The 72,089-nt window shown below is 41.9% G+C and overlaps 1 protein-coding gene across 1 annotated transcript; it reads right to left on the minus strand.

Moving 5' to 3' along the window:
• Positions 1-23,651: 23,651 nt before the first annotated feature.
• LOC125344836 (elongin-A3-like) lies at positions 23,652-53,228 on the minus strand. Its single transcript, XM_048337160.1, has 9 exons — positions 52,812-53,228; positions 52,620-52,718; positions 52,212-52,562; positions 51,264-51,437; positions 50,233-50,651; positions 26,562-26,701; positions 26,284-26,391; positions 26,072-26,170; positions 23,652-23,704 (listed from the first exon to the last, which is right to left on the minus strand). The coding sequence occupies exons 1-9, from the start codon at positions 53,226-53,228 to the stop codon at positions 23,652-23,654; spliced, it is 1,860 nt and encodes a 619-aa protein (XP_048193117.1).
• Positions 53,229-72,089: the final 18,861 nt, after the last annotated feature.

The following is a 72,089-nucleotide window of genomic DNA, read 5'->3' on the forward strand; positions in this document are numbered from 1 at the left end:
AAGCCCAGGAAACCCTGCTGAAAAGCACTGGGGAGGTGGCTTAGTGGTAGAGTGCTCGCGCTGCATGCATGCAGCCTGGGTTCAATTCCCGGGTCAGGAAAATCACAGTTTTTCATTTTCTGTGTGGTGGAGAATACAGAACACATGCTTGGGCATGTCGCCCTATAGTCTCAAACCACCAGAAGCATAGGACGCGGGAAATATTGGCATTTCATTTCTTTTCTTTCCTGTTTGCCAGTCCTAAGGTTTGAACTCAGGGCCTGAGTCCTGTCCCACGCTTCTTTTGGTTCAAGGCTAGCACTCTAGAACTTGAGCCACAGCGCAACTTCGTTCATCTTCTGTGTCTGCCGGGCTGGGGACACGAACCCAGGGCTTCATGCATGAGAGGCCAGCACTGAACCACTAGGCCACATTCCCAGCCTCTACCAGTGGGGATTTCTGTGCTTCAATTCTTTGCTGGAGCTTGGAATTCTGGGAACAGAGATCTCTACTGCCACCCTGTGGTCAAGGGAGGAATTGTGCTGCTTTGCATAGACCTCTAGCCCCACCCAGTTGATATTTAATGCCTAACATCCTGCATCATATTTGAAATTCTAGGAAATGAGGTCTCTACTGCCACCCTGAAGGCAAGAGGGAAATGTGCTGCTTTCAGTAGATCTCTGCTGCCACCCAGTGGAGAATAAGGACAGAGCGTCCAAAGAAAAGCAAGGCATTCAGGAAAATGCGCTGTCTGCTGCCACCTTTTGCACAGGAGAGAAAGTACTCCCCACATCATGGAGGGGGGCCAAGCCACCCGTCTTCATCATGAACGCTTTCTGAGCAACTCTAAGTCTTGCAAAAATCGAGATACATACCTGCCACAGTTCCCAGAATTATAATCCCAGTGGCTGGGTGTCATGGAAACAGAATTCCCCTCGGTGGCGCCAGAGAGTCAGCAAAATCAGTGCAATTTCTCCCTTGTCCACTGGGTGGCAGTAGAGATCTCTATTCCCATTATCCCAACCTGCTGGCAGGATGTCATGTGCACCAAAATCCAGTGGGTGGCAGCAGAGAGCTACAGAAAGCAGTCAATTCCTCTCTAGGCCACAGGGTGGCAGTAGAGATCTCTGCTCTCAGAATCCCAACTTCCATGCAGGAAATTAAGCCCAGGAAACTCTGATGTACTGCGGACGTAGCCTAGCGGTAGAGCGTTCACCTCGCATCACGCAGCCCCAGGTTTGATTCTCAGGTCAGGGGAATCATGGTTCTTCATTCTCTGTGTCGTGGAGAACCAAGATGACATCCTTGGCATGCTGCCCTAGAGGCTCAAACCACCAGGAGCACAGGAAGGAGACAAAGCTGGCATTTCCTTCCTTTTTGCCACCCTGGGGTTTGCATTCGGGGCCTGAGCGCTGTCCCTGGCTTCTTTTGGCTCAAGGCTAGCACCCTACCACTTGAGCCACAGCACCACTTCAATCATTTTCTGTGTATGTCGGGCTGGGGAATCAAACCCAGGGCTTCATGCATGCGAGAGCAGCCCTGTACCACTAGGCCACATTCCCAGCCTCTCCCAGTGGGATTTTCTGTGCTTAACTTCCTCGCTGCAGCATGGAATTTTGGGAACAGTGATCTCTACTGCCATCCTGTGGGCGAGGGAGGAATCACGTACCTTTGAAAGTAACTTTCTGGCACCACCCAGTGGAATTTTGTGCTCATGATATCCTGCCTGGGGATAGCAATGCTGGGAACATTGATCTCTACTGCCACCCTGTGGACAGGGAAGGTACTGTGCTCCTTTGTATAGATCTCTAGCCACACCCACCAGATATTTGAGGCATAACATCCTGCAACACATTTTGAATTCTGGGAAATGAGATCTCTGCTGCCACCTTGTGTGCAAGAGGGTAATTTGCTGCTTTCAGTAGATCTCTGCTGCCACTCAGTGGAGAATAAGGACATATCATACTAGGACAAGCTAGGCATTCTGGGAAATGTACTCTCTTCTGCCACCTTGTGGACAGGAGCCAAAGTACACCCAACATCTTCAGGCGTAGGGGCGGGTCACCCACCTTCATCATGAACACTTTCTGAGCAACACTTAGACTTGCCAACATGGAGGAGATCGAAAGCTGTCACAGTTCCCACAATTATCATTACACTGGAAGGATGTCATACACACAGAATTCCACTGGGTGGTGCCAGAGAGCCATTGAAAACAGTTCACTTCCTCCCCTATCCACTGGGTGGCAGCAGAGATCTCTGTTATCAAATTCCAATGTCTGGCAGGATGTCAGGCACACAAATCTCCACTGGGTGGCAGCAGAGAGCTACAGAGAGCAGTCAATTCCTCTCATTTCCACAGGGTGGCGCGAAAGATCTTGTTTCCCAGACTCTGAGTTCAAGGCCCAGACCTGAGTTCCAGGCACAGACCTGAGTTCAAGGCACAGACCGGAATTCCATGCTTAGCTCCTGAGTTCAAGCTACACAGCTGAGTTCAAGGCCTAGATCTGGGGTTCAAGGCCAGGCCCTGAGTTCCAGACCCAAACCCGAGTTCAAGTCCCAGGCCTTGAGTTCAAGGCCCAAACCTGATTTCAAGACTCAGGGCCCGAGTTCAAGGCCTAGGTCCAGAGTTCAAGGCCCATACCTGAGTTCAAGGCCCAAGCCCTGAGTTTAAGTACCAGGCCTGGAATTCCAGGCCAAGGCCGTGACTTCAAGGCCTGATTTCAAGTCCCAGGCCCCAAGTTCTAGACCAAGGCTTCAAGTTCAAGACACAAGATCCAAGTTCAAGGCCCAGACCTGAGTTCAAGGCCCAGGGAACAAGTTCAAGGCCCAGACGTTAAGTTCAAGGCCCGGAACTGAGTTCAAGGCCCAGGACCCGAGATAAAGCCCTAGGACCAAAGTTCAAGGGTCAGAACTGACTTCAAGGCCCAGCCCTGAGTTCAAGGCCCAGACCTGAGATCAAGGCCTAGGCCATGAGTTCAAGGCCTGAGATAAAGGCCGAGACCTGAGTCCAAGGCCCAGGCATGAGTTCAAGGTCCAAACCTGAGTTCAAGGACCAGGCCCGAGTTCCATGCCCACTCCCGTAGTTCAAAGCCATGGCCCCGAGTTCAAGGCCCAGGACCCAATTTAAAGGGACAAACCTGACTTCAAGGCCCAGTCCTGATTTCGAGGCCCAGACCTGTGTTCAAGGCAATGGCTGTGAATTCAAGGCCTGAGTTCAAGGCCCAGGACCCAAGTTCAAAGCCCAAGCCCTGAGTTCAAGTACCAGACCCAGAATTCCAGGCCCTGGCCCGGAGTTCAAGGCCAACGCCCCGAATTCAAGGCCCAGGATCCTAGTTCAAGTCTCAGACCTGAGTTCATGGCCAAGGCCTTGAGTTCAATGCCTGATTACAAGGCCCAGGCCATGAGTTCTAGGCTCAGGCTTCAATTTCAAGGCCAAGACAATGAGTTCAAGGCCGACACCAGAGTTCCAGGCCCAGGGTTGGAGTTGAAGGCTCAGCTCCAATTTCAAGGCCCAGACCTGAGCTCAAGGCCCAGCCCTGTGTTCAAGGCCAGACCTGAGTTCAAGGACAAGGCTCCCAGTGTAAGGCCCAATCTGAGTTCAAGGCCCTGATCTTGAGTTCAAGACCCAGGCCCCGAGTTCAAGGCCCAGACTTGAGTTCAAGGCCCACATCTGAGTTCAAGACCCAGGCCCCGAGTTCAAGGCCCAGACTTGAGTTCAAGGCCCACATCTGAGTTCAAGACCCAGGCCCCGAGTTCAAGCCCCAGACCTGACTGCAAGGCCAAGGCTGGGGGTTCGAGGCCTGAGTTCAAGGCCTTGGCCACCAGTTCAATGCAAAGACCTTAGTTGAAGGCCCAGCCCATGAGTTCAAGGACCAAGGGAACTGAGTTCAAGGACCAAACCCTGAGTTCAAGCTCCAGATCTGGGGTTCAAGGCCCAGGATCTTAGTTTAAGGCCCAGGAATAGAGTTCAAGTCCCAGGCCCCAAGTTGAAGGTCCAGGCCCTAAGTTTAAGGCCCAGACCACAGATCAAGTCCCAGATCTGGAGTTCAAGGCCCAGACCCAAGTTCAAGACCCAAACCCTGAGTACAAGTACCAGGCCCAGATTTCCAGGCCCAGGCTCTGAATTCAAGGCCAAGGCCTCGAGTTCCAGGCCCAGGACCCTTGTTCAAGGGTCAGACCTGACTTCAGGGCCCTACCCTGAGTTCAAGGCCTAGACCTGGGTTCAAGGCCAAGTCCCCAAGTTCAAGGCCTGTGTTCAAGGCCTAGGTCCTGAGTTCTAGGCCCAGGCTTCAAGTTCAAGGCCAAGACAATGAGTTCAAGGCCCACACCTGAGTTCAAGTCCCAGGCCTGGAGTAGGAGGCTCAGGCCCAATTTCAAGGCCCAGGCCATGTGTTCAAGGCCCAGCCCTGTTTCCAAGGCCTGGCCTGACTTCAAGGTCAAGGCTGTTGTTTAGAGGTCTGGGTTCCATGCCTCGGCCAACATTTCAAGGCTAAGATCTTAGTTCAATGCCCAGGACATGAGTACAAGGCTCAACGACACTGAGCTCAAGGCCCCAGCCCTGAGTTCCAGGCCCAGAAACGACTTCAAGGACCAGGCCGGTAGTTCGAGTCCCAGGACACTAATTCAAGGGTCATACCTGACATCAAGGCCCAGCACTGAGTTCTAGGACCAGACCTGAGATCAAGGTAAAGGCCGCGAGTTCAAGGCCTCAGTTCAAGATCCAAGCCCTGAGTTTAAGGCCCAGGCTCCAAGTTCAAAGCCCAGGACCCTAGTTCAAGGCCCAGACCATAGTTCAAGGCCCAAGCCCCGAGTTCAAGTACCAGGTCTGCAATTCCAGGCCCAGTCCCCAAGTTCAAGATGAAGGCCCTGAGTTCAAGGCCCAGGACCCAAGTTCAAAGGTCAGACCTGACTTCAAGGCCCAGCCCTGTGTTCAAGGCACAGATCTGGTGTTCAAGGCCCAGACCCTGAGTTCAAGGTACAGACCCAAGTTCAAGGACCATGCCCCGAGTTCAAGTACCAGGTCTGGAGTCCCATGCCGAGTTCCTACGTTCAAGCTGAAGGCCCCGATTTCAAGACCCAGGACCCAAGTTCAAGGGTCAGACCTGAGTTCAAGGCCCAGACCTGAGTTCAAGGCCACGGCTACAGGTTCAAAGCCTGAGTTCAAGGCCCAGTCGCTGAGTTCTAGTCCCAGACTTCATTCAAGGGTGAGACAATCACTTGAAGGCCCAAACCTGAGTTCAAGGCCCAGGTTTTAAGTAGAAGACTCAAGCCAAATTTCAAGGCCAGACCTGAGTTCAAGGCCAAGGCAGTAGGTTCAAGGCCTGAGTTCAAGGCCTAGGCCACCAATTCAAGGCCAAGACCTTACTTCAAGTCCCAGGCCATGAGGTCAATGCCCAAACCCGAGTTCAAGGTCCAGATCTGGGAGTTCAAGGCCCAGACCCAAGTTCAAGACCCAAAACCGGAGTACAAGTACCAGGCCCAGATTTCCAGGCCCAGGCTCTGAATTCAAGGCCAAGGCCTTGAGTTCAAGGCCCAGGACCCTTGTTCAAGGGTCGACCTGACTTCAAGGCCCGACCCTGTGTTCAAGGCCCAGACCAAGGTTCAAGGCCAAGGCCCCAAGTTCAAGGCCTGTGTTCAAGGCCCAGGCCCTGTGTTCAACGCTGAGCCTTGTTTCCAAGGCCTGACCTGACTTCAAGGCCAAGGCTGTTGTTTAGAGGCCTGGGTTCCATGCCTCGGCCACCATATCAAGGCTAAGAACTTAGTTTAATGCCCAGGCCATGAGACAAGGCTCAAGGACACTGAGCTCAAGGCCCCAGCCCTGAGTTCCAGGCCCAGAAACGACTTCAAGGACCAGGCCGGTAGTTCGAGTCCCAGGAGACTAATTCAAGGGTCATACCTGACATCAAGGCCCAGCCCTGAGTTCTAGGACCAGACCTGAGATCAAGGTAAAGGCCGCGAGTTCAAGGCCTGAGTTCAAGATCCAAGCCCTGAGTTTAAGGCCCAGGCTACAAGTTCAAAGACCAGGACCCTAGTTCAAGGCCCAGACCATAGTTCAAGGCCTAAGCCCCGAGTTCAAGTACTAGGTCTGGAATTCCAGGCCCAGTCCGCAAGTTCAAGCCGAAGGCCCTGAGTTCATGGCCCAGGACCCAAGTTCAAAGGTCAGACCTTACTTCAAGGCCCACACCTGAGTTCAAGGCCCAGGCCTCAAGTAGAAGACTCAAGCCACATTTCAAGGCCAGACCTGAGTTCAAGGCCAAGCAGTAAGTTCAAGTCCTGATTTCAAGGCCTAGGCCACTAGTTCAAGGCCAAGACCTTAGTTCAAGTCCCAGGCCATGAGGTCAAGATCCACGGACACTGTGTTCAAGGCCCAGGCCCTGAGTTCAAGGCCCACATTTGAGTTCAAGGCCCAGGCCCTGAGTTCAAGGCCCAGGCCCCGAGTTCAAAGCCATGACCTGTTCAAGGCCCAGACCCTGAGTTCAAGGCCCGGATGTGAAGTTCAAAGCTCTGGGCCAAGTTCAAGGCCCCGACCTGAGATCAAGTCCCAGGCCCTGAGTTCAATGACCAGGCCTGGATTTCCAAGCCCAAGCCCTGAGTTCAAGGCCAAGGTCTCAAGATCAAGGCCCAGGTGCCAATTTCAAGAGTCAGACCTGACTTCAAGGCTCTAACCTGAGTTCAAGGCCCACACCAGAGTTCAAGGCCAAGGTTAGGAGTTCAAGGCTGATTTCAAGGCCCAGGCCCTGAGTTCTAGGCCCAGGCTTCAAGTTCAAGACTGAGACCCTGAGTTCAAGGACCACATCTGAGTTCAAGGCCCAGGCCTGGAGTAGAAGGCTCAGTCCCAATTTCAAGGCCCAGGCCCTGAGTTCAGGGCCCAGCTCTGTGTTCAATGCCCAGACCTGAGTTGAAGGCCAAGGCCATAGGTTCAAGGCCTGAGTTTAAGACCTAGGCCCCCAGTTCAAGGCCAAGACCTTAGTTCAAGGCCCGGGCCATGGGTTCAAGGCCCAAAGACACTGAGTTCAAGGCCCAGGCCGCTTATTCAAGGCCCAGGATCCAGGTTCCAGGCCCAGACCCCCAGTTCAAGGCCCAGGCCCTGCGTTTATGGCCCAGACCTGAGTTCAAGGCCCAGGCCACAAAGTCATGGCACAGACTTGAGTTCAAGCCCAGACCTCAGTTCAAGGCCCAGGCCCAGAGTTGAAGGCCTGAGTTCAAGGCCCAGGCCCTGAGTTCAAGACCCAGGCTCCAAGATCAAGGCCCAGGATCCAAGTTCAAGGCCCAGACCTGAGTTCAATGCCTAAGCCCCACGTTCAAGGCCCAAACCCGAATTAAAGGCCCAGATCTGGAGTTCAAGTCACAGGACCTTAATTTAAGGCCCAGGCCTGGAGTTCAATGCTCAGGCCCCAGGTTCAAGGTCCCTGACCCCAATTTAAGGCCCAGACATGAGTTCAAGGCCCAGATCTGGAATCCAATGTCCTGGCCTGGAGTTCCAGGCCCAGGCCACAACTTCAAGGCCAAGGCCCAGAGTTAAAGGCCAAAGATCCAAGTTCAAGGATCAGACCTGAATTCAAGTCCTAGCCCTGAATTTGAGGACCAGACCTGAGTTCAAGGCCAAGGCCCAGAATTCAAGACCCTGGCTTATGTAACTAATAATCTATCTATTTCTCTATCTACCTATCTATGTAACTATGTTTGTATGTAATGATATATCTATATAACTATCCACCTATCTACCTACCTATCTATCTAAATTCCTGTCTAAATAACTCTCAATGCTTCTCTGTGTTTATGTATCTATAGCTGTCTATCTATCTGTCTATCTATCTTTCTATCTATCTATCTATCTATCTATCTATGTAACTATCAATCTAACTAATTGTCTATCTATCTACAATCTGTCTATATAACTATTTATCTATCCTCCCACCTATATGAATAACTATCTATCTAGCTTTCTAAGTATCTACCTATCCTTCTATGAAACTATTTACCTAATTAAGTATCTATCTATGTAAATATGTATCTTGCTATCTATCTAGATATATTGCTAATTAACTGTCTAACTCTCTATCCAATTATCTCTCTATCAATGTAAATATCTTTCTATTTATGTAAATATCTACCTATCTATTTAACTATCCTGGTATGTAATTGTTTATCTATGTAACTATCTACCTATCTATCTTTCGACCTATCTATCTAAGTTTCTATCTAATTATGTATCTAACTCTCAATGTATTTATGTATGTATGTATGTACGTATGTATGTATATATGTATGTATCTATCTATTGATGTAACTACCTATCTATCTATCTCTCTAATAATCTATCTTTGTATCTATCATCTATCTATCTATCTATCTATCTATCTATCTATCTATATTCCTATCTGAATAACCATTTATCTACCTAGGTATCTCTCTCTCTCTCTCTCTCTCTCTCTCTCTCTCTATATATATATATATATATATATATATATATATAAATATCTACGTCTCTATCTATCTAACTAATTATCTATCTCGATCCATCCACTCAACCATCACTCCACCAATACATACATACATCCATGATTCCATCCATCCATCCCTCTGTCCATCCATCTGACCATCCATCTACCCACCCATCCATCCAACCATTCACCCATGGAACCATCCAACCATCCTTTTATCTGTCCCACCATTCATCCACCCTTCCAATCATCCATCCAGCTACCCACACCCACACACACCCACCTACTGAACCGCAGGCCATCCAACAAACCCACCTCCCTATCTATCTACCTACATTCCATTCTACCACCAAAACTATCTACTTACCTACTTCGGATGTATTTATCCATTCATCCTCCCATCCACCCATCCTCAAATCCATTCATCCATTCATCCATCTGTCCATCCACCAATCCATCCATCCATCCATCCTCCCTTTCATTCATATATCCATCCACCAATCCATCGATACATCTAACCGTCCATTTATCTAGCCATCCATCTGTTCACCTACCAAACCATCCATCCAATGACCCTTCCATGCATGCATGCATCCATCCATCCACAAATCCATCCATCCATCCTATCAATGAACCATCCATCTCATCCACTTATCCACCCACTCATCCATACATCCTTATACTAATCATACCATCTGTCCATTCATCCATGCAGGCACCCATCCACCCATCGACTCATTCACCCACCCACCCACCCATCCATCCACCCATCCACCCCATCCAACAATCGACACATCCACCCATCCACCCAAAACCATCTATCCACCCATTCACCCATCCATCCATCCACCCACCCACTCAACCACCCATTGACCCACCCACCCAAACATCCACTTATCCATCAACCCACCCTTGCACCCACTCACCGATCCACCCATTCACCCTTCCACCCATCCATTCATCCACCCATCCACTGATCCATTCACCAATAAAACCATCCACCCACTCACCCATCCATCCATCCAACCATCCATTCATACACCCATCCATACACCCACACATTCACCCATTCATCCACCCACCCATCCATACACCCACCCATCCATCCACTCATCCACCCACCCACCCATCCTTCCATCCATCCACTAATCTCCCTACCTCCCCACCCACCAATCTACCTAGCAACCTCCATTCCTTCCTACCTCCCTACTTAACTGCTTCCCCTGGAGGTCACAGATAAAGCCAATGCCATGTTTATACATTTTATTTATGTTTAAAATAATAAAAAAAACCAAACATCTATGAGGATTCCCCAGAAAAATGGACCAAAAATAAAAAATAAGAAACACTTCATTTTCCTGATTGGCCAGGATGGGCCTGAGGTGGACGTCAGGATTCCACGCCAGATGATCTGCCTAGCGCCTGATGCCATTTATTTTATTCCATTTATTTAATTTTATTTTATTATTCCACTTGATCTATTTCATTTATTTTTCCACTCGGGTGCCCAATGGGGTAACGTAGCATAAAGGGCACAGCAGGAAGGCATTCCAGAATTTTCCAGATGAAATGACAGGCCGGGAGCCTCCGTACCTCAGGTTGGAGAATTCACTCCTTCATTTCCCTATGTCATGGCATTATTTGTTTCTCTTTAAAAAATCTCCTTTTTGTGGGGCGGTAGGGCAGAGAACCTCGTTCCATAGATGGGTGATGCAGTGTAGTGATGGAAAATCATGATGGTCACTTCCTGGGGGGCGGGCGGGGTGTTTATAGGAGGCTTGCATTCCAGTATGTTCTTCTGTGACGTAGGATAACAATGGATTTAATATATCTCAAAATAGAGGGAAATATATCATATCGGTGTATTTCCCTGCATGTCAACCTTTCTAGCTATTGTCTATTTATCTTTCCATCTCTCCATCCATCAGTCCATCTGTCCTTCCACCCATCTATCATTTATCCATCTATCTACATCTATATGGATCTACCTATCCATCAATCCATCCATCCACCCACCCATCCATTCACCTATACTCCCACTCACGCATCCATCCATCCACCAAACCATGTATCCATCCACCCATCCATCCATCTCTCTGTCAGTCTGTCCATCTGTACGTCTGTCCATCTGTACGTCTGTCCAACCAACCTCCTAACAATCCAGACCTCCAACTATCGATCCACCTAACCACCCACCTACCCATTTGTCCAACTATCCATCCAGCAATCCATCCACACATCCATCCATCGGTCTGTCCATCAGTATTTCAGTCCATCCATCCTTCCATCCGTTCACATCCAACCATCTATCCATCCTCCTATCCATCCACCATCTACCTAACAACCACGTATCCATCCATCCTCCCATAATTACTCCCTTCCTTCCTCCCTTCCTTCCTTCCTTCCTCCCTCTCTTCCTTCCTTCCTCCCTCCCTCCCTCCCTCTCTCCCTCCCTCCCTTCCTTCCTTCTTTCCTTCCTTCCTTCCTTCCTTCCTTCCTTCCTTCCTTCCTTCCTTCCTTCCTTCCGTCCTTCCTTCCTTCCTTCCTTCCTTCCTTCCTTTCTTCCTTCCTCCCTTCCCTTCTTCCTTCCTCCCTTCCCTCCATCCATGCATCCTTTCTTCCATCCATTCACCCACCCACCCATCTTTCCATACAAACGCCCACCCATCCACCCACCCATCCATTCAATTATACTCCCACTCACGCATCCATCCATCCACCCATCCATCCATCTCTCTGTCAGTCTGTCCATCTGGACATATGTCCATCCAACCTCCTAACAATCCAGACCTCCAAGTATCTATCAACCTAACCACCCACCTTCCCATTTGTCCACCTGTCCATCCAGCCATCCATCCACACATCCGTCCATCTTTCTGTCCATCAGTATTTCACACCATCCATGCTTCCATGCGTTCTCCATTCAACCATCTATCTATCTTCCTATCCATCCACTATCTACACAACAACCATCTATCTATCCATGCATCCATCCATTCTCCCAACCTTCCTTCTTTTCCTTCCTTCCTTCCTTCGTTCCTTCCTTCCGTCCTGCAAGCCTTCCCTTCTTCCTTTCTTCCTTCCCTCCATACATGCATATTTCCTTCCTTCCATTCACCCACCCAACCATTCACCCAAACACCCACCCACTCATCCTTCTATCCATCCACTCACCCAACTATGCTTCCATGTACCCACGCATCCTCACACCCGTTTGTGAGTCCATCCATCTGTCCATCTGTAAATCCATCCAACCGCCTATCCATCCAACCCCCCAATCATCCATCTGTGAACCCATCCTTCCACCCATCCACCCATCCATCCATCTGTCTGTCTGTCCATCAGTACGTACATCCATCCATCCATCCATCCATCCATCCATCCATCCATCCATGTATCCATTCATTCACCCATCCAACCATCCATCCATCCTCCTATTAACCCACACAACCATCCAACCACTCACTCATCCAGCTGTACACGCCTCCATCCATCTAGCCATTCATCCACCCACTGACTAGGGACTAGGGATGGTGGGATTCGTCGGCTTTACCCCATCTCAGTTTAGCCCCAACTGGGACACGCTGTGGCCTCCCTTGGGTGGGAGAAGTGTGCAGGGCTGTCCCCACAACCAGTGAGTGTAGCGCGACACCACTAGATGTATTTCCTTTATTTTTTCCATTCAGTTGCCCAGTGGGGTAACGTAGTGTAAAGGGCACAGCAGCAAGTTCTTCCTGAATTTTCCAGTTGAAGTGACGGGCCGGTAGCCACAGGAACTCAGGCTGGAGAAGTGACTCCTTCGTTCCCTACACTATCTCATTATGTTTTTCTCTTAAAAAATCAGCTTTTTGTGGAACAGGCAGGCAGAGAACCTCGTTCTGTAGGCAGGTTGTGAGTGCAGTGATGGAAAATCATGACAGTCACTTCCTGGGGGTGTTTAGAGGTAGCTTGCATTGTAGTATGTTCTCCTGTGATGAAGGATATGAATGGATTTAATATATCTCAACATACAGGGAAATATATCAATATCGGTGTATCTGCCTGCCTGTCCACCTATCTAGCTATCGTCTATTTATCTCTCCATCTCCCCATCAATCCGTCCATCTATCATTTCACCCATTTATCATTTATCCATCTATCTATACATATATGGAGCTACCCATCCATCCATCCATCAATCCAACTATCCATCCACCCATGTATTCATCTGACCATCCCTCCGTGCATCTATCCATGAATCCACCGATCCAAGCATCCATCCATCTGTCTATCGGTCTGTCCATGAGTAAGTTTGTCCTTCCATCCATCCATCCATGCATCACCCATCCAAACATCCATCCATCCTCCTTTCCACCTACACAACCACTCAACCACCCATCGAACCATCTGTCCATGCATACATCCATCGACACATCCACCCATTCACCCAACCACCCATCCATCCACCGATCCACCCACCCACGCATCCATACACCCACCCATCCATACACCCACCCATCTACACATCCACCCATCCACCCATCACCCATCCATTCACGCCCCACCTAACCAACAACCCTTTAATCCACCCATCCATCCACTCACCCACCCATTCACCCAACCATCCAACCTCCCATCCATGAATCCACCCATCCACCCATCCCTGCATTCACCCATCCACCACTTCATCCATCTGCCCACCCATGCTTCCGTGCATGCAACCATCTATCCATTCATCCTTCTATCCATCTACCCACACATCCATCCGCTCATCCATCCACACATCCATCCATCCACCTACCAGCCCACCCATCCACCTACCAATTCATTCACCACCCACCCATGAATCCATCCATGTACCCACCCACCCAACTTCCCATCCAATCACCCCTCCACCCATCCATCCATCCACCTACCAATTCGTCCACCCCCCACCCATCCACCCACACATCCAGCCATCCACCAACACACCGATCCACCCATTGACCCAGCCATCCACCCATCCATCTCTCCAACAATCCATTGGTCAGTCCTCCATCCCTCTGATTATTTGACTGTATTTCTGTCTATATATCCATCTATCCCATTATCTCCTATACATCAATTTGTCCACCCATCCACTCTTCCTCCCACCCATCAATTTGCCAATCTATCCATCCATCTGTCTGTCTTTATATTTATCTCTGTCTATCTATCCATCTATCAATCTATATGTCCATCAAACTATCCACCCATTCACTCATTCATCTATCTATGTATCTATGTATCTATCTTTTTATCTATGTATCTATGTATCTATGTATCTATGTATCTATGTATCTATGTATCTATCTATGTATCTATCTATCTATCTATCTATCTATCTATCTGTCTATCTATCTGTCTATCTATCTGTCTATCTACCTATCTATCTGTAGTTCTGTCTGTCTGTCTATCAATTTATCTCCATATCTGTGCTTGTGTAGGTCTGTGTGTCTGTTTCTCTCTCTCTTTCTTTCTCTATCCATGTAGCCCTCTATCTATCCATCAATCCATCCATACATCCAAACAGCCAACCGTCCATCTACCCACCCAGCCATCCATCAATCCATCCTTCCATCAAGCCTTCCATCTGTCCATGCATCCATCCATCCATCCACCCACCCATTCATCCATTCATCCGTTCATCCCTCCCTCCATCCATCTACCCACTCAACCATCTACACATCCACCCACTAACCCACCCATCCACCCATTCACCCACCCATCCATCAACTCATCCCCCCATCTACCCACCGATCTATCCGCCCACCCATTCAACCATTCATCTCTTGTTCCCTCCCACATCCATCCACCCATCCACCCATCCATCCACCCACCCATCCATCCATCCATCCACCAATCTCCATACTTCCCTACCCACCGACCTACCTAGCTACCTACCTCCCTAATTACCTACCTGCTCCCTGAGCTCACAACAGAAGCCAATGCCACATTTATACCATTTTATTTAGTTAAAAAATAATAAAAAAAATATAAACACCTGTGGGGTTTCCCCAGAAAAATAGTAGAAAAATATAAGAAACCCCTCATTTTCCTGGATGGCCAGGATGGGCCAGAAGACGATGGCATCTTAATGAGACAGAAGAGAGGATTCCAGGTCAGATGATCTGCCTTAAACCCGATACCATTTATTTTATTCCGTTTATTTAATTTTCTTGTATTATTCCACTTGATCTATTTCATTTACTTTTCCACGCGGTTGCCCAATTGGGTAACAGCGTAAAGGGCACAGCAGCAAGTTCTTCCAGAATTTCCAGCTGAAGTGACAGGCCAGGAGCCTCCGGCGCCTCAGCCTGAAGAACTCACTCCTTCATTTCCCTATGTCATGGCATTATTTTTCTCTTAAAAAATCCCCTTTTTGTGAGTCAGGCGGGCAGAGAACCTCGTTCGGTAGCCGAGTTGTGCAGTGCAGAGATGGAAAATCATGATGGTCACTTCCTGGGAGTGTTTAGAGGTGGCTTGCATTCCAGTAAGTTCTTCTGTGATGTAGGATATAAATGGATTTAATATATCTCAACATAGAGGGAAATATATCAATATGGGTGCATCTCCCTGCCTATCCACCTATCTAACTATCGCCTATTGATCTCTCCCTCTCTCCATCAGTCCGTCCATTTGTCCTTCCACCCATCTATTTTTATCCATCTATCTATTCCTATATGTATCTACTTATCCACCCACCCTCCATCCATCCATCCATCCATCCATCCAACTATACCCTGCAGAAGTATCCGTCTAACCATCCATCCGTGCATCTATCCATGAATCCATTTATCTATCTATCTATGTATTTATCCACCCGCCCACGTAACCAACCACCCTTCTATCCATCCATCTATGCACCCACCCACTCTTCCACCCACTCATCTATTCATTCACCCACCCATCCACCCATCCACCCATCCATCCTCCCATCCATCCAACCACCTATCCATTCACCTACACTTCCTGCTCATTCACCCATTCACCTAGTCAAGTATCCATCAACCCATCCATCCGTCTGTCAGTCTATCCTACTGTATGTGCATCCATCCATCCTGCTGTCCATGCAGACCTCCCACCATTCATCCACCCAACTAACCACCTATCCATTGGGCCATCTAACCATCACCCATCCATCCATTTGTCCACCCATCAGTACTTCCGTCCAACCATCCATGTATCCTTTCACCAATCCCACCATCCATCCACACATCCACCCAACATCCCACCTATCCATCCATCCATCACCCAAACACCCAATCACCCATGCATCTATCCATCCTCCTAACCATCCACACATCCACCCAACAACCCACATATCCATCCATCCACTCTCCCGACCGTGTATCCACGCATCCATCCACCCATTCATCCATCCTCCCTTCTTTCCTCCCTTCCATCCATCCATTCTTTCTTCCTTCCATACATCCATCCACCCATCCACCCATCTGTCTGTCCGTCAGTACTTTCCACCATCAATCCATCCATCCCTACACCCAGCGAACCATCTGTCCATTCCCCTATCCATCCACACATCCACCCAACAACCCACCTTCCCTCCAACGATCCATAAAACCATCAATCCATCCATCTATCCATCAACTTTCCTTCCATGTGCCCACCCATCCACGCATCTCCCTGTCAGTCCATCTGTCTGTCCATCTGTCCATCCATCCAGCCACCCAACCATCCTCTAAACCACCTCAACATCCAACTGTCCACTCACTCATCCTCCCACCCATCTATCCACCCATCCATTCATATACACTCCCACCCACCCCTCCCTCCCTCCATCCAGCCATGTATCTATCCACCCATCCATCCATCTGTCTGTCAGTCCATCCATCTGTACGTACATCCATCCATCTTCGTATCCATCCAGACCTCCAACCATCCATCCACCCAACCACTCACCTATCCATTTGTCCACCTTTCCATCCAGCCATCAATAAATCCACCCATCCTTCCATCTGTTTGTCAGTCAGAAATTTAGTCCATCCACTCATACATCTGTCCACACATTGAACCATCCTCCCATTCTCCCATCCGTCATCCATCCTTCCTTCCTTCTTGCCTTCCTCCCATCCATCCTACCATCCATTCACTGATCCATCCATCCTTCCTTACTTCGTGCCTTCCTTACATCCATCCATCCATCCATCCTCCCAACCAACTATCCATCCATGTACCCACCCATCAACGCATCCTTCTGTCATTCAATCCAACTGTCCATCCGTCCATCTATCAATCCACCAACACATCCATCTGTCTGCCGGTCTATCCATAGCATGTTCGTGCATCCATCCATCCATCCATCCATCCATTCACCCATCCATCCACCTATCCATCCACTCTTCCTTCTTTCCATCCATCCACCCATCCATCCATCTACCCAGCCAAGTATCCATCCACCCATCCATACATCTGTCCATCCATCAGTACTTCTGTCCTTCCATCCATCCATCAATCCATCAGTCTGTCCATCTGTACATCCATCTATCAATCCTCTTATCCAGTAGACCTCCAACCATCCATCAACACAAGCACCCACCTATCCATTTGTCAACCTATCCACCCAGGTATACATCCACCCACCCACCCATCCATCTGTTTGTCCATCAGTACTTCCATCCTTCCATCCGTAAACCCATCCAACCATCCATCCATCCTCCCATCCATCCATCCATCCATCCACCCATCCACCCATCCACCCAGCCATTCATTCACCTACACTGCCAACCCCCATCCATCCATCCACCTAGTCAAGTATCAATCCACTCATTCAACCATGTCTGTCAGTCTGTCCACCTGTATGTCCATCCATCCATCCTCCTATCCATCCAGAAATCCAACCATCCATCCACCCAAACACCCACCTATCCATTTGACCCCCTGCCCACCCAAACATCCATCCACCTGTCATTCCATCAGTACTTCTGTCCATCCATACATCTATCTGTCCGCCAATCCAACCATCCATCCATCCTCCTATCCATTCACACATCCACCCAACCACCCACATATCCATCCAAACATCCATCCATCAATTCTCGCATATCCACCCTCCCATTCATCCACCCTTCCTTCCTTCTTTCCTTCTGTCCTTCCTACCTTCAGTCCATCCATCCATCCTTCCATCCTACCTTTCTACCTAACTTCCTTCCCTCCATCCATTCCAGGTACACACCCATCCATGCATCGATCTGTCAGTTCATCCATCTGTCCTTCCGTCCATCCATCCATAAACCCACCAATCCACTCAACCACCCAAACATCAAGCTGTCCACACATCCATCCAAGGATCCACCCATCCATGTATCTATCTGTTGGTCCATCCATCAGTACATTCGACCATCCAACCATCCATCCACCCTTCCATTTCCCTTCCACCCACCCACTCATCCAATCATCCACCCACCTATGCATCCACTAATCCACCCATCCACCAACCCATCCACCAACCCATCCATCAACCTACCCACCCACCCATCCATCCATCCACCAACCCACACATCCAACCACCCACCCACCTATCCACCCACCCATTCATCCACCCATCCATCCACCCACCCATTCATCCATCCATCCAACCGTTCATCCATCTACCCATCCATCCACCCATCCACCCATTCATCCATCCATCCAACTGTTCATCCATCTACCCATCCATCCACCCATCCACCCCTTCACCCATGCGCCATCCACCCATCCACCCATCCATTCATCCACCCTCCCATCCACCCCCCTTCCACCCATCCATCTAGCAATTAACACACCCATCCAACCAACCACCCATCCGTAAACCCATCCAGCCATCCACACATCCATTCACCCATCCATCTATCCATCCACATATCCATCCACCCACCTACCCACCCACCCACACAAACACCCATACACCAATGCACCCACCCACCAACCCTGCCCCACATCCATCCACTTATCCATCCACCAATCCATCCATCCATCCACCCACCCAACTATCCTTACATGTACCCACCAATTCATGCTTCTCCCTGACAGTCTATTCATCTGTCCATCCATCCAGCCAGCCATCCACCAAACTATCCACTCAACCACCTAAACATACATCTGTGAACCCATTCTTCAACCCATTCACCCATCCGTGCAGCCTCCCTATCACATTAGGAGGTCCTGATATATGTGAGGTCACAGTGCATATGAGTTCACAATGCACTGAGGTCCTAAACATTGTCATATGACAATGTATACGTGTCTAATGGGTGTGAGTGGACAGTGAATGTGAGGACATAGTGAGGTTGAGTTCACAGTAGGCCAATGTCCTAACTGATATGAGATCACAATTGATGTGAAGCCAAATGCGCATGAAATTATAATGAGTGTGAGGTCTTAATGGGTGTGAGTACATAAAAGAGCTAAGAAATCATAGGAATTGTTAGGTTATAATGAACATGTCACAATGAGAAACTGTTCCCAGTCGTGATGAGGTAACATTAGGTATAGTAATTGTGAAGTTCTAATGAGAGTGTGTAGTCTCAATGGCTGTGAGGGACACATTTTGAGATCTCAAAGGTTGTGAGCAACGGTGTGTGCAGTGCTCAAGTTTCTGAGGTCCTAATGGCTGTGAGGTAGCATTGTGTGTGAGTTCACAATGGGCATGAGCTTCTAATAGGTTGTATAAAGCGATGGTTTTTAGGGGTATGAGATCACTATGCTTCTAAAGTCCTAATGGATATGAAGTCATAATGCATATGAGGGTCTAGTAAATGTTAAGACAAAGATTACAGTAGGTGTTAGATCAACATGAGCATGAGTACAAAATAAGTATGAACTTCTAATAGTATAAGCCTAGAGGGGTGTATCACAATAAATGAGAGGTAACAATGGGAACTAAGGCTTAATGTTGTATGGTACAATGACTATGGGGTCTAAGGTCTGTGAATTCTAAAGGGGTGTGTGAAGTCACAATGGGCAAGGTTACATTTGTCATGAGTCACAGAGGTACGAAACAATAATGGTCATAAAGTCACTATGAGTGAGGTTCAATGAGTGTGAGAGTCCAATGAATTTTGAGGCCTTAATGGGAGTGGCGAATGTCATGGTGGGCAAGGTCCTAGTGGTGTCAGAACATGTTTGGCAAGAGGTTATAATGGCCATGAAAATAGTTGTGAGCTTTGAATAGGAAGAGGTCCTGACATTTGTGAAGTCACAAAAGGTAGAAGAAGACAATAAGTGCAAATTTCAAATTGGTGTGGGGTCCAAAGTGTATGAAGACCTAATGAGTGTTGTCATAATTGATGTGGGTTTGTAAAGAGCATAAACTCCTAATTTGTATGAGAGGTACAATAACAGGAGGTCCTAATTAGTTTTAAAAGGTGTGATGTTATAGTGGGCATGAGGTCCTAATGGACATGAAGTGTCAATGAGTGTAGAGTCATAATGGGGGCATGAGTTCTTAATAGAGTGTTTGTGGTGACTGTATTTTTGGAGGTCATAATGGGTTTGAAATGTTAATGGTCATGAGTTCACAAATGAATGTGACATCATAATCAGAGTGGAGTACTAATTAGTGTGAGATTACAGTGTGTAGTCTGAATTGATGTGATAGTGCAGTGGGGTTGAGAATATAATAGGCTTAAGGTTGTAGTGGATGTGAGTTCACAAGGCGTATGAGGTTTGAGGTCTTAAAAAGTGTGATTTCACAATGGATAGAGGTTCACACCAACCAAGAGATCCTAATGAGTGGGTGCTCACAATGGACATGTGGTCATGATTAGCATGTGGTGCTGATGAGTTATGAGGTGTTAATGGGTATGAGGTGCCAATGAATATGAGTTTCTACTAGGGAGTGTGAGACCACAATGAATATAACTCAAGAAGTTCATAAGATCCCAAATGGGTATTGTGTCATTGGGTCTCAGGTCCTAAATTGTTACAGGGTATGAGACCATGGTTGGAGGTGAGGTCACAAAGTACTGTGCATGCTCCCAATATGCAAAAGGTCATTCTATATATGAGGTCCAAATGGGTAATATGCATGAAGTCACTGTGGATATGAGATCACAACCAGTGTGAGTTCCTAATTTGTTTTAGTCCAAAATGGCCCTGTGTTATTAATTGAGGGTGTGTATGAGGTGTGACATCACATTGCCATTAAGGCACATTGTTTTCGAGGTCCTATACATAGTAAGGAAAATAATGCTAATGGGGGTGTGATATCACAATGGGTGTGAGATTACAAGTGGTATGATGTCCTAAACAGTGTGAGGCAACATGGGCCTGAGGTATAATAGAGTGTGTTAGGTACTAATGTGTGTTAGGCTACAATGAGTGTTAGGTCATAATATGTGTGAGGTCACAATATTTATGAGGTCCATATTGTCAAAGGTACTACCAAGTGTTAGTTCTCAAGGGGCATGAGGTCATAACAGATATGAAATCACAATTGATGTGTGGTCACAAAGGGTGTGAGGTTTGAATTTGTGTGAAGTCATAATGACAGTGAGTTCACAAATTGTATAAGGTTACAATGTGCTTGAACTTAATGGACTCACAATAGATGTGGGATCACAATGGGCATGAAATCCTAATAGATGTAAACCATAATTGGTGTGACGACACGATGTAAATCAGATCCTAGTGTTTGTGAGGTCACAATGGTATGAGTCCTAATGAGCATAAAGTTATAGTAGATGTCAGGTCTCAAAGCACTGAGGTAACAGTGAGTATGAAATTCTAATGAGCATTATGTTACAGTAGATATGAGGTCCTAATAGAGGTGAGAGATCACTATAAAAATATGGAATATGAGTTCACAGTGAGATTGAAGGCACAATGGGTGTGAGGTCACAATTGGTGTGTGGTCATAATGATCAGGAGTGAAAATGGGTGTAGGGTTCAAATGGGGTATGAGGGTACAATGAATATGAATATTGAATGTGAGGGCACAGTGAGATTAAAGGAACAATGTGTGTTATGTCACAACTGGTGTGAGAGCCTAATGTATGTGAGGTCAAAATGTATATGATGTCATAAATATAATATTTTCATGGATGTGAGGTCGTAATGCGGAATGTGAGTTTACAGTGGGTAGGAGGTCACTGGACATGAGAACCAAATGGAAGTTTCACGATCACAATGGGCATGAGGTCACAAGGTGTGACCTTCTAATGAAGGTACTAGATCAAAATGAATATCAGGTCCAAAGAAATGTTTATGGTCAAACTATTAATGGGCATGAATTATTAATAATGATGAGGTCCCAATAAATGAGAGATCACAACTGATCACAATCCTTATTGAGGAGAGATCACAGTGGGCATGAGATCAGAATGATCATAGGTTGTAATGGAGTTGGGCTCACACTGGGAATTTAATAATAATGGGTGTGAGTCAAAAATGAGGGTTAAGTTTTAGTAGGGTGAGTTCACCACTGGTGTGAAGTACTAGATGTCTTGAGGTCAAATGGTGTGTAGCCCTAATGGATGAGAGATTATAATGTTATGAAATCACAATGTTTATGAGGTATAATGTTTGTGAGATTATAATGGGTGTGAGGTCACAATGAGAATGTGGTCATATTGGCTGTAATATCATAGCGAATGTGGAGTCACAAAGATGTGAGGCCACAGCTGAATGAGGTCATAATAGATGTGAATACATAATGCAGGTGAGTTCCTAATAGAACCTGAGGATTCAGAGGGCTTAAATCTTAGATTACATGATGTTAAGTCACAGAGGGTTTATAGTGGGTGTGAGGATGTAGTGTGTGTGAGGTCACAATGGGTATGAGGTCCAAATCTTCATGATGACACAGTGGATATGAAGTTATGATGGGCACAAGATCTCAATGGGTGTGTAAGATCCTCATATTTGTAACGTCTAATGAGTATAAGATCACACTGAATATGAGGTCAAAAGTTGTATAAAGTTCTTCTTGGTGTGATTCTTCCCACACAGGGGTATAAGGATCTAATAAGTTTACACTGAATATGCTGTCACAATAGTTGTGAAGTCACAATGGCTGTCAGGTCCCAATGGTGTTTGTAAATCCACAATGAGATAAGATCTTAATAGGCCTGAGGTCAATGGGGTTATAGTCCTAATGGATAGGCGATCACTGTGAGTGAGATCAAATAGCCTTTGCTGCTACTGGTTGTGAAGTCACCTGGGTATGAAGTCACAATGCGTGTTAGATCCGTATGAGCACATGATCCTAATGGGTATGAAGTAAAAAATGTTAATATTTCTAATGAGAAGTTTGAAGTAACAATGGATGTCACGTCTTAATATTTTTGAGTTCACAGTGACCATTATTCCTAATGAGTGTGAGGTGGTACAGGGTTTGAGGTCACAATATGTAGGTACCTTAAGTCATAATTGGCATAAGGTTGCATGGGTGTGTGATCCCAAGAGGCTTGTGGTCATAACTGATTTAGAATGACAATGTGTGTGACAGTGTACAAGTTGGTGTAAGGTCACACATGCTGTCATAATGGCCATGAGGCCCTGGTGGGTGTTGGTCAATAGGCATGAGGTCCTATCAAGTGTTTGAGGTCCCACTGGACATGAGGTCAAAATGGGTGTTGAAATTCAAATGGGCAAGGGTCCCAATGGGTGTAAGAGTTTAATGTGCATGTGGTCCCAATGGGTTTGTAGTCCCAATGGGTATTAGGTCCTAATAGGTATTTTGTATACTATCACAATTGGCATGAATCTTAATAGGTAATATTACTGTGGGTGACAGGTCCAATTGAGGGTATGGGTATGATATCCTAATGAGTGACTCTCTTATGTGTGTGAAGTCACAATGAGTGTGAGGTCACAATGGGTGTTAGGTATTAGTTGATGTGAAGCCACAATGGGAACTAGGACACGATGTGTATGATATCCTAATGGGTGGGAGGTGCTAATATCCATGTAGTCACAGTGAATGCAGGGTCACCATGGGAGTGAAGCATGAGTGTGAAATGTGGTCAAAATGGGCATGATACCACATGGGCATGAAGACATAATAGATGTGAGATCCTCAGATTTTATAAGTAATCATGGATGTGAGGTCATAATGGATAGAACATAGAAACAATTGTGAGTTCACAATGTGTGTGATGTCAAAAATTGTGTTTCATAATAGATGTACACTTAATGGATATGTAGTTCAAACTGGGAAAGTTGACAAAATCAGTGTGAGATTCGCAGAGTGTAAGACCAAACTATACTAAGGTCCTATTGTTTGTAGTGTCAAAATGTGTTTGTGGTCACAATGAGCATGAGGACCATATGGATGTGAGACCCTAGTGGGATATGAGGTCAAAATATGGGTGAGGTCACAATGATCACAACAAGGTCCCAATTGGAGCTATGTGGTTACAAGGTTCATGAGGTCACAATGGATCTGAGGTCTTATTGGTATGAAGTGAGATTGGGTCTAATAGGCAGGAGGTCAAAATGTGAAGTGCACAGAATGTATTAGGTATTTGTAGGTGTGAGGTCAGAGGGTACGTGAGGTCTTAATAATGGCATGAAGTTCTAATGGCTGTTAATTGCAAATGAGCTGAGGTCAAAATGAGCAGGAGCCCCTCCCCCCCACACACACACCATGTGTGTAACGTTAAATGGATTTGAGGTCTTAATCAGAAGAGTGAAGGGACAATGGGCATGTTGTCGAATGCACCTGCATTCAATGAAATGCCTCTCTCACCTCTAGGCTTTTCATCATGGAGTGGAGAATTCCCTCCACCTAGCAAGAGGCACTAGGAGGGCTGAAAGAAGTAACTTAAACTCAGCATCCCTACTTCCTGACAGATGTGAGGTCATAGTGTGTGTGAGTTCACAATGCATTGAAATCATTGTGATGTGACAGTGAATATATGTCTAATGTGTGTGAGGGAAGAGTGAATGTGAGGACATAGTGAGTTTTTGTTCACAGTAGGCCAAGGTCCTAACTGATATGAGGACAGAATTTATGTGAATCCAAATGGGCACGAAGTTGTAATGAATGTGAGGTAATGAATATGTGGATTTGAGTACATAATAGAGCTAGAATAGAATAGAATGGAGTAGAATATTCTAGAATGGAAAGGAATAGAATGCAATAGAATAGAATGGAGTAGAATATTCTAGAATACAATAGAATGCAGTAGAATATTCTAGAATAGAATAGAATGGAGTAGAGTGGAGTAGAATAATCTGTAATAGAATAGAATAGAATGGAGTAGAATATTCTAGAATGGAATGGAATGGAATTGAATAGAATCGAATGGAGTAGAATATTCTAGAATTGAATGGAATAGAATGGAGTAGAATATTCCAGAATATTCAAGAATGGAATGGAATAGAATAGAATTGAATGGAGTAGAAAATTCTAGAATAGAATAGAATAGAATGGCGTAGAATATTCTAGGATAGAATAGAATGGAGTAGAATGGAGTAGAATATTCTAGAAAAGAATAGAAGAGAATGGAGTAGAATATTCTAGAGTGGAATGGAATAGAATGGAGTAGAATATTCCAAAATATTCTAGAATAGAATGGAATAGAATAGAATGGAGTAGAATATTCCAGAGTAGAATACAATGGAATGGAGTAGAATATTCGAGAATAGAATAGAATAGATTGGAGTAGAATATTATAGAATAGAATAGAATTGAATAGAATAGGAGAAGAATATTCTACATTAGAACAGAATGGAGTAGAATAATCTAGAATGGTATAGAATGGAGTAGAATGGAGTAGAATATTCTAGAATTGAATGGAATAGAATGGAGTAGAATAGAATAGAATGGAGTTGTATATTCTAGAATAGAATAGTGTAGAATATTCTAGAATAAAATAGAATGGAGTAGAGTATTCTGGAATAGGATGAAATGGAATAGAATCGAAAAGGAGTAGAATTTTCTAGAATAGAATAGAATGCAGTAGAATATTCTAGAATAGAATAAAATAGAATGGAATCGAATGGAGTAGAATATTCTAGAATAGAGTGGATTAGAGTAGAATATTCTAGAATAGAATAGAATAGAGTAGAATATTCTAGAATGGATTGGAATGGAATGGAATGGAGTGGAATAATCTAGAAGAGAATAGAATGGAATGTAATGGAATGTAGTAGAATATTCTAGAATAGAATAGAATGGAGTAGAATATTCTAGAATATAATAGAATGGAGTAGAATATTCTAGAATATAATAGAATGGAGTAGAATATTCTAGAATAGAATAGAATAGAATGGAGTAGAATAATCTAGAATAGAATGGAGTAGAATATTCTAGAATAGAGTAGAATGGAGCAGAATATTCTAGAATAGGATAGATTACGAGTAGAATATTCAAGAATAGAATAGAATAGAATGGATGGAACGGAGAAGAATATTCTACAATAGAATTGATTGGAGTACTATATTCTAGAATAGAATAATCTAGAATAGAATAGAAGGCAGTAGAATATTCCAGAATACAATAAAATAGAATAGAAGAGGAATAGAATATTCTAGAATAGAATGGAATGGAAAGGAGTAGGATATTCTAGAATAGAAGAGAATCAAATAGAATAGAATAGAATAGAATAGAATAGAATAGAATAGAATAGAATAGAATAGAATAGAATGGAATGGAGTAGAATATTCTGGAATCGAATCGATTAGAGTAGAATCGATTAGAGTACCGTGGCCAGTGAAATACACTGGTTCCTTCCCGATATCTTTGCCCTGAAGAACATTCTGGAAATTCTCCACGTCTGCCTCACTCAGCGTGCGCCTTCGGCCTGCAAATGCACGACCACAAAGGGAAATGGACGCCCATTAGACTCCATGGAATTTCACCTGATGCCACCGGGGGCCTCCCCAGGGGAGTAGGGGGGAGGGAGACGTCACCAACCCAGTGCGAGGACAGAGTAGGTGTTGTAGCTGGAACTTTGGTAGGTGTAGCCCAGGAGCAGTTTACTGTCGCCCACGTCCAGAACTTGTAGAATATTCGCTGGAGGAACTGAGGAGGGAGGGAGACCCCTCCACCATTTGCAGCAAAGATGGGGAAAGCTTCCTTGGGATTCCAGAATCCCTAGTGGCAGGGTCAGGCCCTTGGCCTATAGGTTACTGAACCTATCAGCCAAGTGCCTGGGCCCTGGGCTTCCTGTGCCTGCCCTCCCTCCACCTGACCTATGCGGGTCTCGGCACCTAAGAAGTTTCCAAGGGAATAGACGGCCTGGAGCCACACTGGGGGACTCACAATGAACTTGTAGATGCCCCCGTGTTGCTTTTCCAGCACCGTGCACAGGTGGTTACAGTACCCCATGTACCTGGCAGAATAGAGAGTGCAAGGAGCTGGTGGTGGTCAGCTCGGCCTGTGCCCCTCTGTACTGCCTGTGTCCCAAACTATCAAGGTAGGGGTGTGGGTGGTGTCTAATGGACACCATCTTGTCATCGTTTTGGAAAATCCAGGAAAAGAAATTCACTACCCAACCTCACTTCATGGCGTTGGTGGATGGCTGGGTGGATGGATGGATGGATAGCTGGGTGGGTGGGTGGGTGATTGGTGGAGTAATTGGTGGGTGGATGGGTGGGTGGGTGGAAGGATGAATGGGTGGGTGGATGGGTGTTGGGGTCTGAACAACCCCTTTCTCCCCCCACGGGGAGAATGGTAACCACAAACTCTATGAAAGAGCACTCAGCCTGGCCCTCCACCAGCGGAAGGCCAAAGGCGTGCTCACATAGGCAAGCGCTAAGTTGAGGAAAGGTTGCTGAAGCCTCCCCTCCCCCCGATCCCCCCACATGTTACCAAGGGCTGAGGCAAAAAGGAAGGCATCAGGGACACGCTGCGGTGGTGGGAAGCGTCTCCAAGACTTTAATATGGAAAGGCACTCATATAGAAGTAATGGCGGGAAAGAAAGGGGGCTGGCCAAAGGGCCAGTCATAGGCTAGGGACCATGTCCCTCAAGTGACATCACGAAACTTCTTTTGTGGGCGGGACAACCCCATCATGGTGGCACGCACGTGTTCACCTCCCAAGGGGGGGAGGCCAGAAGGTGGGAGGGACTTCCATTTTCCCAAGGCTGGTGGAAGGGCAGCCTTCCCAAGGCCATAATATTCCCCAACAGGGGTAATGTCATAGTGAATGTGGAGTCACAATGTTGTGAAGCCACAGGTGACTGAGGTCATAAGAGATGTGAATTCATAATGCAGGTGAAGTCCTAATAGAAACTGAGGTTACATTGGGGTAACAGTTTAGTTGATGTGATGTTATGTTACAGGGGTATATAGTGGTTGTGAGGATATAGTTTGTATGAGGTCATAATGGGTATGAGGTCCAAATCTGCATGATGACACACTGGGTGTGAGGTTACAATGGGCATTATATCCTACTGTGTGTGTATGATCCTCATATTTTTAAGGTCTAATGAGTATGAGATCACAATGAATATAAGGTCAAATCTTGTATAAGGTTCTTATTGGTGTGTGTCTTCACAAACAGTGGTGTGAGGATCTAATAAGTCTTCAGTGAATATGCTGTCACCATAGTTGTGAGGTCACAATGGCTGTCAGGCCCTAATGGTGTGTGTGAATCCACAGTGAGAATAAGATCCAAATAAGGCTGAGGTCAGTGGAGTTGTAGTCCTAATGGATATGGGATCACAATTAGTGAGATCAAATAAGCTTAGCTGTTACTGGCTGTGTGGTCACATGGGTATGAATTCAAAATGAATGTTAGATCCTAATTAGCATGTGATCCTAATGGGTATAAAGTAAAAATGTGTATGTTACTGATGAGAATTATGAAGCAACAATGCATGTGAGGTACTAATGGCTTTGAGATCACAGAGGGCATTAGTCCTAATGAGTGTGAGGTCCTAACTGGTGTGAGGTCACAATAAGTAGGTATCTTAGTTCATAATGGGCATAAGGTTTCAGTGGATATGTGGTCCCAACAGGCTTGTGGTCATAACTGGTTTGAAGTGGCAATATGTGTGACAGTTTAACAGTGGGTTCATGATGGAGCCTGCCGGCAGCGAAAAGGAATCATAATTCAGGGGGCAAGGACTAAAGAAGAAGAAAAATACAAGACAAGATACAAAAGACAAACAACAATTGATGGGGGTCGGGAGGTCTGCAGCTCAAGACTGTAACTAAAGACTGCAATCCCATTTATTCTTAACTTCCAGCTTATATGCAGTTTGGGAACCAGGGAATGGCATAAGGTTACTTAAGTTCAAGAAAACAAAAAGGGGGCTGGGAATATGGCCTAGTGGCAAGAGTGCTTGCCTCCTACACATGAAGAAGCTCTCGGTTCGATTCCCCAGCACCACATACATGGAAAACGGCCAGAAGGGGCGCTGTGGCTCAGGTAGCAGAGTGCTAGCCTTGAGCGGGATGAAGCCAGGGATGGTGCTCAGGCCCTGAGTCCAAGGCCCAGGACTGGCCAAAAAAAAAAAAAAAAAAGAAAACAAAAAGGCTTTGATATCATCAATACCAGGTGGCAGGAAAGACAAGATAAAATTGGTTAACATAAAACAGACACTTGTGGATATAGTAAATTATCTCTGATTAGTGCTCTTTCACTGTTTTTCAAGTAAGCCATGTCCTTGCATGTTCCTTGAGATAACAACGTAGCCAGATGACAGAATGAACTTTGCTGTCCCCTTCCTACACCGCCCCCCGCCACGTCTGTGTTTAAAGAAGCAAACCGCCTGTCTTAGGTTGGGTGGGACGCCTTGTCTGCCTTACCCTTCACCTGGATCTTCTTCAGAACAAAGCTGAAGGCCCAGTCATAGGTTAGTCAGACCGGCACCCCCTCTTACCCGTCTCTGGCTTTAGTTCCTCTTGGGGGAAATTCATTTACTTGGAGCTTGATCTTATGAAACTTTCTGGCTAAACTCATAAAAGAGTTTTGCAATATACGTACAATGCAAGGAAGGCATAGGCATACCACCAGTAAAATTATCCCCAGGTTGAGCGATGTCATTAGTAGCCACTTAACATTAGTCAAAGAAGGGACATAGTGTTGAAATTGTTCAAACCATTAGTTTGCATTCTTTGCCACTTCAGTGTCCAGTGGTAGAGCTTGTTCTTGTCCGGCTATTTGCCTGTGGAGTTGAAAACGATCTAAAGACAAATTATTATGGTTCCAAATACCATTAAGATTTGCTACAACTTGTTCCCAAGGATAGCTTGACCCATTTTATTTATGTAGGGTTACACAAACAAAGTCAAACTCAGCATGGCAGTTCACCCATTGCAAAGTTTGTAAATCATGAATTTGTTCTCCCAGAGACAACACAAATTCATAAAATGCTTCTAATTTTTGTTTTACCTTATCATCAATCCTGCCTTGAAAGTGTAGGGCTTGCGTAGTTTTATGAGCAAGCTGATTAACATAGTGAGCTGTCTGCATACTTTGTGTTAAAGCCACAGTAGCTGCTGCAGCAGAGGCAGCCAAGGAAATGAAGGCGACAATGCCTGCAATCAATAGTCCTATAAATCATCGAGGGCGCATGAGATCTTCCAAATTTTTTAACACTTGAATACCTGTTTCTTCATACCAAGCATCAGATATGTTTACGGGAAGCATAAAAAATGGAGGCTGCTGAATAACACTTATACAATCAGTAAGACCACTATGCAAGCAATTTGTAAAAGAACAGTTAGTACAAGTAACCTTGAAATACATGGCTCCTATAGAAATATTAAAAGGTCCATACATAATGGCATAAGGAGGTGCTACACAACTGATAATATTTTTTTAAAAGGAAGAAGTGGGCCAGGAGATGTTATTTAGGGCAGCCACTAACATCCAGACATGGCGTTGAGGGTGTCCATTCATCCACCACAGACCTGGGTTGTTCTTGTTGGGAGATTGGCTCCCAACCAGTTCATCAGTTGAGAATTAGTTCCTGAAATATTGGTTATAAGAGGATGTTCATGTCTACACTTTATGTGGGTTCTCCCATGGATTCTACAATTTGAGAAAAATTGATGCAGTGAGGTATCATGAAGGACGATGTAGAATTAGCATGTTCAGGGAACCCAGTAAGAAATGAAGTCATTCATATATTATACACTTCATTGTTATCAGGAATCCAAAGTCGATGATATATGGATTGCATTGTAGCGCAGCCTGGAATATAGCTGTTGGAGTCAGTTGTAAAACATAAAGAGGTTCCAATGCCAGAAGCTGCAAAGTTTCCCATTTTAATGTATTGAACAAAAGGATCTGGAGCCGTACTGTATGCTGATCTTTTGACATGAATGAACACCTTAGCTCCTTCCCAAATCGCAGGGTGTACAATCTGTGAATCTGGCATGTAAGCCCAGTGAGTCAGCGCTTGTACCATTCTGATAAGCTTCCAAAATCCCACACAATGCTCAGGTAGGCAGCGGGCGTTATTTTCATCCTGTGAAAAAACACAGACATATCCTCGACCCCATGTCAACATTGGTTCGGGTCCGTGCCAAGCACCTGATAAAGGGTCTTTCCACTTAACTTGGGCAAAAGCTCTTTTTTCTCTCTTTTTCCAGAACCACTGTGCTACAGAAAAGATATTACAGTCCAAATTTTAAAAATTTAGTACAAATAAAGCGTGAGCAAAAATATTAACAGGACAGAAGGGGTATAATTCTCCCATTTAATTTAGTAATTTAGTGTTTAAACAAACCATTGGCCATGTAAGTTTTCCTGGAATTCCATTGGAAAAATGATATTATTTTGCCCATATTTTAGAACCACGTGGTCAGTTAGAAAGCAAAAAAAACTTTTCAGCAAACAAAAATTTTCCCAGATTATATGGCGAGGAAATGGAGAAGCCACATTTTAAGAAACCAGATTAGCTCCAATGGGGAGCTGAAGTGATATGTTATGACCAGAGAAGGTCCAAGATATGGGAGACAGGACACAAACAGAACACAGACAGCGGGCTCACAGCAAGACACCTTCACTTTCCAGCATTTGACTTGCAAGGCACATTTGAATTGCAAGGTCACAGGGACAGAGTTCAGGGTGGGGGACAGGGTTACCAGGAGCTGGAGTCTCCAAGTCCCTGCTCAGCCTTCAGGAATTTGGCATGCCCATCACCTGGGGAATGGGTGGGCTTCCACCTCCAACCAATTCTATTGTTCACCATGTGCTCAATGCTAGAGAAAACTTAGGATTTAGCCAGCAACAAATTTAACTGAATCTCCAAGCTTAACAAACATCAATAACAAGAATAGAAAACCTTTCTTTGGGTCTTTTAAAGCAGATGCTAAGCCAATATTGGTGCCTTTGGAAGCTAGTACCAGCCCATCCTAAATCAAAGGCAGGCAGAATTTAGAAAGCGAGAAGCAGAAAAAGAGAGAGAGACAGAGAGAACTTCGTCTGCCGGAGCGCTCATAGAAGTCAGGTAAGTCCTGTAAAACATTACAAATTTGTAAGATTGGCCTCAAATTTGAGCAGATTGAAGATTGTGCCCCTCCCATGGAAAGTGGTTAGCGGAGCTCAGGAGTTAAATACCAAGTGTCCTCAGTATTACTCTGGTCAGCTGAAATGTAGGAGACAAGCAGCAATCAGGTCATCACTCCAGTTGCTGTGCCCCGGACTGAGCGGTGATCAATTACTCTGGGTGTGAGAGCAAATTTGTAGATTTCAGTGGTGGATGGAAGTAGAGCGCTGGGTCAGGAGAAATTAACTCGGTGGTGTTAGCAATTCCCTAGACTCATGTCCCTCCCCTCTGTGAGCGGGTTGCGCCAAGGAGAGCTGATTGAATTTAATCTGTTCATGTCTAGGATCCCAACACAATCTCGGACAGGATTCCAAAGTGTAACCATTCCCACTGGGGTTTTTTCAGGGCCATTTGTGTTATAATGTCCCCGACTCCTTTTTTCTATTATTTTGGTCACTCCTGGGGCTTAGACTCAGGGCCTGAGCACTGTCTCTCGCTTCTTTTTGCTCAAGGGTAGCACACTACCACTTGAATCACAGTGCCACTTCTATCCGTTTTCTCTATATGTGGTGCTGAACTATTGAACCCAGGGCTTCATATAGAGGAGGTAAGAACTCTTGCCACTAGGCCATATCCACAGCCCCCTTTTTCTTATTTTTTTGCCAAACTTCTAAGTTAATGGTCTTTACTATTGGAACCAGGGGCATGCTTCCTCAATGCCAACTTTCACTCCCTGGGCACGAAGTATCGCTTTGAGGGCCTGCATGTATAGCATGCAGCTGTTATCTTGTCCCATAAAATTTTACTCCCGAGGATACTTTTCGTACTCTCTCCCGCTCCCTTTCCCAAGTGATCGGAAGTCCTCTTACCTCAGCGGGGTCCTCTGCCTTATTCCCAGTCAGGCCACACAGAGGTGGATGATTCAAGCCATTTAGGAAGTTAAGGCAGAATCAGAGCATTTTCTGCATACAAAGCTTTCCTAATGCTATGACATCTGCACTTCTCTGAAGCAGAGGCCTACTAGCTCACCTTGTGCTGGGGACCTGCATTCAATGAATTGCCTGTCTCACCTCTAGGCTTTTCATCACTTAGGGGAGAATTCCCTCCACATAGTAAGAAGCACTAGGATGGCTGCAAGAAGTGACTTAGACTCAGCCTCCCTATCACATTAGGAGGTCCTGATATATGTGAGGTCACAGTGCATATGAGTTCACAATGCATTGAGGTCCTAAACATTGTCATATGACAATGTGTACGTGTCTAATGGGTGTGAGTGGACAGTGAATGTGAGGACATAGTGAGGTTGAGTTCATAGTAGGCCAATGTCCTAACTGATATGAGATCACAATTGATGTGAAGCCAAATGCGCATGAAATTATAATGAGTGTGAGGTCAAAATGGGTGTGAGTACATAAAAGAGCTATGAAATCATAGGAATTGTTAGGTTATAATGAACATGTCACAATGAGAAACTGTTCCCAGTCGTGATGAGGTAACATTAGGTATAGTAATTGTGAAGTTCTAATGAGAGTGTGTAGTCTCAATGGCTGTGAGGGACACATTTTGAGATCTCAAAGGTTGTGAGCCACAGTGTGTGCAGTGCTCAAGTTTCTGAGGTCCTAATGGCTGTGAGGTAGCATTGTGTGTGAGTTCACAATGGGCATGAGCTTCTAATAGGTTGTATAAAGCGATGGTTTTTAGGGGTATGAGATCACTATGCTTCTAAAGTACTAATGGATATGAGGTCATAATGCTTATGAGGGTCTAGTATATGTTAAGACAAAGATTACAGTAGGTGTTAGATCAACATGAGCATGAGTACAAAATAAGTATGAACTTCTAATAGGAATATAAGCCTAGAGGGGTGTATCACAATAAATGAGAGGTAACAATGGGAACTAAGGCTTAATGTTGTATGGTGCAATGACTATGGGGTCTAAGGTCTGTGAATTCTAAAGGGGTGGTGTGAAGTCACAATGTGCAAGGTTACATTTGTCATGAGTCACAGAGGTATGAACCAATAATGGTCATAAAGTCACTATGAGTGAGGTTCAATGAGTGTGAGAGTCCAATGAATTTTGAGGCCTTAATGGGAGTGGCGAATGTCATGGTGGGCAAGGTCCTAGTGGTGTCAGAACATGTTTGGCAAGAGGTTATAATGGCCATGAAAATAGTTGTGAGCTTTGAATAGGAAGAGGTCCTGACATTTGTGAAGTCACAAAAGGTAGAAGAAGACAATAAGTGTGAATTTCAAATTGGTGTGGGGTCCAAAGAGTATGAAGACCTAATGATTGTTGTCATAATTGATGTGGGTTTGCAAAGAGCATATACTCCTAATTTGTATGAGAGGTACAATAACAGGAGGTCCTAATAAGTTTTAAAAGGTGTGATGTTATAGTGGGCATGAGGTCCTAATGGACATGAAGTGTCAGTGAGTGTAGAGTCATAATGGGGGCATGAGTTCTTAATAGAGTGTTTGTGGTGACTGTATTTTTGGAGGTCATAATGGGTTTGAAATGTTAATGGTCATGAGTTCACAAATGAATGTGACATCATAATCACAGTGGAGTGCTAATTAGTGTGAGATTGCAGTGTGTAGTCTGAATTGATGTGATAGTGCAGTGGGGTTGAGAATATAATAGGCTTAAGGTTGTAGTGGATGTGAGTTCACAAGGCGTATGAGGTTTGAGGTCTTAAAAAGTGTGATTTCACAATGGATAGAGGTTCACACCAACCAAGAGATCCTAATGAGTGGGTGCTCACAATGGACATGTGGTCATGATTAGCATGTGGTGCTGATGAGTTATGAGGTGCTAATGGGTATGAGGTGCCAATGAATATGAGTTTCTACTAGGGAGTGTGAGACCACAATGAATATAACTCAAGAAGTTCATAAGATCCCAAATGGGTATTGTGTCATTGGGTCTCAGGTCCTAAATTGTTACAGGGTATGAGACCATGGTTGGAGGTGAGGTCACAAAGTACTGTGCATGCTCCCAATATGCAAAAGGTCATTCTATATATGAGATCCAAATGGGTAATATGCATGAAGTCACTGTGGATATGAGATCACAACCAGTGTGAGTTCCTAATTTGTTTTAGTCCAAAATGGACCTGTGTTATTAATTGAGGGTGTGTATGAGGTGTGACATCACATTGCCATTAAGGCACATTGTTTTCGAGGTCCTATACATAGTAAGGAAAATAATGCTAATGGGGGTGTGACATCACAATGGGTGTGAGATTACAAGTGGTATGATGTCCTAAACAGTGTGAGGCAACATGGGCCTGAGGTATAATAGCGTGTGTTAGGTACTAATGTGTGTGAGGCTACAATGAGTGTTAGGTCATAATATGTGTGAGGTCACAATATTTATGAGGTCCATATTTTCAAAGGTACTACCAAGTGTTAGTTCTCATTGGGCATGAGGTCATAACAGTTATGGAATCACAATTGATGTATGGTCACAAAGGGTGTGAGGTTTGAATTTGTGTGAAGTCATAATGACAGTGAGTTCACAAATTGTATAAGGTTACAATGTGCTTGAACTTAATGGACTCACAATAGATGGATCACAATGGGCATGAAATCCTAATAGATGTAAACCATAATTGGTGTGACGACACGATGTAAATCAGATCCTAGTGTTTGTGAGGTCACAATGGTATGAGTCCTAATGAGCATAAAGTTATAGTAGATGTCAGGTCTCAAAGCACTGAGGTAACAGTGAGTATGAAATTCTAATGAGCATTATGTTACAGTAGAGATGAGGTCCTAATAGAGATGAGAGAACACTATAAAAATATGGAATATGAGTTCACAGTGAGATTGAAGGCACAATGGGTGTGAGGTCACAATTGGTGTGTGGTCATAATGATCAGGAGTGAAAATGGGTGTAGGGTTCAAATGGGATATGAGGGTACAATGAATATGAATATTGAATGTGAGGGCACAGTGAGATTAAAGGCACAATGTGTGTTAGGTCACAACTGGTGTGAGAGCCTAATGTATGTGAGGTCAAAATGTATATGATGTCATAAATATCATAATATTTTCATGGATGTGAGGTCGTAATGCGGAATGTGAGTTTACAGTGGGTAGGAGGTCACTGGACATGAGAACCAAATGGAAGTTTCACGATCACATTGGGCATGAGGTCACAAGGTGTGACCTTCTAATGAAGCTACTAGATCAAAATGAATATCAGGTCCAAAGAAATGTTTATGGTCAAACTATTAATGGGCATGAGTTATTAATAATGATGAGGTCCCAATAAATGAGAGATCACAACTGATCACAATCCTTATTGAGGAGAGATCACAGTGGGCATGAGATCAGAATGATCATAGGTTGTAATGGAGTTGGGCTCACACTGGGAATTTAATAATAATGGGTGTGAGTTAAAAATGAGGGTTAAGTTTTAGTAGGGTGAGTTCACCACTGGTGTGAAGTACTAGATGTCTTGAGGTCAAATGGTGTGTAGCCCTAATGGATGAGAGATTATAATGTTATGAAATCACAATGTATATGAGGTATAATGTATGTGAGATCATAATGGGTGTGAGGTCACAATGAGAATGTGGTCATATTGGCTGTAATATCATAGCGAATGTGGAGTCACAAAGATGTGAGGCCACAGCTGAATGAGGTCATAATAGATGTGAATACATAATGCAGGTGAGTTCCTAATAGAACCTGAGGATTCAGAGGGCTTAAATCTTAGATTACATGATGTGAAGTCACAGAGGGTTTATAGTGGGTGTGAGGATGTAGTGTGTGTGAGGTCACAATGGGTATGAGGTCCAAATCTTCATGATGACACAGTGGATATGAAGTTATGATGGGCACAAGATCTCAATGGGTGTGTAAGATCCTCATATTTTTAACGTCTAATGAGTATAAGATCACACTGAATATGAGGTCAAAAGTTGTATAAAGTTCTTCTTGGTGTGATTCTTCCCACACAGGGGTGTCAGGATCTAATAAGTTTACACTGAATATGCTGTCACAATAGTTGTGAGGTCACAATGGCTGTCAGGTCCCAATGGTGTTTGTAAATCAAAAATGAGAATAAGATCTTAATAGGCCTGAGGTCAATGGGGTTATAGTCCTAATGGATAGGCGATCACTGTGAGTGAGATCAAATAGCCTTTGCTGCTACTGGTTGTGAAGTCACCTGGGTATGAAGTCACAATGCGTGTTAGATCCTTATGAGCACATGATCCTAATGGGTATGAAGTAAAAAATGTTTATATTTCTAATGAGAAGGTTGAAGTAACAATGGATGTCAGGTCTTAATATTTTTGAGTTCACAGTGACCATTATTCCTAATGAGTGTGAGGTGGTACAGGGTTTGAGGTCACAATAAGTAGGTACCTTAAGTCATAATTGGCATCAGGTTGCATGGGTGTGTGATCCCAAGAGGCTTGTGGTCATAACTGATTTGGAATGTGCGTGACAGTGTACAAGTTGGTGTAAGGTCACACATGCTGTCATAATGGCCATGAGGCCCTGGTGGGTGTTGGTCAATAGGCATGAGGTCCTATCAAGTGTTTGAGGTCCCACTGGACATGAGGTCAAAATGGGTGTTGAATTTCAAATGGGCAAGGGTCCCAATGGGTGTGAGATTTTAATGTGCATGTGGTCCCAATGGGTTTGTAGTCCCAATGGGTATTAGGTCCTAATAGGTATTTTGTATACTATCACAATTGGCATGAATCTTAATAGGTAATATTACTGTGGGTGTCAGGTACAATTGAGGGTATGGTATGATATCCTAATGAGTGACTCTCTTATGTGTGTGAAGTCACAATGAGTGTGAGGTCACAATGGGTGTTAGGTATTAGTTGATGTGAAGCCACAATGGGCACAAGGTCACGATGGATGATATCCTAAGGGGTGGGAGGTGCTAATAGTCATGAAGTCACAGTGAATGCAGGGTCACCATGGGAGTGAAACATGAGTGTGGAATGTGGTCAAAGTGGGCATGATACCACATGGGCATGAAGACATAATAGATGTGAGATCCTCAGATTTTATAAGTAATCATGGGTGTGAGGTCATAATGGATAGAACATAGAAACAATTGTGAGTTCACAATGTGTGTGATGTCAAAAATTGTGTTTCATAATAGATGTATACCTAATGGATATGTAGTTCAAACTGGGAAAGTTGACAAAATCAGTGTGAGATTCGTCGAGTGTAAGACCAAACTATACTAAGGTCCTATTGTTTGTAGTGTCAAAATGTGTTTGTGGTCACAATGAGCATGAGGACCATATGGATGTGAGACCCTAGTGGGATATAAGGTCAAAATGTGGGTGAGGTCACAATGATCACAACAAGGTCCCAATTGGAGCTACGTGGTCACAAGGTTCATGAGGTCACAATGGATCTGAGGTCTTATTGGTATGAAGTGAGATTGGGTCTAATAGGCAGGAGGTCAAAATGTGAAGTGCACAGAATGTATTAGGTATTTGTAGGTGTGAGGTCAGAGGGTACGTGAGGTCTTAATAATGGCATGAAGTTCTAATGGCTGTTAAATGGAAATGAGCTGAGGTCACAATGAGCAGGAGCCCCCCCCCACACACACACCATGTGTGTAACGTTAAATGGATTTGAGGTCTTAATCAGAAGAGTGAAGGGACAATGGGCATGATGTCGAATGCACCTGCATTCAATGAAATGCCTCTCTCACCTCTAGGCTTTTCATCATGGAGTGGAGAATTCCCTCCACCTAGCAAGAAGCATTAGGAGGGCTGAAAGAAGTAACTTAAACTCAGCATGCCTACTTCCTGACAGATGTGAGGTCATAGTGTGTGTGAGTTCACAATGCATTGAAATCATTGTGATGTGACAGTGAATATGTGTCTAATGTGTGTGAGGGAAGAGGGAATATTCTACAAAAGAATGGAATAGAATAGAATAGAATAGATTATTCTAGAATAGAGTGGAATAGAATGGAGTAGAATATTGTAGAATAGAATGGAATAGAATAGAATAGAATAGAATAGAATAGAATAGAATAGAATAGAATGGAATGGAATAGAATATTCTAAAATAGAATAGATGTGAGTAGCATGTTCTAGAATAGAATAGAATAGAATAGAATATATAGAATAGAATGGAGTAGAATATTCTAGAATAGAATAGAATAGATTGGAGTAGAATATTCTAGAATAGAATAGCATAGCATAGAATGCGTAGAATATTCTAGAAAAGAATAGAATAGAATGGAATGGAATGGAGTAAAATATTCTAGAATAGAGTAGATTTGTGTAGAATCTTCTAGAATAGAATAGAATAGAAGAGAATGGAGTAGAATATTCTAGAATAGAATAGAATAGATTGGAGTAGAACATTCTAGAATAGAATAGAATAGCATAGAATGGAATAGAATATTCAGGAATAATATAGAATAGAATGGAATGGAATGGAGTAGAATATTCTGGAATAGAATGGATTGGAGTTGAATATTTTAGAATAGACTAGAATAGAATAGACTGGAGTAGAATATTCTAGAATAGAATAGAATGGAGTAGAATATTCTAGAATAGAATAGATTGGATTAGAATGGAGTAGAATAATCTAGAATAGAATAGAATAGAAAAAAATGGAGAAGAATATTCTAGAATGGAATGAAATAGAATGGAGTAGAATATTCTAGAATAGAATGGAATAGAATGGCGTAGAATATTCCAGAATAGAATACAATAGTTTGGAATAGAATATTATAGAATAGAATAGACTAGAAATGAGTAGGAGTAGAATATTCTAGAATAGAATGGATTGGAATGGAATAGAATATTTTAAAAAGGAATAGAATGGAGTCATTCTATTCTATTCTATTCTATTCTAGAATATTCTATTCTATTCTATTATAGAATATTCTACTCCATTCTACTCTATTCTATTCTATTCTACAATATTCTACTCTATTCAATTCTATTCTAGAATTTTATACTCCATTCTAGTCTATTCTATTCTATTCTATTCTCTTTTATTCTATTCTAGAATATTCTACTCCATTCAATTCTATTCAATTCCATTACATTCTTGAATATTCTGGAATATTCTATTCCACTCTATTCCATTCCATTCTAGAATATTCTTCTCCATTCTATTCTATTCTATTCCAGAGTATTCTACTCCATTGTACTCCATTCTACTCAATTCTAGAATATTCTACTCCATTCTATTCTATTCCATTCTATTCCATTCCATTATAGAATATTCTACTCCATTCCTTTCTATTTTATTCTAGAATATTCTACTCCATTCTACTCTATTGTAGAATATTCTACTCCATTCTACTCTATTCGATTCGATTCCAGAATATTCTACTCTATTCCATTCTATTCCATTATATTCTATTTGCTTCTCTTATATTTTAGAATATCCTACTACATTCCATTCTATTCTGTTCTATTCTTTTCTATTCTACTCCATTTTATTCTATTCTAGAAAATTCTACTCCATTCTATCCTATTCAAGAATATTCTACTCCATTCCATTCTATTCCATTCTATTCTAGAATATTCTACTCCTATTCTATTCTATTCTAGAATATTCTACACCATTCTATTCTATACTAGAATATTCTACTCCATTCCATTCTTTTCTATTCTGGATTATTCTCCTCAATTGTTTCTATTCTAGAATATTCTGCTCAATTCCATTCCGTTCCATTCCATTCTATTCTAGAATATTCTCCTCCTAGTCTTTTCTATTCTATTCTAGAATATTCTACTCCATTCAATTCTATTCTATTCTAGAATATTCTATTCCATTCCATTCCATTCTATTCTAGATTATTCTACTCCTATTCTATTCTATTCTATTCGTCTACATTCTCTTCTATTCTATTCTGGAATATTCTACTCCATTCCATTCTATTCTGTTCTGGAATATTCTACTCCATTCTATTCTATTCTACAATATACTACTACATTCTACACTATTCTATACCATTCTATTCCAGAACATTCTGGAATATTCTCCTGCATTCTATTCCATTCTATTCTAGAATATTATACACCTTTCTATTTTTTTTCCATTCTATTCTAGAATATCCTACTCTATTCTATTCCATTCCATTCTAGAAAATTTTACTCTATTCTATTCTATTCTATTCTAGAATATTCTACTCTATTCTACTCCATTCTATTCTATTCTAGAATATTCTAATACATTCTATTCTATTCTAGAATATTCTACTCCATTCCATTGCATTGCATTCCATTCGATTCTATGCTATTCTAGAACATTCTACTCCTTTCTGTTATTTTCTAATCTATTGTAGAATATTCTACTCCAATCCTTTCTATTCCTGAATATTCTATTCCATGCCATTCCATTCTATTCTATTCTATTCTAGAATATTCTACTCCATTCTATTCTATTCTAATCTATTCTAGAATATTCAACTCCATTGTATTCTATTCTAGAATATTGTACTCCTATGCTCTTCTATTACAGTCTATTCTAGAATATTCTATTCCTATTCTATTCTTTTCAATTCTATTCTATTCTATAATATTGTTTTACATTCTATTCTATTCTGGAATATTCTACTCCATTCTATTCTATTATACAATATTCTACTCCATTCTACTCCATTATATACCATTCTATTATAGAACATTCTGGAATATTCTACTCCATTCTATTCCATTCTATTCTAGAATATTCTCCTCCATTTTATTCTATTCCATTCTATTCTAGAATATCCTACTCCATTCCATTCCATTCCATTCTAGAATATTCTGCTCCATTCTATTGTATTCTATTCTAGAATATTCCACTCTATTCTACTCCATTCTATTCTATTCTAGAATATTCTAATCCATTGTATTCTATTCTAGAATATTCTACTCCATTCCATTGCATACCATTCCATTCCATTCTATTCTATTCTAGAATATTCTACTCCTTTCTGTTCTATTCTAATCTATTCTAGAATATTTCCTCCAAACCTTTCTATTCTAGAATATTCTACTCCATTCTATTCTGTTCCAATCTATTCTAGAATATTTTACTAAATTCTATTCTTTTCCATTCTATTCTATTATATTCTGAAATATTCTAATCCATTCTATTCCATTCTAGAATATTCTACTCCATTCTATTCTTTCCATTATATTCTAGAATGTCCTACTCCATTCTATTCCATTCCATTCTAGAATATTCTACTCCATTCTATTCTATTCTACTCAATTCTACTCCATTCTATTCTATTCTAGAATATTCTACTCCATTTTATTGTATTCTAATCTATTCTAGAATATTCAACTCCATTCTATAACATTCCAATCTAGAATATTCTACGCCATTCTATTCTATTATATTCTATTATATTCCTGAATATTCTACTCCATTCTATTCACTCCTAGAATATTCTAATCCATTCTATTCTATTCTAGAAAATTCTACTCCATTCCATTCCATTCCATTCTATTCTATTCTAGAATATTCTACTCCATTCCATTCCATTACATTCCATTCTATTCTAGTATATTCTACTAAAATACATTCTATTCTAGAACATTCTACTGCATTCGACTCCATTTTATAGTATTTTAATCTAGAATATTCTACTCCATTCTATTCTATTTTATTCCATTCTAGAATATTCTACTCCATTATATTCTATTCTAGAATATTCTAGAATATTCTACTCCATTCCATTCCATTCCATTCTATTCTATTCTATTCTAGAGTATTCTACTCCATTCTAATTCTATTCTAGAAAATTCTACTCCATTCTATTCTATTCCAGAATATTCTACTCCATTCCATTCCATTCCCTTCTACTCTAGAATATTCTACTCCTATTCTATTGTATTCTAGAATATTCTACTCCATTCTATTCTATTCTAGAATATTCTACTCCATTCCATTCTTTTCTAGTCTGGAATATTCTACTCCATTCTATTCTATTCTAGATTATTCTACTCGATTCCTTTCCATTCCATTCCATTCTATTCTAGAATATTCTACTCCTATTCTATTCTATTGTATTCTAGAATATTCTACTCCTATTCTATTGTATTCTAGAATATTCTACTCCATTCTATTCTATTCTAGAATATTCTACTCCATTCCATTCTTTTCTAGTCTGGAATATTCTACTCCATTCTATTCTATTCTAGAATATTCTATTCGATTCCTTTCCGTTCCATTACATTCTATTCTAGAATATTCTACTCCTATTCTATTCTATTGTATTCTAGAATATTCTACTCTATTCAATACTTTTCTATTCTAGAATATTCTACTCCATTCCTTCCATTCCATTCTATTCTAGATTCTACTCCATTCTATTCTATTCTAGAATATTGGACTCCTATCATATTCTATTCCATTCTATTCTAGAATATTCTACTCCGTTCTAATCTATTCTATTCTATTCTAGAATATTCTACTCCATTCCATTCCATTCTTATTTAGAATATTCTACTCCTATATTATTCTATTCTACAATATTCTACTCCATTCTCATCTATTCTAGAATATTCTACTCCATTCTATTCTATTCTAGAATATTCTACTCCATTCTATTCTATTCTAGAATATTCTACTCGATTCCATTCCATTCCATTCCATTCTCTTCCAGAATATTCTACTCCTATTCTATTCTAGAATATTCTGGAATATTCTACTCCATTCAATTCTATTCTATTTTAGAATATTCTACTCCATTCCATTCCTTTCCATTCTCTTCTACACACAAACTTACCACGCACGAAGTGAGTGGAAAAACACCATCCAAGTACTTCAGGCTAAAAATATGCAACCTCGGATCAAATATCCAGCAAAATTGGAGTTCACATGTGAAGGGAAAACCAGATCTTTCCACACCAAAGAGGATCTAAAGGAGTATGTGAATAAAAAACCAGCACTACAGCGAATTCTAAGAGGGGAGCCCCACCCAACAGAGATCGTACAAGACACACAGACAGAAACAGAAAGAAAATACAATAGTCAAAGTACAATAGAAAGAACAGCTCACTATAGACAAGAAAAAAAAAGAGGAAAAAACAGCCCAACAAGAAAATGGAAGGAGAAAGAACACCCTTATCCTTGATCTCTTTAAATATAAATGGTTTAAACTCTCCTATAGAGAGGAGCGGACTGACAGGATGGATCCGCAAACAAAAAGTTGACATCGCTGCCTACAAGAGACCCACCTTACAGCAAGAGAAAAAAACAGGTTCCGAATGAAAGCATGGAGCAAGATCTACCAAGCAAACGCACCTACCAAACCGGCAGGTGTAGCCATTCTGATCTCAGACAAGCTGGACTTTTCATTAAAATCAACTCAAAAAGACAAAGAAGGACACTACATTTTAATACAAGGAAAAATCCAGAATCAAGACATCACCGTGATAAATGTATACTCACCGAACAAAAGAGGCCCTACATATGTCAAGCAAATTCTCACAGAATTACAGAACAAGATAGACGCAAACACAATCATAGTGGGTGACCTTAATACCCCACTCTCTCCAAGAGACAGATCCAACACCCAGAGGATTAGCATGGAAACTGAGGACCTAAGTAACACCATATCCCAAATGGATCTGACAGACCTATACAGAATCTTCCACCCTACAGAGACCCAATACACCTTCTTTTCAGGAGGCCATGGATCATATTCCAAAATAGACCACGTAATAGCCCACACAAAGGACCTCAGCAAATACAAAAGTATAGACGACATCTCATGTATTATATCTGATCACAGTGGATTAAAGGTAACCCTCAACAACAAAGGATACCACAGAGGCTATACACACTGTTGGAGGCTATAACCCACACTGCTATCCAACACTTGGGCCACAGACCAAATTAAAGATGAAATCAACGAATTCATAAGCCACAATGACAATGAAAACACATCACAAAGAAACCTATGGGACACAGCTAAGGCAGTACTGAGGGGCAAGATCATTGCCCTCAGCACTCACATGAAAAGAATGGAAGCAGAGCAGGTGAATAACCTCACGATGAAACTAAAACAACTGGAGAAACATGAAATGACAGAATCTCAAACGACTAGGAGGGGAGAGATCACAAAGATTAAAGAAGAGATAAATCTGATTGAATATAGAAAGACCATTCAACAAATAAATAAGACTAAAAGCTGGTTCTTTGAAAAATAAACAAAATTGACAGACCCCCAAAACACTTACAAAAACAAGAAGAGACTCATATACGTAAAATCAAAGACTCCACCGGAAAACTTACAACAAGTACACACGATATTCAAACCATCATAAGGAGCTATTTCCAAAAGCTCTACTCAGCAAAAAAAAAATAATAATAATTTTACAGACATGGATCAATTCTTAGAGAAGTACAAACTGCCCAAACTGAACCAAGAAGAAATAAATCAACTAAATAAACCAATAACTTACAGTGAGATACAGGAGGTAATCAAGAACCTCCCAACAAAGAAAAGCCCAGGCCCAGATGGATTCATCAACGAATTCTTCAAAACCTTTACTGAGGAGCTAGTACCAATACTCCTCAAACTCTTCCGTGAAATCGAAACAGAGGGAGAAATCCCAAACTCATTCTACAAAGCTAATATCATACTGATTGCCAAACCAGGCAAAGATCCAACAAAAAAAGACAACTACAGACCAATATTACTAATGAACTCAGACGCAAAGCTCCTCAATAAAATATTAGCTAACAGGATCCAGAAACTGATCACGAAAATCATACATCATGACCGAGTAGGCTTCATCCCACAGTCACAGGGATGGATCAACATCCGTAAATCAATCAACGTAATTCACCACAAAAACAGATCTAAAATTAAAAATTACATTGTTATCTTAGTCGATGCCCAAAAAGCCTTTGACAAAATACAACATCCATACCTATTAAAAGCTTTGGAGAGAACAGGAATAGATGGAACATTCCTCAAAACAATAAAAGCCATATACAAAAGACCAACTGCTAATATCATATTAAATGGAGAGAAACTTAAATCATTCCCCCTAAACTCAGGAACAAGACAAGGATGCACACTCTCCCCACTTCTTTTCAACATAGTGCTGGAATCCCTAGCCATAGCAATAAGGCAAGAGGAGGACATCAAACGGATCCACATCGGCAAGGAAGAAATCACGTTATCCCTAGTCGCAGACGACATGATCTTATATCTGAAGGACCCAAAAAACTCAGTCCCCAAACTCCTTCACCTATTAAACCAATTTGGCAAAGTAACAGGATACAAAATCAATCCACAAAAGTCAGCAGCTTTTCTGTACACCAGCAATATACAAACAGGAAAGGAAATTATGGAAACATTTCTATTTACAATAGTCAAAAAAAGAATAAAGTACCTAGGGATCAACTTAACCAAGGATGTGACAGACCTATTTAATGAAAACTATAAAAATCTAATAAGGGAAATCAAAGAAGACACAAGGAGATGGAAAGACCTCCTATGCTCATGGGAAGGCAGAATCAATATAGTGAAAATGGCCATATTGCCCAAATTGTTATACAAATTCAATGCAATCCCCATCAAGATCCCAGCTACATTCTTCACTGAAATAGAGAAAGCAACCCATAAGTTCATATGGAACAGCAAAAAACCTAGAATAGCCAAAGCAATTCTAGGCAAAAAAAGCAGTGCAGGAGGTATCACAATACCAGACTTCAAGCTCTACTACAAGGCCATCATAACCAAAACAGCATGGTATTGGTATAAAAACAGATCGGAAGACCAATGGATTAGAATTGAAGATCCTGAAATAAAACCACACTCTTACAGTTAGCTGATATTCGACAAAGGAGCTAAGGACATACAATGGAATAAACATAGCCTCTTCAACTACTGGTGCTGGGAGAACTGGGCAGCCATATGCAGAAAACTCAAAGTAGACTCAAGCCTATCACCATGCACCAAGATCAACTCAAAATGGATCAGCGACCTCAATATCAGACCTGAATCCTTGAAACTACTGAAGGACAGAGTAGGAAAGACGCTAGAACTTATTGGCACAGGAAGGAACTTCCTGAATAGAGTCCCAGGGGCACAACCAATAGGGGAAAGACTTGACAAATGGTACTACTACAAATTAAAAAGTTTCTGCACAGATAAGGACATAGCCACCAAAATAGAAAGACAACCAACGATATGGGAAAGGATATTTATCAGCAGAGCAACACACAAAGGCCTGATATCTGTCATCTACAGAGAACTCAAAATCTAAGCCCCTCCAAGCCCAATAAACCTATTAGGAAATGGGCAAAGGAGGTAAAGAGAGACCTCACAAGAGAAGCTATAAAAATGGCAAAGAAACACATGAGGAAATGCTCAACATCCCTGGTAGTAAAGGCAATGCAAATCAAAACAACCCTGAGATACCACCTCACGCTAATTAGAATGGCCTATACTCTGAACTCAGGCAACAACAAATGCTGGAGGGGGTGCGGGGAAAGAGGAACCCTTCTCCTTTGTTGGTGGGAGTGCAAATTAGTACAACCACTTTGGAGAACAGTATGGAGGTTTCTCAAAAAGCTCAATAGAGACCTACCCTATAACCCAGACATACCACCCCTAGGCATCTATCCTAAACAGCACACCCCAAGATATCAAAAAGACATTTGTACTTCCATGTTTATCGTGGCACAATTCGCAATAGCCAAAATATGGAAACAACCCAGATGCCCCTCCACAGACGAATGGATCCAAAAAATATGGTACTTATACACAATGGAATACTACATAGCGATTAGGAATGGTGAAATATTGTTATTCGCAGGGAAATGGTCAGAACTCGAACAAATAATGTTGAGCGAGACAAGCCTAGAACCCAGAAAACAAAGGGGCATGATCTCCCTGATATATGACTGTTAACAAAGGGAGACGGAGAGACAGTAGAGACCAAGTCTGTGAAACCAAAAACTGCTTGTCAAATAGTATTCCCCACAGGATTGGGGCAGCGACCCAACAGCATGTAACTAAACGAAAAACAATTACTCAACATATAAAGGTCAAAAATTGACCTCTCAGGGGAATACAATAGCTCAAAAGCTAAGTATTTACGTTCATATAAGACTACTGTCGACATATGGTCTAATATCGACATTACATTTAAAGCCCTAGGCAAACTTTCTTGGGCGTGGCCACGTGGCTACTGTATATGTTCTTGGTACATTGTATATCGTATATATGTCTACTTGACCTAGAGGAGGGATAGAAAAACAGGGTGTAAGATATCACAAGAAATGTACACACTGCCCTACTATGTAACTGTACTCTTTTTGCACAACACCTTGTCAAAAAAAATTGTGTTCAATTAATAAATAAATTAAATTTAAAAAAAAAGGAAACGAGGGAACCTTTCACCAGAAAAAAAGTCCTCAGTCCAATTCCCTATAAGAAAATGTATTCAGATAACAGCCATAGAAGCAGGGCCATAGGTTCTGTTGGTTACATAGGTACGTACGTTAGTCAAAACACCTACAACCGAACAATTATACTATAAAATTTAATTGTCTTGTAACTCATGAGAACCCCGAATTTTCAAAAGATTAAAAACTCAGTGCCTTCTCATACTTGGATAACAATTAACCCCTGCCCAGTTTGACTCTTAAAAAAACATGCATTCTAAAGCAACACCCAAAACAGGAGGAAAAGAGAACTATTATCCCACCAGTGTTTTCTTCAGCTTCAATACCATCAGCATTCTTTTATCTACTCCAGACAGAAGCAGAAGTGCACCTACACTGAACCACAAATGGACTGCAGTGAATAATACACCATTTAGAGGGGATGAGAGAAACAGCATTGTGTGCTACGCGTACTCCCTGCAAGTACACAATAGGGTGTGTATGCAGGTCATAGATGAGGCCTGGTATTTATTGTTTTTATCATGAATGTGGAAATGAAATTCCAAGGTAATGTCCAGTTTTCTTTTTCCTACAGGTAGACAAACTGATTGAGAATAAGATGAAGAGAAGATTTGGCATTTCTCGGGGAAATTCCAAAGGTATTCCGAAGGTGAACTGAGATCTAGGGTGATGCAAAGACATAATACTAAACACATGAAGGTCCAAAGAAGGCTCAGAAGACTGACAGCAAAGGAAGAAAATATAACACTGTTGGCAGACTTGAGACAAGACTATTGGGGTAATGATCACAGAACTAATAAAGCGATGATGATATTAATAACAGAAATACCTGCACAGTGTGAAAATATCAGCCTAGTAACCCACTGAATTCATAAGAGAAGCCAAGGGAAGGAAATAAGAAGTAGCACGTGTGGAAATGTCTTAAGAAACCAAAACTAGAAAAGTTATCAAAACAGTGAGTAGAGTTGGGTAGATGAAGGGCTTACAATTGAGTGGAAAGTGAGCTCTCAGAAAGGTTGCTATGGAGAGGCTACTTGGCAGAATTTCCCTGAACCAAGGTGGAAGGTCTAGATATTAAACAGCCCCAGTGAAGAATTGCTTGAGCCAGGGTATCCGCGGGTAGGTCGGATGGGGCTTGAGCCAAAGAACCTGGGGTCTCTTTCTTTAGGAGGCTGAGCCCACAGGTGTGGCCCATCAACAATGATCTCCTCCTCCCCCTCCAGTGGCCCCTCCCCCCAGATAGGGTGTGTTCCGGTGCAGGCTGGTTCTTTCCCATGTCCTTTTTCACTGGAGAAGAGTTGGCACATACCGGCTTGGGTCATTGTTTAGGGAGTCGCTGATCTCCGATGCACCAGTTCAGCTGATGGCAGTGCTCTGTGTTTTGTCAAGATAAATACATGAAATATGTGTGTGTGTGTGTAAACATATGTGTGTGTGTGTTTATAGTCATAAACATATGCGTACTTATATTTATGTACGCACATATTCCTGTATATTTACCCTTCTGCAGCCCTGCCTGACAATTTATCTAACATCCAAGTCTGTAGATTGTTATTGAAGAGAAAAATGCCCCTTCATCAGAGTAGTGCATTTAGTAACGGAGATAGCATTGTAAATGCCATCCAAGTGGAGCTCAGTATGGAGGGGCACTCATGCGTTGTTAGGCCCCCGGGGGGAAGGTTAGAGTGGACTCAATGTGAGCCTGTGTCCCCCAGAGGCCCTGGAGAGCCGGCGGGCGGGGTCCCTGGGACAGCCCACCGGTGCTGCAGGCCTCTGGGGTCACCGCCCCGGGACCCTGCTCTTGCATCTCAGGTAATCGCGGAGGGTGTTGGCCATGAGCCGGGCAGTTCTCTTAGCAGGGGGCTTTGCGGTGCTGACCACGGGCCTGAGGGCCGCCATTGTGGGGCCGGAGGGGGCGCAGGCTGCTGTCTGGCTTTGGGGATGAAACCTTCCGTCCCCACCTCCAGCAGCTCCGCCAGCACCCGCAGCCCCGGCCCCCAAGGCACCCAGTCTTCCTCCTCCCCCAGCTCGGTTTCCTTGCTGGGCGCCTCCTTGGTGCGGGGCTGGCCCTGTGCTGCAGGCCCGGGGTTGGGCACCGCGGCGAGGGCGCTTCTGGGGAAGCGGGTGCAGGAGCATCTGTGCCCGGCGTCCCCCGCTCTCCTGGGCCTGGGCAGCCCGGATCCTGGCGCTCACGGCCTGCAGACGCTGCTCCCGCTCCTGGCGCAGCCGCACGAAAAGCTCCTGCCAGGACTCGCCCGGGGCGGGGGTGGCCTCCTTAAACTCCTTTCTGCAGCGGACTTGCCACAGCCTGTCTGTGCCGCCGGGTGCCATGGTCCTGCTGTGACCGTTGCCGGGACTGGGGTGCCGAGCTGCGGGACGAGGCTCGGGCACGAGCTCGAACAGAACGCGGGGTGTCCAGGCACCACCGGCAGCACTGTGCGAGGGAAGCACGCAGACCTCCTGGGCAGTGGAGGGAAGAAGCGGGAGGCGCCTGGGTCCCGAGTACACTGGGGTCTTCAGGGCCACTCTGTGGAAAGGGAAGGCTGCCCCTTCCTCTTCCTCCTCCTCTTCACCTTGCTCTTCCTCCTCATCTTCTCCTTCCCCTCTCGGCTCTCCCCAGGACGCAGAGGCCCCATGCGGAGGGAGTGGAAAAACGGAAATCCGCCCCTGTCCGGGCAGCACACCTGACTCGACTGGCCCCCCGGGGAAATCCAGTGGTTCGCCCTCGGGGGACACCGTTGGCTCCTCTCGGGCGGGATCAGGAGCTTCAACAAGAACCAGCTTTCTCGCCTGGTCTCCCTTGACCTCGCTACTCGTCGGGACCCTCTCTGGGGATTCCAGAACCACCCCTGCCTCCTTCATCAGCTCTTCCCACTCAGCCCACTCTGACTGCATGGGGCCATCCTGCCTGGGCTCCTGAGCGCCATCCCGCTTGGGGTCCTGCCCCAGGAGCGCCGGCACCAGCCCTGGGTGGCGGCCCAACAGAGCCACGGTCTCCCAGCGCAGGTCCAGCTCCTTGGCCAAGCTGCCCACCAACTGGTGCTCCCTAAGCCCCTGAACCGTGCTCCTCACTCCCGTGGCCTCCAGGATCTCTGGCATGAAGGGTAGGATGGAGAGCAGCCTCAGAGTCTTCCAGATCTCCTCCATGTCCCTGCTGCGGGCCAGGTGCTCCTGGAGCTGCCTTGCAGCTCCCCAAGGCCCCTCCACAACCTGGGTTCCGGGGCCACACGGCTCCTTGGCCCTGCTCTGAGAGGATGGATCCGCACCTGCCAAGCTCCACCTCTTCCGCTTCTGCTTCCGTTCCTTGGGTTCCTGAACTTCCTCAGTGGGTGCTGGAGCGCCATCCCGCCCCTGGGCCTGGCCCATCAGCTCTGTCCAGAGTGCTGAGTTTCCACCCAGGGGAGCCAAGCTCTTCCAGCGCTTCGCCATCTCCTTGGCCAAACTGCCCACCTGCGGGTGTGCTCTGTACGCCTTCACTGTCCTTCTGACTCCCGTGGCGGCGAGGATCTCCGCCGTGATGGGCAGGACGGACAGCAGCATCAAGGACTTAAAGAGTTCCTCCTCTTCAGTGCTGGAGGCCAGGCGCTCCTGGAGCTGCCCCACGGCCCCCCACACCCACTCGTCCACCTGTGTGATGATGCCACACTGGACCACGTGTGGAGAGATGCAGGGACCACTCACCTGGGTTCCTCGATCCAATGGCTCATGAGTCCCGCAGTGAGAGAAAGGATCCGGCTCATCCTCTTCCTCTTCTCCTTCCTTCTCCTCCTCTCTTTCCCCGTCCCCCTCATCCTTCCTCTTCCTCTCCTTTTCTGCCTCCCTCTCTCCCTCTCTAGGGACATCCTGCCTGGGCTCCCGAGCGCCATCCCGCTTGGGGACCTGCCCCAGGAGCGCCGGCACCAACCCTGGGTGGCGGCTCAGCAGAGCCACGGTCTCCCAGCGCAGGTCCAGCTCCTTGGCCAAGCTGCCCACCAACTGGTGCTCCCTAAGCCCCTGAACCGTGCTCCTCACTCCCGTGGCCTCCAGGATCTCCGGCATGAAGGGCAGGATGGAGAGCAGCCTCAGTGTCTTCCGGATCTCCTCTGTGTCCGTGCTACGGGCCAGGTGCTCCTGGAGCTGCCGCGCGGCTCCCCAAGCCCCCTCTGCTGCCTGGTATCCTGGGCCCCGAGGCTCCTCGGCCCTGCTCTGAGAAGAAGGATCCTTACCTGCCAAGCTCCACCTCTCCCGCTTCTGCTTCCGTTCCTGTGATTCCAGAACTTCCTGGGAGGGCGCTGGGGCCCCATCCCGCTCCGGGCCCCGGCCCATCAGCTCTGCCTCGAGCGCTGGGTGTCCGCCCAGGAGAACCAAGGTCTTCCAGCGCTTCGCCATCTCCTTGGCCAAACTGCCCACCTGCGGGTGTGCTCTGTACGCCTTCACTGTCCTTCTCACTCCCGTGGCGGCCAGGATCTCCGCCGTGATGGGCAGGACGGACAGCAGCCTCAGGATCTTGCGCAGTGCGTCCCCTTCGGTGCTGGAGGCCAGGCGCTCCTGGAGCTGCCCCACGGCCCCCCACACCCACTCCGCCGTCTGCATCCCGACGCCACCCACGTCCAGGTCTGCACACAGGCCCGGGCCGCTCACCTGGCTTCCCGCCTGCAGTGGGTCCCTTGCCCCACTGGGACAGCACTGATCCGCGGTGGATGCCTTCCCCATCTCCCGCTCCTGCGCCCCGTTCCTCTCCCCCTGCCCCAGATCCTCCCCCGTGGGCTCCAGAGCTACCGCCCGCTCCGGGACCTGGCTGCGAGCCTCTGACGCGTGGCTCGGCACAGCCAAGATCTCCCAGCGCTCGGCCAGCTCCTTGGCCACACTGCCCACCTGCTGGTGCTTGCTCAAGGCCTCCAGCGTCCCCCTGACACCCGTGGCCGCCAGGATCTCCGGCGTCATGGGCAGGCGGGAGAGCAGCCTCAAGGAGCGGCGGAGCTCATCCGCATCTGTGCTGGAACCAAGGCGCTGCTGGAGCTGCCGCACGGCCCCGCACACCCACTCGGCCGCACCCATCCCGATGCCCACACCGTCCACGTCCGCAGAGATGCGCGGGCCGCTCACCTGGCTTCCTGGGTGCTGTAGGTCACTCGCCGTGCTCTGGGCACTCCTCCTCTGGTCGGTCGGTCGGTCGGTTGATCGGTCGGTTGGTCTGTTGCTACTGCGAGGCTGGCCTCCGCTTCCTCCTCTTCCTCTGCTTCCTTCCGTGGTCGCCTTCCAAAGCAATCCGGCCGGCCAGCTTCCCGCCTTATATAGGCCTCTGCCTGACCCTCCCTCCTGACAGCTCCGCCTCTAAGCCCCTCCCCACGGCACATGCCCTCCGTGCCCTCGGGTCCTGCCAGGGGTTCTGAGCACATGCCATGCCTTCCAAAGGGCCCTCCCCCCAACTCCACGGCCCTCTGCCTGCTCTGCCCTTCTTGTCCCGACCTCCTGGGTCCAGATAGCCCTCACCCTTCCCTTGACCTGGGGTCCCAGCCTCGGTCCCAATGGCCCTCTCCACCAACCCTCAACCTGAGGACCATATCCTCCCTCTCTGGCCCTTCATTTCCTCCTCTCCCCATAGCCCTAGGCACACTTTTGTATTTACTCCCCAAACTCCAGGGCTGGGGACCATTTCTCCTCCGTGTATGCATGTATATATATACACACATGCGCACATATATCTAAGTATACACATATATAAATCAATATTTATGTTTGCACACATATATTACATGTCTGTATGTTTATACAGGCGTGTGCATTATTCTTCCCTTTCCTTCCCTTCTCTGGTTTCTTTGAGGGGTTGTGGGCCTGCTGGCCTTCTGGGGAACAGATTTGTTTGCTTGCTGGGTTTCAGATACAGGGTCTTAGGGGAAGTCCAGTTTGGCCTTGAGCTTGGGAACCTGCTGTCTCTGCCTCCTGTAGGCTGGGCTCACAGGTGTGGGCCCTCAGACACTGACCTCCCACCCCCTGCTGTTAGGGTGTGTTCTGATGCAGGCTTGTTCCTTCCGGGGTGGTAGTACACAGGCTGGGTGGATGGGTTGTAATTCCCCAATGTGGTTCTGCATTGTCCTCCATCCTGTCATGTGTGGGCACTTCTTGAGTTTGGATCATTGTTTAGGGAATCTCTGATAACTTACTCCACTATCCAACATAGCAAAATTGTTAGGTATGTGAATAAAAAGCTTTTTGAGGCAATTGCAAAAGGAGTTGCTTTCCAGGTTTTATAGAAAAGCTATTGATTTCTGAGGATTTATTTTGTATGCTGCTACATTGCCAAAGGTTTGGATCAGCTCAAGTAAATTGGGATTAGAGTCTATGGGGTTCTTCTTGTAGTTTTTGTTGTTTTTTTAACTACTGGACATGCTTAATTAAATAACTTCCCTTTAGTGTACTATTATCATATATATTAAAGTGATAGTGCTACTTAATATTTATTTTTTTAATTTTTATTATCAAACTGATGTACAGAAAAGTTACAGTTTAATATTTATTAAGATACCATTTTAAGTAACCAAATTCTCTTTTTGAATTAATTTAGATGAATGTTACATGCACACTTTAATCAGGGAATTCAAGAGACCTAGAAACAAGTTATCAGGAGAAAGGAAGACTCGGATAGTACTCATCATCATCCTGTTTCTTGTTTTGAACATATACAGAAAAGCACAGAAATGTCATTTAAACAGAAGAGTATATTGGGAACCCTTGTACTTTGTAACAATCGAAGCAAATATCCCCTGGCTAAGACATGGAGTACCTTCAGTATCTTCAAATCCCCTCCCCTGCAAGTATCCATTCAGACAAACTATTCAAATCCTTCTCATTTTCTTTCTGAATCTTAAAACCTTTGGCTCAAGGCCAGTGCTTTACTATTTGAGCCACAGATCTGCTTCTGGCTTTTTAGTTGTCTCTTCAATGTCTTCTTCTTTTGATTTGTCTCTTCTTTTTGGAGATAAGAGTCTCACAGACTACCCAGGCTGGCTTTGAACCACAGTCCGCAGCTCTCAGCCTCCTGAGTAGCTTCAGTTACAGGCATGGGTGGCGGCATCCTTTCTGTTTGTCTGTCTCCTCACAGGCAGGCCTCCTCCTGTGGGTGGGTGCTCCGGGGTTGGGCCAGAGGAGGGGGAGGTAGGCACTGGGCAGTGGCCACCACCTCCAGTGACAGCAAAAGGATGTATTGATGGGGTTGCTTTCGCCACTTCCCCCCTTGCAGGCCCCAAGGAAGGATGGTGGGCTTGGAGGAGGCCTGGGTCAGGGGCCCAGCATGGCTTCAGGCCATAGACCATGTTCATCAGCATGGTTGGTTCCTCCTGAGTCTGAACCGGAGCCCTGTTGTTAGAGCTTTTTTTTAGATTCTCAAAGATTCAGAGCCCAGTGGTTTCTGTTTGCTCCAATACAAACCTGCTTCAGCTCTGCAGTCTTCCCAGACTGAAGACTCCTAGCTGCCAAATCATAGTGAGGTCTTTGATCTGGACCATACCTCTGGTCTTCCATGGAGAGACTCCAGCTGGAGAGCTCTGCTTGTCCCTAGCCCTTCAGGCAGGGCTGAGTCTGGGAGGGGAGGGCAGCAGGGGCCTGTTTGCACTGACGAGGGAATGGATCCCAGAAGGGAGGCAGTGGCTGCATCTGAGCCCGTGCTGCCCGGATTGCTTGTGTGGTGTCCGCCGCTGCCTCCTGTCCCTCTTCATGAGGATGTTCCAGTGAGATACCCCCAGCCCACAAGCCCACTGTCCATCTCACATGCTAGAAACATGGCCCAGGCGGGCGACAGCTTGTTCTGAGACCCAGTGGTGATAGACAGCATGAATCAAAGCGCTTGATGCAAAGCAGGGCAGGGCTCTTTCTGAATCACCCGGGGGCTCATGGCTCAGGCTCTCCCCGGACCCAGCTCAGCCCTTCCACAGTCCTTTGGCAGCTAGGCCATCATCTCCTCTTCCCAGCACCACTTGGGTCTCATCCCAGTAGCAACGGGTGCTCTGCTGCATAAAAGCCAGTCTGTGTGGCCGGAATGAAATGCATCAGTAAGCGTTGCATCCCTGCCTGTGAGGGGACCCTCTCATCTGCTGGGAGGTGACGTTGGATCCAGGTCCCCCGAAACAAGGAGCATGGGATCTAGCTCCTTCCGTCCTCTGTCCACAGAATGGGAAAGATTCTTCTGGAGGAACCCAGGGGCCCAGCAGAGGGCTGGACGCTGGCTACGTGTTCTCCATGACCCGCTGCCCCCCTCCAGAGCTCTGGAGGTCATTGTGTCCTCCTGGGCCCTGATTTGGGGGCCTAGGTGACCCCTTGTCATGCATGGGGCTGCTTAACACTGTGACCAAGTGGCCAGCCTGCTCCCAAGCCTCCTTTTCCTTCCAGGGTAAAGGTCAGGACGACAACTCACTCTTGGCTGCCCCCTGCCTAGGGCCCTGAGCAGGGCTGAGCTTTAAACCTTCCTGTGTGCTAGGGTGGGTGTGGCGCACACCTTCAGCACAATCCCCTTCAAAGCCAAAGTTCCTTGAGCACTTTCTCTTCTTTCTCTGCCATCTCCTTTGATTGGTTGGTGGTGATTTAAAATTTGCTTTCTCTCATGTTTATTTCGCTGCCCAGTGTCGATGGGTCTGGCTGTATTTTGAATGACTTCAGCTAGTTTGCCACTCTCAAACCCTGCTAGTGTATTTATTGTTGAATATTTACAATGATCTCAATCAAAGTGAATTAAAACAGAGCTATTTTATTGTTCCGGTGTGTATGGTGTTTTTCTTTTTTTTTTAAATTTTTATTGTCAATCTGATATACAGAGAGGTTACAGTTTCATACGTTGGGCATTGGATACATTTCTTGAACTGTTTGTTACGTCCTCTCTCATTCCCCCTCTCCCCTCCCCCTCCCCCTTTTCTTTTCCCCCCATGAGTTGTTCAGTAGATTCATACCAAGTTGATTTATACCAGTAGATTTATACAGTTTTGCAAGTATTGCATTTGTAATCATTTGTCTTTTTACCCTGTGTCTCTTGATTTTGGTATTCCCTTTCAGTTTCCTAGTTCTCTTACCAGTATACACGGTTTCCAATGTACTCAGATAAGATACAGGGATAGTGCAGGTACAACCTCCACAGGAAGGGGATACAAGAGGATCATCAATAATAGAAGGTACGGTTTCACATTGCATGTTGAATGTAATTACAACAGTAAAATAACAGTCGTTTCCTTAACATGGAGTTCATTTCACTTACCATCATCTTATGTGTTCATAAGGGCATAGCTATTGGGCTCTTGTGATCCTCTGCTGTGACTAGCCTAAACCTGTGCTCATTGTTCCCTATGAGGTAGAAAATAGACTCCATGTTTCTTTGGGTCTGCCTCAATTCTATCCTCGAATACTCTACTTCATTCTATTCTATTCTTTTCTAGAATATCCTACTCCATTCCATTCTATTCTATTCTATTCTAGAACAGTCCACTCCATTCTATTCTATTCTATTCTAGAATATTATACTCCAATCTATTCTATTGTATTCTATTCTAGAATATTCTACTCTATTCAATTCTATTCTATTCTATTCGAGCATATTCTACTCTATTCTATTCTATTCTATTCTAGAATATCCTACTACATTCCATTCTAATCTATTCTATTCTAGAATATTCTACTCCAATCTATACTATTCTATTCTATTCCAGAATATTCTACTCCAATCTATTCTATTCTAGAATATTCTACTCCATTCCATTCTATTCTATTCTGGAATATTCTACTACATTCCATTCTAATCTATTCGGGAATATTCTACTGCATTCTATTCCATTCTATTCTACTCTAGAATATTCTACCCCATTCTATTCTATTCTAGAATATTCTACTCCATTCTATTCAATTCCATTTCATTCCATTCCATTCTATTCTAGAATATTCTATTCCTATTCTATTCGTTTCTAAAATATTCTAATCCATTCCATTTTATTCTATTCTAGAATATTCTATTCCTATTCTAATCTATTCCATTCTATTCTAGAATATTCTACTCCATTCTATTCTATTCTATTCCATTCCATTCTAGAATATCCTATTCCATTCTATTCTATTCTATTGTAGAATATTCTACTCCATTCTACTCCAATCTATTCTATTCTAGAATATTCTACTCCACTCTATTTTATTCTAGAATATTCTACTCTATTCCATTCCATTCCATTTCATTCTATTTTAGAATATTCCACTCCTATTCTATTGTATTCTATTCTATTGTATAATATTCTACTCCATTCTATTCTATTCTTTTCTGGAATATTCAACTGCATTCCATTCTATTCTGTTCTGGAATATTCTACTCCATTCTATTCTATTCTACAATATTCTACTCCATTCTACTCCATTCTATACCATTCTATTCTAGAATATTCTGAATATTCTACTCCATTCTATTCCATTCTATTCTAGCATATTCTACCCCAATCTACTCCATTCTATTGTATTCTAGAATATTATACTCCATTCTATTCCATTCTATTCTAGAATATTCTACTCCATTTTATTCTATTCTATTCTATTCTAGACTATTCTACTCCATTCTATTCTATTCTAGAATATTGTACTCCATTCTTTTCTATTCTATTCTATTCTAGAATATTCTACTCCATTCTATTCTATTCCATTCTATACTGGAATATTCTGGAACATTCTACTCCATTCTATTCCATTCAATTCTAGAATATTCTACTCCATTCTATTCTATTCCATGCTATTCCATTCCATTCTAGAATATTCGACTCAATTCTATTCTATTCTATTCTAGAATATTCTACTCCACTCTACTCAATTCTATTCTATTCTACAATATTCTACTTCATTCTATTCTGTTCTAGAATATTCTACTCCATTCCATTCCATTCTATTCTAATCTATTCTAGAATATTCTTATCCATTGTATTCTATTCTATTCTAGAGTATTCCACTCCATTCTATTCCATTCCATTCTATTCTAGAAAATTCTACTCGATTCCATTCCATTCCATTCTATTCTAGAATATTCTACTCCTATTCTATTCTATTCTATTCTATTCTATTCTATTCTAAAATATTCTTCTACATTCTATTCTATTCTGGAATATTCTACTCCATTCCATTCTATTCTGTTCTCGAATATTCTACTCCATTCTATTCTATTCTAGATTATTCGACTCCATTCTACCCCATTTTTTACCATTCTATTCTAGAACATTCTGAATATTCTACTCCTTTCTATTCCATTCTATTATAGAATATTCTACTCCATTCTATTCTATTTTATTCTAGAATATTCTACCCCATTCTACTCCATTCTATTCTATTCTAGAATATTATACTCCACATTCAATTCTATTCTATTCCATTCCATTCTTGAATATTCTGGAATATTCTACTCCATTCTATTCCATTTAATTCTAGAATATTCTACTCCATTCTATTCTATTCCATTCTATTGAATTCCATTCTAGAATATTCTACTCCATTCTATTCTATTCCATTCTATTCCATTCCACTCTAGAACATTCTACTCCATTCTATTCTATTCTATTCCAGAGTATTCTACTCCATTCTACTCCATTCTGTTCTATTCTAGAATATTCTACTCCATTCTATTCTATTCTAGAATATTCTACTCCATTCTATTCTATTCTTGAATATTCTACTCCATTCTATTCTATTCCATTCTATTCCATTCCATTCTATTCTAGAGTATCCTACTTCATTCTATTCCATTCTATTCTAGAATATTCTACCCCATTCTATTCTATTCTCTTCTATTCTAGAATATTCTACTCCATTCTATTCCATTCTATTCTAGATTATTCTACTCCATTCTATTCTATTCTATTCTAGAATATTCTACCCCATTCTACTCCATTCTATTCTATAATATCCTACTACATTCTCTTCCATTCTATTTTTGAATATTCTCCTCCATTCTTTTCTATTCTATTCTATTCTAGAATATTCTACGCCATTTACTCCATTCTTTTCCATTCTAGAATATTCTACTCCAGTCTATTCAATCCTAGAATATTCTACTCCAGTCTATTCTATTGTAGAATATTCTACTGCATTCCAATCCATTCCATTCCATTCTACTCTGGAATATTCTACTCCTATTTAATTCAATTCTGTTCTATTCTATGATGTTCTACTCCATTCTATTCTATTCTATTCTGGAATATTCTACTCCACTCCACTCTATTCTATTCTGGAATATTCTAGTCCATTCTATTCTATTCTTCAATATTCTACTCCATTCTACTTTATTCTATTCCTTTCTATTCTAGAATATTCTGGAATATTTTCCTCCTTTCTATTAGATTCTATTCTAGAATATTCTACTTAATTCTATTCTATTCCATTCTATTCTAGAATTCCCTACTCCATTCTACTCCATTCTATTCTATTCTAGAATATTCTACTCCATTCTATACCATTCTATTCTAGATTTTTCTACTCCATTCTATTCTATTCTAGAATGTTCTACTTGATTCTACTCCATTCTATTCTATTCTTGAATATTCTACTGCTATTGTATTCTATTCCATTCTATTCTAGAATATTCTACTCCATTCTATTCTATTCTATTCTAGAATATTCTACTCCATTCTATTCTATTCTAGAATATTCAACTACATTCCATTACATTCCATTCTATTCTCTTCTAGAGTATTCTACGTCATTGCATTCCATTCCATTAAATTATATTCTAGTATATTCTAATCCATTCTTATCTAATCTATTCTATTCTAGAATATTCAAATGTAAACCACTCTGTTCTAGAATATTCTACTTCATTCGATTCCATTCTATTCTATTCTATTCAAGAATATTCTACTGCATTCTATTTTATTCTACAATATTATTCCCCACTCTATTCTATTCAATTCTATTCTTGAATATCCTACTCCATTCTATTCCATTCCACCCTATAATATTCTACTCCATTCTCTTCTATTCTTTTCTAGAATATTCTACTCCATTCTACTCCATTCTATTCTATTCTAGAATATTCTCCTCCATTCTATTTATTCTAGAATATTCTACTCCATTCTATTCTATTCTATTCCATTCCATTCTTGAATATTCTGGAATATTCTACTCCACTCTATTCCATTCAATTCTAGAATATTCTACTCCATTCTATCCTATTCCATTCTGTTCCATTCAATTCTAGAATATTCTACTCCATTCTATTCTATTCTATTCCTGAGTATTCTACTCCCTTCTACTCCATCCTATTCTATTCTAGAATAAACTACTCCATTCATTCTATTCAATTCTATTATAGAGTATTCTACTCCTATTCCACTCCATTCTATTTTAGAATATTCTACTCCATTCTATTCTATTCCATTCTATTCTAGAATATCCTACTCCATTATATTCCATTCCATTCTAGAATATTCTACTCCATTTTATTCTATTCTAGAATATTCTACACCATTCTACTCCATTCTATTATATTCTAGAATATTCTACTCCATTCTATTCTAGATTATTCTACTCCATTCCATTCTATTCTATTCTATTCTAGAATATTCTACTCCATTCTACTCCATTCTATTCTCTTCTAGAATATTCTACTCCTATTTATTCTATTACATTCTATTCTTGAATATTCTATACCATTTGATTCTAGAATATTCTACTCCATTCTAGATTATTCTACTCCATTCTCTTCTATTCTCTTCTATTCTAGAATGTTCTACTCCATTCTACTCCATTCTATTCTATTCTAGAATTTTCTACTCCATTCTATTCCATTCTATTCTAGATTATTCTACTCCATTTTATTCTATTATATTCTAGAATATTCTACTCCATTCTATTATATTCTAGAATATTCTACTCCATTCTATTCTATTCTAGAATATTCTATTCAATTCTATTCTATTCTAGAATATTCAACTCCATTCTATTCTATTCTACTCTATTCTATTCTAGAATATTCTACTCCATTCTATTCTATTCTATTCTATTCCATTCTATTCTGGAATATTCTGGAATATTCTACTCCATTCAATTCCAGTCAATTCTAGAATATTCTACTCCATTGTATTCTATGCCATTCTATTCCATTGCATTCTAGAATGTTCTACTACATTCTATTCTATTCTATAATATTCTACTTGATTCTGCTCCATTCTATTCTATTCTAGAATATTCTACTCTATTCTATTCTAGAATATTCAACTCCATTCCATTCCATTCTATTCTATTCTATTCTTGAATATTCTACTCCAATCTATTCTGTTCTTGAATATTCTAGAATATTCTACTCAATTCTATTCTATTCTAGAATATTCTACTCCAATGCATTCCATTCTTTTCCATTTTATTCTAGAATATTCTACTTCTACTCTATTCTATTCCATTCTATTCTACTCCATTCTTTTCTATTCTATTCTATTCTAGAATATTCTACTCCATTCGTTTCTATTCTATTCTATTCTAGAATATTCTCCTCCATTCTATTCTAGAATATTCTACTCCATTCTATTCTATTCTAGAATATTCTACTTCATTCTATTCCATTCTATTCCATTCTATTCTAGAATATTCTGGAATATTCTACTCAATTCTATTCTACTCTATTCTCGAATATTCTCTTCCATTTCCTCTTTCGTATTCTATTCTATTGGATTCGATTCGATTTTATTCGATTCGATTTGATTCCATTTTATTCTAGAATATTCTGTCTTTCTACTCTATTCGATTCGATTCCTGAATATTCTCCTCCATTCCATTCTATTCTCTTCTATTCTATTTGATTCTCTTCTATTCTAGAGTATCCTACTCAATTCCATTCCATTCTATTCTAGAATATTCTACTCCTATTCTATTCTACTCTATTCTACTCCATTCTATACTATTGTAGAATATTCTACTCCATTCTATTCTATTCCCTATATTCCACTCCATTCCATTCCATTCCATTACATTCTATTCTAGAATATTTTTCTCCTATTCTATTCCATTCTAGAATATTCTACTCCATTCTATTCTATTCTATCCTAGAATATTCTACTCCATTCTATTCCATTCCATTCTATTCCTGAATACCCTACTCCATTCTATTCCATTCCATTCTATTATGTTCTACTCCATTCTATTCTATACTATTCTATTCTATTCTGGAATTTTCTACTCAATTCTACTCCATTCTATTCTATTCTAGAATATTCTACTCCTATTCTTTTCGAGAATATTCTTTTCCACTCCATTCCAATCCATTCCAATCCATTCTATTCTAGATTATTCTACTCCAATCCATTCTATTCTAGAATATTCTACTCCATTCCATTCTATTCTAGAATATTCAACTCCACTCTTTTCCATTCTATTCTAGAATATTCGACTCCATTCCATTCTATTCTAGAATATTATACTCCATTTTATTCTATTCTATTCTATTCTAGAATATTCTTCTCCTATTCTATTCAATTCTATTCTATTCTATAATATTCTATTCCATTCTCTTCTATTCTATTCTGGAATGTTCTACTCCATTCCATTCTATTATACTCTGGAATATTCTACTCCATTCTATTCTATTCCATTCTATTCTTGAATATTCTGTTATACTTTACTCCATTCTATTCCATTCTATTCTAGAATATTCTACTCCATTGTATTCTTGTCCATTTTATTCTATAATATCCTACTCCATTCTATTCCATTCCAATCTAGAATATTCTGCTACATTCTCTTCCATTCTTTTCTAGATTACTCTACTCCATTCTACTCCATTCTAGAATATTCTACTGCATTCTATTGTATTCTAGAATATTCTACTCCTATTCTATTCCATTCTATTCTAGAATATTCTACTCCATTCTATTCTAGAATATCCTACTCCATTCTATTCCATTCCATTCTAGAATATTCTACTACATTCTATTCTATTCTAGAATATTCTAGAATATTCTACCCCATTCTACTCCATTCTATTCTGTTCTAGAATATTCTACTCCATTCTACTCCATTCTATTCTAGATTATTCTACTCCATTCCATTCTATTTTATTCTATTCTATTCTAGAATATTCTACTCCATTCTACTCCATTCTATTCTTTTCTAGAATATTCTACTCCTATTGTATTCTATTCCATTCACTTCTTGTATATTCTACTCCATTCTATTCTTGAATATTCTACTCCAGTATGCTGTATTTTAGAATATTCTACTCAATTCTATTCCATTCTATTCTAGATTGTTCTACTCCAATCTGTTCTATTCTCTTCTATTCAAGAATATTCTACTCCATTTTACTCCATTCTCTTCTATTCTAGAATATTCTACTCTATTCTATTCCATTCTATTCTAGATTATTCTACTCCATTCTATTCTATTCTCTTATATTCTAGAATATTATACTGCATTCTACTCCATTCTATTCTATTCTAGAATATTCTACTCCATTCTATTCCATTATATTCTAGATTATTCTACTCCATTCTATTCTATTCTATTCTAGAATATTCTACTCCATTCTACTCCATTTTATTCTATTCTAGAATATTGTACTCCATTCTATTCTTTTCTTGATTATTCTACTATGTTCCTTTACATTCCATTCTATTCCCTTCTAGAATGTTCTACTCCATTCCATTCCATTCCATTCTATTCTATTCTAGAATATTCTACTCCACTCTAGTGTATTCTAGAATATTCTACTCTAATCCACTCTTTTCTCGTATATTCTTCTCCATTCAATTCCATTCTATTCTATTCTATTCTAGTATATTCTACTGCATTGTATTTTATTCTAGAATATTCTACTCCTATTCTATTCTAGTCTATTCTAGAATATTCTACTCCATTCTATTCTATTCTAGAATATTCTATTCCATTCTTCTATTCTACTCCATTCTATTCTATTCTATAATATTCTACTTGATTCTACTCCATTCTATTCTATTCTAGAATATTCTACTCTATTCTATTTTATTCTAGAATATTCTACTCCAATCCATTCCATTCTTTTCTGTTGTATTCTAGAATATTCTACTCCTACTCTATTCTATTCCTTTCTATTCTAGAATATTCTACTCCGTTCTATTCTATTCTAGAATATTCTACTCCATCCTATTCTAGTCTATTCTATTCTAGAATATTCTACACCATTCTATTCTATTCTATTCCTTTCTATTCTGGAATATTCTGGAATATTCTTGAATATTCTACTCCAGTCTATTCCATTCAATTCTGGAATATTCTACTCCATTATATTCTATTACATTCTATTCCCTTCTATTCTATTCTATTCTATAATATTCTACTCCATTCTATTCTATTCTATTCTATTTTATCCTATTCTAGAATATTCTACTCCATTCTATTCCACTCTATTCTGGAATATTCTACTCCATTCTATCCTACAATATTCTACTCCATTCTATTCTATTCCATTCTATTCTAGAATATGCTGGAATATTCTACTCCATTCTATTCTAGAATATTCTACTCCATTCTTTTCTATTCTATTCCATTCTGTTCTAGAATATTCTGGAATATTGTACTCTATTCTATTCTACTCTATTCTCGAATATTCTCCTCCATTCTCCTCTTTTCTATTCTATTCTACTGGATTCGTTTCGATTCTATTTGATTCGATTTGTTTCCAATTTATTCTAGAATATTCTACCTCTTTCTACTCTATTCGATTCGATTCCTGAATATTCTACTCCATTCCATTCTATTCTCTTCTATTCTATTTGATTATCTTCTATTCTAGAGTATCCTACTCCATTCCAATCCATTCTATTCTAGAATATTCTACTCCTATTCTATTCTATTCTATTCTACTCAATTCTATTCTATTGTAGAATATTCTACTCCATTCTATTCTATTACAGAATATTCTACTCCATTCCATTCCATTCCATTCCGTTCTATTCTAGAATATTTTACTCCTATTCTATTCTATTCTAGAATATTCTACTCCATTCTATTCTATTCTATTCTATTCTAGAATATTCTACTCCATTCTGGTCCATTCCATTCTATTCCTGAATACCCTACTCCATTCTATTCCATTCCATTCTAGTATGGTCTACTCCATTCTATTCTATACTATTCTATTCTATTCTATTCTGGAATATTCTACTCAATTCTACTCCATTCTATTCTATTCTAGAATATTCTACTCCTTCTATTGTATTCTAGAATATTCTATTCCACTCCATTCCATTCCATTCAATTCTATTATATTCTAGAATTTTTTACTCCATTCCATTCCTATTCCATTCTATTCAAGAATATTCTATTCCATTATATTCTAATCTATTCTATTCTAGAATATTCTACACCATCCATTCTATTCTAGAATATTCTACTCCATTTGATTCCATTCTATTCTAGAATATTCTACTACACTCTATTCCATTCCATTCTAGAAAATTCGACTCCATTCCATTCTATTCTAGAATATTCTACTCCATTCCACTCCATTCTATTCCATTCTAGAATATTCTACTCCATTCTATTCTATTCTAGAATATTCTTCTCCTATTCTATTCAATTCTATTCTATTCTAGAATATTCTATTCCATTCTCTTCTATTCTATTCTGGAATGTTCTTCTCCATTCCATTCTATTCTACTCTGGAAGGTTCTACTCCATTCTATTCTATTCCATTCTATTCCAGAATATTCTGGAATACTCTACTCCATTCTATTCCATTCTATTCTAGAATATTCTACTCCATTGTATTCTTTTTCATTCTATTCTAGAATATCCTACGCCATTCTATTCCATTCCACTCTAGAATATTCTACTCCATTCTCTTCTAATCTTTTGTACAATATTATACTCCATTCTACTCCATTCTATTCTATTCTAGAATATTCTGCTCCATTTTATTCTATTCTGGAATATTGGACTCCATTCTATTCTACTCTATTCGATTCCAGAGTATTTTACTCCATTCTATTCTATTCTAGAATATTCTACTCCATTCTATTCTATTCCATTCTATTCCGTTCCATTCTAGAATATTCTACTCCATTCTATTCTATTTTATTCCTGAGTATTCTAATCCATTCTACTCCATCCTATTCTATTCTAGAATATTCTACTCCCTTCTATTCTATTCTAGAATATTCTACTCCATTCTCTTCTATTCCATTCAATTCCATTCCATTCTAGAATATTCCACTCCATTCTATTCTATTCAATTCTATTGTAGAATATTCTACTCCTATTCTACTCCATTCTAATCTAGAATATTCTACTCCATTCTATTCTACAATATCCTACTCCATTCTTTTCCATTCCATTCTAGAATATTCTACTGCAATCTATTCTATTCTAGAATATTCTACTCCATTCCACTCCATTCTATTCTATTCTAGAATATTCTACTCCATTCTATTCCATTCTAATCTAGGTTATTCTGCTCCATTCCATTCTATTCTATTCGATTCTAGAATATTCTACTCCATTCTAATCCATTCTATTCTATTCTAGCATATTCTACTCCATTCTATTCCATTCTATTGTAGATTATTCTACTGCATTCTTTTCTATTCTCTTCTATTCTAGAATATTCTACTCAATTCAACTCCATTCTATTCTATTCTAGAATATTCTACTTCATTCTATTCAATTCTATTCTAAATTATTCTACTCCATTCTATTCTATAATATTTTACTCCATTCTACTCCATTCTATTCTATTCTAGAATATTCTACTCCATTCTATTCTGGATTATTCTACTCCTTTCCATTCTATTCTATTCTATTCTAGATTATTCTACTCCATTCTACTCTATTTCATTCTAATCTAGAATATTCTACTCCTATTGTATTCTATTCCATTCTATTCTTGAATGTTCTACTCCATTCTATTCTAGAATATTATACTCTATTATACTCTATATCTAGAATATTCTACTTCATTCTATTCCATTCTATTCTAGATTATTCTACTCCATTCTATTCCATTCTAGAATATTCTACTACATTCTTCTCCATTGTATTCTATTCTAGAATATTCTACTCCACTCTATTCTATTCTGTAATATTCTACTCTAATCCACTCTATCCTAGAATATTCTACTCCATTCTATTCAATTCTATTCTAGATTATTCTACTCCATTCCATTCTATTCTAGAATATTCTACTCCTATTGTATTCTATTCCATTCTATTCTTGAATGTTCTACTCCATTCTATTCTAGAATATTCTACTCCATTATACTCTATATCTAGAATATTCTACTCCATTCTATTCCATTCTATTCTAGATTATTCTACTCCATTCTATTCCATTCTAGAATATTCTACTACATTCTTCTCCATTGTATTCTATTCTAGAATATTCTACTCCACTCTATTCTATTTTGTAATATTCTACTCTAATCCACTCTATCCTAGAATATTCTACTCCATTCTTTTCAATTCTATTCTAGATTATTCTACTCCATTCCATTCTATTCTAGAATATTCTACTCCTATTGTATTCTATTCCATTCTATTCTTGAATATTCTACTCCATTCTTTTCTAGAATATTCTACTCCATTATACACTATTCTAGAATATTCTACTCAATTCTATTCCATTCTATTCTAGATTATTCTACTCCATTCTATTCTATTCTATTCTATTCTAGAATATTCTACTCCATTCTATTCTATTCTAGAATATTCGACTCCATTCTATTCTATTCTAGAATATTCTATTCTACTCCATTGTATTCTTTTCCATTCTATTCTAGAATATCCTACTCCAATCTATTCCATTCCATTCTAGAATATTCTACTCCTTTCTATTCTATTCTTTTGTAGAATATTATACTCCCTTCTACTCCATTCTATTCTATTATACAATGTTCTACTCCATTCTATTCTATTCTAGAATATTCGACTCCGTTCTATTCTACTCTATTCTATTCCAGAGTATTCTACTCCATTCTATTCTATTCTAGATTATTCTACTCCATTCTATTCTATTATAGAATATTCTACTCCATTCTCTTCTATTCCATTCAATTCAATTCCATTCTAGAATATTCTACTCCATTCTTTTCTATTCAATTCTATTCTAGAATATTCTACTCCATTCTATTCTATCCTAGAATATTCTACTCCTTTCTATTCTATTCTATTATTTTCTAATCCATTCAATTCTATTCTATTCCATTCCATTCTTGAATATTCTGGAATATTCTACCCAATTCTATTCCATTCAATTCTAGAATATTCTACTCCATTCTATTCTGTTCTATTCCAGATTATTCTACTCCATTCTATTCTACTCTAGAATATTCTACTGCATTCTATTGTATTCTAGAATATTCTACTCCATTCTATTCTATTGCATTCTATTCCATTCCATTCTAGAATATTCTACTCCATTCTATTCTATTCTAGGTTTATTATGTACTCAAATCCATTGTGACCTCACATTCATTACAACTTCGTGCCCATTTGGATGCACATAAATTCCGTCCTCATATCAGTTAGGACCTTGGCCTACTGTGAACAAAACCTCACTATGTCCTCACATTCACTCTTCGCTCACACACATTAGACACATATTCACTGTCACATCACAATGATTTCAATGCATTTTGAACTCACACACACTGACCTCACATCTGTCAGGAAGTAGGCATGCTGAGTTTAAGTTACTTCTTTCAGCCCTCCTAGTGCCTCTTGCTGGGTGGAGGGAATTCTCCACTCCATGATGAAAAGCCTAGAGGTGAGAGAGGCATTTCATTGAATGCAGGTGCATTCGACATCATGCCCATTGTCCCTTCACTCTTCTGATTAAGACCTCAAATCCATTTAACGTTACACACATGGTGTGTGTGGGGGGGGGGGCTCCTGCTCATTGTGACCTCAGCTCATTTGCATTTAACAGCCATTAGAACTTCATGCCATTATTAAGACCTCACGTCCCCTCTGACCTCACACCTACAAATACCTAATACATTCTGTGCACTTCACATTTTGACCTCCTGCCTATTAGACCCAATCTCACTTCATACCAATAAGACCTCAGATCCATTGTGACCTCATGAACCTTGTGACCACATAGCTCCAATTGGGACCTTGTTGTGATCATTGTGACCTCACCCATATTTTGACCTCATATCCCACTAGGGTCTCACATCCATATGGCCCTCATGCTCATTGTGACCACAAACACATTTTGACACTACAAACAATAGGCCCTTAGTATAGTTTGGTCTTACACTCTCCGAATCTCACACTGATTTTGTCAACTTTCCCAGTTTGAACTACATATCCATTAGGTATACATCTATTATGAAACACAATTTTTGACATCACACACATTGTGAACTCACAATTGTTTCTATGTTCTATCCATTATGACCTCACATCCATGATTACTTATAAAATCTCAGGATCTCACATCTATTATGTCTTCATGCCCATGTGGTATCATGCCCACTTTGACCACATTTCACACTCATGCTTCACTCCCATGGTGACCCTGCATTCACTGTGACTACATGGATATTAGCACCTCCCACCCCTTAGGATATCATACACATCGTGTCCTAGTTCCCATTGTGGCTTCACATCAACTAATACCTAACACCCATTGTGACCTCACACTCATTGTGACTTCACACACATAAGAGAGTCACTCATTAGGATATCATACCCATACCCTCAATTGGACCTGACACCCACAGTGATATTACCTATTAAGATTCATGCCAATTGTGATAGTATACAAAATACCTATTAGGACCTAATACCCATTGGGACTACAAACCCATTGGGACCACATGCACATTAAAATCTTACACCCATTGGGACCCTTGCCCATTTGAAATTCAACACCCATTTTGACCTCATGTCCAGTGGGACCTCAAACACTTGATAGGACCTCATGCCTATTGACCAACACCCACCGGGGCCATTATGACAGCATGTGTGACCTTACACCAACTTGTACACTGTCACACACATTGTCATTCCAAATCAGTTATGACCACAAGACTCTTGGGATCACACACCCATGCAACCTTATGCCAATTATGACTTAAGGTACCTACTTATTGTGACCTCAAACCCTGTACCACCTCACACTCATTAGGAATAATGGTCACTGTGAACTCAAAAATATTAAGACGTGACATCCATTGTTACTTCAAACTTCTCATTAGAAATATAAACATTTTTTACTTCATACCCATTAGGATCATGTGCTCATGAGGATCTAACACACATTGTGACTTCATACCCAGGTGACTTCACAACCAGTAGCAGCAAAGGCTATTTAATCTCACTTACAGTGATCGCCTATCCATTAGGACTATAACCCCGTTGACCTCAGGCCTATTAAGATCTTATTCTCATTGTGGATTTACAAACACCATTGGGACCTGACAGCCATTGTGACCTCACAACTATGGTGACAGCATATTCAGTGTAAACTTTTAAACACCATTGGGACCTGACAGCCATTGTGACTTCACAACTATTGTGACAGCATATTCAGTGTAAACTTATTAGATCCTTATACCCCTGTGTGGGAAGAATCACACCAAGAAGAACTTTATACAACTTTTGACCTCATATTCAGTGTGATCTTATACTCATTAGACGTTACAAATATGAGGATCTTACACACCCATTGAGATCTTGTGCCCATCATAACTTCATATCCACTGTGTCATCATGAAGATTTGGACCTCATACCCATTGTGACCTCACACACACTACATCCTCACACCCACTATAAACCCTCTGTGACTTAACATCATGTAATCTAAGATTTAAGCCCTCTCAATCCTCAGGTTCTATTAGGAACTCACCTGCATTATGTATTCACATCTATTATGACCTCATTCAGCTGTGGCCTCACATCTTTGTGACTCCACATTCGCTATGATATTACAGCCAATATGACCA

This window comes from Perognathus longimembris, unplaced genomic scaffold, assembly GCF_023159225.1.
Source record: "Perognathus longimembris pacificus isolate PPM17 unplaced genomic scaffold, ASM2315922v1 HiC_scaffold_45, whole genome shotgun sequence".
NCBI classification, from domain to species: domain Eukaryota; kingdom Metazoa; phylum Chordata; class Mammalia; order Rodentia; family Heteromyidae; genus Perognathus; species Perognathus longimembris.

Bases quoted from the DNA above. Each gene is read 5' to 3' on its own strand.
- LOC125344836 (XM_048337160.1), bottom strand. From the start codon at position 53,228: ATGGGTGCGGCCGAGTGGGTGTGCGGGGCCGTGCGGCAGCTCCAGCAG. The intron at 52,719-52,811 runs GTGAGCGGCCCG...GGGCAGCTCCAG, and splicing joins CACTGCAGGCGGGAAGCCAG to GAGCGCCTGGCCTCCAGCAC. The intron at 52,563-52,619 runs GTGAGAAGGACA...AGTTTGGCCAAG, and splicing joins AGATCCTGGCCGCCACGGGA to GAGATGGCGAAGCGCTGGAA.